Source organism: Salmo trutta, chromosome 36 (assembly GCF_901001165.1).
Source record: "Salmo trutta chromosome 36, fSalTru1.1, whole genome shotgun sequence".
NCBI lineage: Eukaryota > Metazoa > Chordata > Actinopteri > Salmoniformes > Salmonidae > Salmo > Salmo trutta.
The window spans coordinates 13,295,603-13,352,841 of record NC_042992.1 but is presented as its reverse complement, the minus strand read 5'-3'; the positions used below and the strand labels follow the sequence as shown (position 1 = coordinate 13,352,841).

At 47.2% G+C, this 57,239-nt stretch overlaps 1 protein-coding gene across 1 annotated transcript; it reads left to right on the top strand.

Annotated features, from left to right (window-relative positions):
- Nucleotides 1-696: 696 nt before the first annotated feature.
- On the top strand, nucleotides 697-38,535 carry hibadha (3-hydroxyisobutyrate dehydrogenase a). Its single transcript, XM_029734699.1, has 8 exons — nucleotides 697-806; nucleotides 4,646-4,806; nucleotides 5,403-5,512; nucleotides 6,548-6,669; nucleotides 22,327-22,460; nucleotides 22,590-22,666; nucleotides 37,891-38,047; nucleotides 38,277-38,535. Exons 1-8 carry the CDS (start codon nucleotides 734-736, stop codon nucleotides 38,451-38,453), a joined length of 1,011 nt encoding a protein of 336 aa, XP_029590559.1. The 5' UTR covers nucleotides 697-733; the 3' UTR covers nucleotides 38,454-38,535.
- The last annotated feature ends 18,704 nt before the right edge of the window (nucleotides 38,536-57,239 follow it).

The following is a 57,239-nucleotide window of genomic DNA, read 5'->3' as shown; positions in this document are numbered from 1 at the left end:
CCCGAGTCGATAAGGTAAAAATCTGTCGTTCTGCCCTCCACTGTTCCTAGGCCGTCATTGAAAATAAGAATGTGTTCTTAACTGATTTGCCTAGTTAAATAACGATTAAAAAAAATGTTGCACGAAGTGACGCTGGAGTCTGCATGCGATTTGATAGAGAGAAGGGCACGAATTCACCAGAAAGACACACAGAGGACAAGAGAATTAACAAAAAATTACACCATTAAACATGAAGTACATCCCGAAAACATAAATAAAAGTACTCTACAGCACATTGGTTTGGGTAATAATACTCTGACTGGTGGAATTATTTTTTTTAAACTTTTTTAAAAGATTTTGTTGAAAACGATGTTTGATTGAACACGATCAAGGTTCCCCATAACCTAAATATAATGTTTAAAAATGATAATGACCACAAACGATTTGCGTTTGAATAGTTTTAATGCTAATAGCACATTCACTAATATTGCATCGAATAAAAAGGCCGCACTCGAAAGATTTATTTCAGCGTTTGAGACCAATTTACTAATGTCCCCCAAAAACACAATACTTCACTGTAAAGAGACTTAAGACATGAACACACAGGATGTCCCACCTTTGCAAGATTTCTATTGGCTGTTGCGCTCGGCTGAGACCACTGAGTGGTCCAAATAGCAGTCAATGATAACTAACTCCCCTTTACTTCCTGTCTGTCAGCTGTCACTGTAAACGCCGAGGTCAAGGGGAACGAAGCATGGCTGCGTTGTTCAGAGGGTCTCGGAATTTGTTGCAAAGGTGCAATAAACAACATGTCCATCTGGTTCTGGGTAACGTATTTACCAGTTTTAAAATTTCCCACCGTATTTTTCGTGGTGTGCATGTGCATAATAGCACAACATGCAACCGAAAAACACACTTCCTAGCTAGGAATTTGTGGTGTGTTAGTGGTGGTTTTTGTGGATAACTTTGATATCTTCTGAACAGTTGGTTGGTTACCTGCTGTGTTTTTGTGTTTTGCGTTAGCTAAATACAATGGCCTCCCATGTTGACGTTAATGAAATACGACCATGAACCGATTGCCAGTGATAGCTTGAAACAATGGACATGGCAATGCCATCATCTATCTCACAAATCCCTATAAGTAGTTAGTCAATTCTGCAGACTCATGTTTCCTTGACTCTACATGTGACCAACTGAGTGGAACACGACGTTCTTCGTGGCTGTAGTGACTGCATAGTAGGCTGAGCCTGGTGATTTGAATTTACCCATAAGGCTCCCTCCCACCTCTTCCTACACTATCATACCTATGCGTCAGTTTATTTGACACAACTACATCAGTTCATAGCGTCGCATCACACTGATGTTGAACTCTAAATGGCCCTCCATCTGAGGTGCCACATTTATCCAAAAACCCTATTCCATAACTTTATCAAGCCAATTAAGCAGTATTGACATACGTTAACCTAAATCCTGTTTTAATCAAAATAATAATTATTGCGAGTTGTGACATAATAAAGGAATTTGAATATGAAGCAAGAGAAGGTCATTTGTTCTTACTAAACTCGCCAGATCATTTTTCCATCAATGGATGATGATTTAGCAAGTTTTGACAGCAATGATTAAGCAATAAGTCATGAGGGGGTGTGGTATATGGTCAATATACCATGGCTAAGGGCTGTTCTTATGCATGACACGCGACATGGAGTGCCTGGCTACAGCCAGCTGTTAGCCATGGTGTATTGGCCATATACCACAAACCCCCACGGTGCCTTATTGCTATTATAAACTGGTTACCAGCTTAATTGGAACAGTAAAAAGTTGTTTGTCATACCTGTGGTATACGGTCTGATATACAACGACTTTCAGTCAATCAGCATTCAGGGCTACTCATTTGCGATATTGACTTGTCATTTCAATAGGCACAGGCTACAGACTAAAATCTGGCTTTATGATTGTAATTCAACTTTTCAATGGTTTGCTTAGCTACATAGATGCAGGTAGCCTGTAGCCCCTGATAGGCCTATATCTCATTTCAGATAGCCTACAGTAAGGTGTAAGCGGTATGATTTAGTAGCTTGCTTAGTTCAAATTGACAGACTAATATATTTAACATGAATAGCGAGTCGACTTCGAGGTAAGAAGTGCTTGTTGGCCATCGGGCTACTGAGGATGGGGTCGTAATTTCAATCACTGAATTTAACATGAGTAATATGCATATGAACTGAATATGCTTGTCAACAACAGTCAGGTTTTTTTTTTTTTTTACCTATATCCTAATCTGACTGACTGTCAATTGAATGCATTCTAACAACTGATAGGCAATTGTGATAGAGCTTTGATAACTTCCAATTTAATGAACTAAACGTGACCATTAATAATTGCATAATAACAATAATCTGAAGTTATAGGCTATTTATTAAATCAGTTTACCAGTTCCAGGTAGGCTACACAAGTGGCACAAGTTGATTTGCAATGACTCCTGTGATATCATCATTTTAACATATTTATTGTATCAAATGGTACTGTAGGCTAAAGAGATGTGATTCTCCACATTTAACGTCTGTTTCATTGAGAACTTTTCCCCATAACAAAGTGATTTCCATACCTTCCATTTAACATTTCCATATGCACAGCCCTCAAGAACTGAGCATGCGTAAAACACTTCGCTTGAAATGGTTTTCCATGGGCGAAGTTGACATTAGAACGTTTAAATGGCCTCTGAGAGAATTTATCTAAAGCGCTGTAGTGTGCCCAAAGTTGTTTTCCTGTGCCGTTATTTCTTGATGCGCATCAGTCTAGCGTGTTAATATGTTTTATGGAAAAAGGCTTGATGCGCATCAGTCTAGCGTGTTAATATGTTTTATGGAAAAAGGGTTGGGGAATTTTTTACGTTTTTAACTAGGCAAGTCAGTTAAGAATAAATTCTTATTTACAATGGCGGCCTAACCCGGACGATGCTGGGCCAATTGTGCGCTGCCCTATGGGACTCCCAATCACGGCCGGTTGTGATTCAACCTGGAATCAAACCAGGGTCTGTAGTGACGCCTCTAGCACTGAGATGCAGTGCCTCAGACCGCTGCGCCACTCGGGAGCCCACCGGGTCTCTCCATAATGACAATCTAAATAGCCGACCTACAACTGTTCATCAGTTGTCACAACGTGTGCTGCTCTGTCTCCTCTCACTCACGTGACTCAGCCAATAGTGGACTCAGCTACCTGCTGCAGTGCTCTCTCAACACACACAGACCCCACCGGCCCGCCCCACCACTCACTCACTCAGCAACAGCCTGCCTCCCTGCTTCATAGTCAGCAGCAGCAGGTCACAGTGAAGTGTTTGTGTGTTTCTTTGTTTGTTTGTTTAAGATGCACTATGCAGAAATCACTCTGCCTTTTCTTGGTTGCTAAAATGGTTATAGATCACCTAATTTCAGTTTGTGACAAAACAAGCAAGTATAATGTAGAGAATCATTGTACCATCTAAACCGCTGTGAAATATATTTTTCATAACCAAAAATATTGTATTTTCAGCTGTTTGAAGCTGGTGTACAAAACAACTGAAAGTAAAAGAAGCAAAATAAACTTGATTAGGAAGCATAGAAATAAAGCTCATAGAAACTTCTCATACTTGCTTTCAATGAGAATGGCAGATCTTTAACTCACATTTCTATGTGAATTTGGTCCGGTCGCCCAAAAAGTTACATATATTGCAGCTTTAAGAGAAATGCCATGGCGTGCAACTTCAAAGTAGCCCAAAAACCTGCAACCCGCGACCAATACATTTTCACCCACAAAATCGTTTTCAAAATAGGCTAATTTCGTCGGAAAACCATCAACATGGCAACCCTGACTTCAGCTACTCATCAGATATTGCATAACAAATTCTGCTCTCTGAATATGACATTTCTTCAGCCGGCTAACCAATTTTTGGCAGAGCGGATGATTAGGGTGCCGGAACATAACTAAGCCACAACTAAGCCCAAAAAGAAATTGTATTTGAAAAGGACAAGGCTACCTTGATTACATTGAGTCACGATCATTTCTGTTTTTTAGTTGTGGGAATACTTGGTGAGCAGATTTCCTAAATGAAACACATTTTTTGCGGAATTGATATATATAATTTATTTATTTTTATAAACTTTGGCTGGCCCCAAAAAAATCACATGCTGGCCGGTTTTAGCCTCCTGTTGCCGACCCCTCAGCATGTGCCACAGCAAGGAGTCAAATCTATGGGAAACACGGGGGTGTGGAACTAATGTTACACAAAAAGAACTAGACAGTTTACTTAAAGGAAAGATTCACCAATTTTGAATGTTATGTTGTTTTTGTGCATCTCTAAGTCGTTGTTCTATCGATTCCTGGGGTCATTTCAGGTTTTCATGTGTATCTGAGCTATTCGAAGTTCAAGCTGCAGAAATACAGCCTGTATGATGTGATGCAAAACTCGTCATACCAGCTGTATTTCTGTCCAACGTGAATACCAAGAACTCCGATGAACATGAAATTACCCCGGTAATCGATAGAACATCATTTAGAGATGCACAAAAATTATAAAACATTTTAAAAAAGGGTGAATCCTCCATTTTAAGTAGGAATGTGTTAACTTAACCATAGTTTACTTTGTCTCTACAATTTTCTGTACTATGTCTTCCCTGTGTGTGCTCTCCAGTGTCTAGCAGGTCGATGGCCTCTAAGACTCCAGTGGGGTTCATTGGGCTGGGGAACATGGGCAGCCCCATGGCCAAGAACCTGCTGAAGCACGGATACCCTGTCATCGCCACCGACGTCTTCCCTGAGTCCTGCAAGGAGCTACAAGACGAGGGGGCACAGGTAACACCTAGCTAGTACCTACTTACGTCACATAACCTGCTTACTGTGTTTCTCTACATTACCACTGAATTGTTGCCGTGATCATAGCAGTAGACAAGACGCACCATAATGAATGTTGATCATGCACAGTAGATGACCTGCTGGAGCTCTACATGTTGAAACGCCCAGAAATAGATAACACCCGCAGCTGTTAGCTGTTTGTCGGCCGTGTGTTTTCTCTGACTTACTGTGTTGCTCTCCATTACCCCTGAATCACAGCAGTAGGTCAACAGGGAGACGAGCATAGGCCACATTACTGGTACGTGTAGCCTACATGTTAGCTGTGTATCTGCTGAGTCTGGAGGTGATGGTAGAAGTACATCTGCTGGTGTGGGTTTCTCAGGCTGTGTCCCGACACTTCCAATCATTGATTTAACAGTGGTGGAAACTCCCTTCAGCCAATGCTTAAACCAATCCAACACTTTTAAATACATGACAGGACTGTGTAAGTGCACACTTCAGGAATATGGAGAATAGGGATGCAACGTCATTGTATCTCTGTTAGTTTTCTTTTTATTTCTCACCCCATCTTTCCCGTCCGTTTCCTCCCTGTCCAGATCCTGGACTCCCCAGCGGAGGTTGCAGATAAAGCAGACAGGATCATCACCATGCTCCCCTCCAGTCCCAACGTCATAGAGGTCTACACTGGACCCAACGGCATCCTCAAGTAATCAGCTCCCCCTCTCTGGTCCTCCCCACCAGAACTATAGATGTAGGAACTGGCCTGTCCCCCTATAACTGGCCTGTCCCCCTATAACTGGCCCGTCCCCCTATAACTGGCCCGTCCCCCTATAACTGGCCCGTCCCCCTATAACTGGCCTGTCCCCCTATAACTGGCCCGTCCCCCTATAACTGGCCCGTCCCCCTATAACTGGCCCGTCCGCCTATAACTGGTGTTTGTAAATTGGAAGGAATCAGATAGTTGTAAACCTCATTGGAAGGCACGGTAGAGCCTAGCTGCTCATTCAGAGCTGCTTACAGTGAAGACGTGGGGGGAATGTCACCAATTGTACAGGCTTTTGTTCTAGCCCTGCTCCTGATTAAACTGATCATGGTCTCCAGACTAGGTTAAGTCAGGTGTGCCTGTGCTGGACCTGAAACAGAGCCTGGTACTGTGGGTCTGTGCTGGACCTGAAACAGAGCCTGGTACTGTGGGTCTGTGCTGGACCTGAGACAGAGCCTGGTACTGTGGGTCTGTGCTGGACCTGAAACAGAGCCTGGTACTGTGGTTCTGTGCTGGACCTGAAACAGAGCCTGGTACTGTGGGCCTGTGCTGGACCTGAAACAGAGCCTGGTACTGTGGGCCTGTGCTGGACCTGAAACAGAGCCTGGTACTGTGGGTCTGTGCTGGACCTGAAACAGAGCCTGGTACTGTGGGTCTGTGCTGGACCTGAAACAGAGCCTGGTACTGTGGGTCTGTGCTGGACCTGAAACAGAGCCTGGTACTTTGGGTCTGTGCTGGACCTGAAACAGAGCCTGGTACTGTGGGTCTGTGCTCTGAGATCATGTGATATGGTCATGTGACTGTTTTTCCTCTCGTCTTTTTCTTCTGGTCCGTGCTCTCTGGGATCCTGGAGACGTTCCTACCCCGGTCAAGTCGAAATATTAAAGTAGTTAGGTAAAGGTTAAGGTAGAGGTTAGGGTTTAGAGTAGGGCCGTCCCAAGGATCTCGGATGGCAATAACCCTGTTCTTCTTTCTCAGGAAAGTGAAGAAGGGAACGCTGCTCATCGATTCCTCCACCATCGACCCCTCCGTCTCCAAGGAAATGGCCCTCGCCGCCGAGAAGATGGGCGCTGTGTTCATGGACGCTCCCGTGTCAGGAGGTAAGGGACGGGTTTGGGATGTCAACATTCTGTTGCTATGGCGATCACGTACTGTGTCACTACTAGCCATGTCCAAAGAAAGGTTTTACTTCTCCTGTTTCTGGCCTACTGGTGGATCAGTCTCTGACACACCACACACACACACACACACACACACCTCTCTCTAGTCTTCATTTCACCTTGGACACAAACACATCAACTGTAGAGCTTTAGCAGCAATGCTGACCACATCATGTGTCTATGTGTATCTATAGATATAGTGCTTGTATTTATAAACTCTGGTGCTATGTGTTATAATGAAACAGTATGTAGGCTACAGGCCACTGACGGTACACCGACAGGTCAACAGCTGGTGGAAATTGATCCTGTTAAATTGCAACATATTTAAGGCTAGAAGGAAACATTGTCAGATCAGAATCCTAGGAATGAAACAGGCAAACGGGCCGAAACTGGGAAAAACTACCTGAACTTGTCCAATAAGACACGCTTGTTCTTTTCCCATTGCAAAACTTTTCTCTACGGTGTGAAATAATGAATACGACTCTTACCTGAGCAGGTACAATACAGGGTTGGTAGTTCAGTTCAGATTTGTGTTCAGCGCTGTACTTCCTCCCCTCCATTCTAGCCAGACGGTGACCACCCTTTGTAGTCAGTGTAGAGTGGGTTTTATTGTTGCCTTTGACTGGGTCTTAAAGGCAAGGTTAAGGTTTTAAGTCGTCAATCTGATGACTCCTTGACAGTGCACAGGACAGCGTTCTCCTTAATGGCTTGAGGCGCAATGGAGAATACCCTGTCAGTGTTTTTAATGTTGATGGAGAATACCCTGTCAGTGTTTTTAATGTTGATGGAGAATACCCTGTCAGTGTTTTTAATGTTGGAGAATACCCTGTCAGTGTTTTTAATGTTGATGGAGCCATAATGGAGAATACCCTGTCAGTGTTTTTAATGTTGATGGAGCCATAATGGAGAATACCCTGTCAGTGTTTTTGATGTTGATGGAGCCATAATGGAGAATACCCTGTCAGTGTTTTTGATGTTGATGGAGCCATAATGGAGAATACCCTGTCAGTGTTTTTAATGTTGATGGAGCCATAATGGAGAATACCCTGTCAGTGTTTTTGATGTTGATGGAGAATACCCTGTCAGTGTTTTTAATGTTGATGGAGCCATAATGGAGAATACCCTGTCAGTGTTTTTAATGTTGATGGAGCCATAATGGAGAATACCCTGTCAGTGTTTTTGATGTTGATGGAGAATACCCTGTCAGTGTTTTTGATGTTGATGGAGCCATAATGGAGAATACCCTGTCAGTGTTTTTAATGTTGACGGAGCCATAATGGAGAATACCCTGTCAGTGTTTTTGATGTTGATGGAGAATACCCTGTCAGTGTTTTTAATGTTGACGGAGCCATAATGGAGAATACCCTGTCAGTGTTTTTAATGTTGATGGAGCCATAATGGAGAATACCCTGTCAGTGTTTTTAATGTTGATGGAGCCATAATGGAGAATACCCTGTCAGTGTTTTTGATGTTGATGGAGCCATAATGGCGGGTATCTCTTGTCATTGCCTTTCATGTAGATAAAGACAAGGGAAACTGGCCCCACGGGGGGAGATGAGACGAGTAGCTGTAAAACTGTCCCTCTCACCTCGGCCAGACCAAACGGGGGGGGGGGGGGGCACACGTACAAATACCACTGATTCACATCTCTGCAGATTCACTTTTTGACGGTCCCCAACAGCCTACACCGTGGTCGTATGCTTGTCTGGCAACACTCGTTTTCTCACACATTCCTCACACAAAACACTCCCTCCCTTTCTCACACACACACACACACACACACACACACACACACACACACACACACACACACACACACACACACACCCTCTGTGTTTACATGCTGGCATCTGCACTGTAGACAGGCTGTAGTTAGTGAGTGAAGACCCTTCTTCTCTGGGCTCTTAACTAAGCCTGTTTTACAGACGCACAGCCACGCACAGCCCCAATGTTTACACACTTCCTCTCTGGACTCTTAACTAAGCCTGTTTTACAGACGCACAGCCACGCACAGCCCCAATGTTTACACACTTCCTCTCTGGACTCTTAACTAAGCCTGTTTTACAGACGCACAGCCACGCACAGCCCCAATGTTTACACACTTCCTCTCTGGGCTCTTAACTAAGCCTGTTTTACAAACTCACACACACACAGTCACACACACAGTGCCACACACATACAAGCACAGTGTTTAGTTACTTCTCTGGGCTCTTAGCAAAGCCTGGTTTACTGCTCTGGAATGGCCAATGATTTACATGCTACCTCTGGCCTGAGCCCCACAGACGCCTGACAGCACGAACACACTTCCAAGTTCAGACACAAACACACACGCACATGACCGCCCACTATCTAAATCTCATATACAGATCCTAACAGAACTGGCCTCTAACCCCCTTGCTGAGGATGAAAGTAGCCCATTGGTGATAAGCTGAACTTAGGGAGGAGTAGACTGAGGGAGAGGTCAGGAGGTGGAGGGTAAACTACAGACGTCCCAGTGTGTGTGTGTTGTGTTGTGAGGGCCTCTCTGACCGATCGTGGGGGAGGGGATTTGACATGCTGCGTTTGTCCAGGAGGTGGCACTCTACCCCAATAGGGATCCATATGTATGTGTGTGGAGCAGGGTGTGAACTCATTCCATGGAGGGCCTAGTGTCTGCAGGTTTTAGTTGTTTTCCTTTCAGTTAAGACCTAAACCTGGTGAGGGGAGTTCTTTACTAGTTCGTGACCTTAATTCATCAATCAAGTACAAGGGAGTAGTGGTGTATGTAGTATGTCTGTGTTTGTTAGAGACAGTCACTACTGTTTATTTGTGATCTCTTGATATCAGATCCAGATCTAATGACAGTAACACACACACAAACTTTAAGCAATTTTGACTGGTGGTCCCACCAGAATCTTCTTCGTTATGAAGTCTCACACACACACACACACACACACACACACAGATTCATGCAAAGATCACAAACATTTTCAGTCCCTTCAGACATTCAAGCATCCACACAGACAGAGACTTCCTGTGCTTTTGGGGTTTTCTTTGTTTTTTTAAATTTAGATATTCTTTTATTCAAAATGAATCCTGTGGTGAGTGAGGTAGTGTGTTTTTAAATGTGTGTGTGTGTTTGGTTCCCATCTCGAGTGCGTCAATAGGGGTTTGGCAGTTACTCCTGGGGTCTGAGACGAGGAGTAATAAACTTGTTAAAAAACGACAATCAAAAAAACATCTCTCTTTCTTTCCTTTCCCTCTCTCTGCCGGTCTTGCTCTTACTGACCAGTTGTCTGGCCTAGCCCTGCCTGCTATGTCCTGGCATAGATACTCTTTCACACACACACTGCACATAGTCACTTACTGTACACACAAACAAGCACACTCTAAAATACCCACTTTCACCACTGTCTGGTGTTGTTAAGTGTCCGCATTCAAACTAGACCCACAACAAAACAGGCTCTGACGTCACGATGCCCGGGCTGTTGGCTAACGAGCAGCGGGGTCGTTAGCGGTAATTACCCAGCATGCCTGCGTCTGCGTCTTGTATTCCGGCAGTGGGCCGCCACATCGCTAACGGACGGCGACTTTAAAAGGCTTTAAAAGCCATTCATTGTTTTCCCAACGCTGAGAACAACACTGTGGGTCTGTGTGTCTGTGTTAAAGGGACTTTACTACGTTAACTTTGGTGTGACCGTGGGAGCTTAATGTGTTTGTATACAGTTTGTCTCACACTGCACGAAGTTGCAAAGAAAAAGCCATATCTCAGACTGGCCAATAAAAAGAAAAGATTAAGATGGGCAAAACAACAGACACTGGACAGAGGAACTCTGCCTAGAAGGCCAGCATCCCAGAGTTGCCTCGTCACTGTTGTCGTTGAGACTGGTGTTTTGCAGGTACTATTTAATGAAGCTGCCAGTTGAGGACTTGTGAGGCGTCTGTTTCTCAAACTAGACACTCTAATGTACTTGTCCTCTTGCTCAATTGTGCACCGGGGCCTCCCACTCCTCTTTCTATTATGGTTAGAGACAGTTTGCACTGTTCTGTGAAGGGACTAGTACACAGTGTTGTACGAGATCTTCAGTTTCTTGGCAATTTCTCACATGGAATAGCCTTCATTTCTCAGAACAAGAATAGACTGACAAGTTTCAGAAGAAAGTCCTTTGTTGCTGGACATTTTGAGCCTGTAATCGAACCGACAAATGCTGAAGCTCCAGATACTCAACTAGTCTAAAAAAGGCCAATTTTATTGCTTGTTTAATCAGCGTGACAGTTTTCTGCTGTGCTAACATAATTACAAAAGGGTTTTCTAATGATCAGTTAGCCTTTTTTAAAATGATAAACTTGGATTAGCTAACACAATGTGGTGGTTGCTGATAATGGGCCTGTGTACGCCTAAAAATCTGCCGTTTCCAGCTACAATAGTCATTTACAACATTAACAATGTCTACACTGTATTTCTGATCAATTTGATGTTATTTTAATGGACAAAAAAGTGATTTTCTTTCAATAACAAGGACATTTCTAAGTGACCCCAAACTTTTGAACGGGTGTGTATGAATGTTCTTTTTGAAAAAAAAATGTCTTCAATGTGAATCACATTTTATTTGGCGTACCCCAGTGGGAATACCTGTTCTCCACAATACTACAACACATTTTCCCAGTCTGGGAGGTGAACTCTTTCAGATGGAGTCCAGACATTAGAATGCATCAGAGGCCACAAATAGAGCTCCTTCTGCAACAAAATGATGAACCCAGGTGAGCGAACAACCCCGGACCCCCACTTTCTTTCTACTTGGCTGGCTACTCTGTATACTTGTGAAAAACACTGGGAACCGTACCGTGTAGCCTATTGCATTCTGCAGTCACCGAAAAGCCACAGGCAAATCGCCACAGCTAAGCATTGGCCAAAAGAAGGCATGTTAAGGTTCCAAGGTTCTATGGTAGGGATTGAGAGAGAGAGAGAGATGGGCCTAGTAGGTATTACAGCCGTGGGTAGCTGGCTGGGCCTGCTCTATTTGTTTTGGTCTTCGGCATGGTTTTTTTGGGGCTCTTTGTGCACGCAACAATTTTCCTGAGGCAAGCTGAAGTTCGGTAGCCGAAGTCTACACCCCCTTCGTCGGTGATTGGTCAACAGTTGGGATTCTTCAATGAACTGTTTGTTGCCATTCAACGAGAGACGACTAGTTTTAATGCACATATTTTCCCTTGAGAAATACTGCACCAAACATCTTAGATGTCAAATTGAGTGACTAAGACCTCCACAGCAAAAACTTCAAAATGAATTACAGATTTCTTGAGTTAGATTCATTCAGAATATTTTGAATAAGTGTATACTGGCTACGGCGTCTCAAGAGGGACACACTGTACTATTGCCACTTGTTTCTTGTTTTTCAAGCGAAGGTCTTTTGAGGGAGTATGTGAGGCACAGACGTTCACTTTGCCCAGCCGCGTTGTGATAGGAGCAAACCCAACCTAGTATTTAGATGCTTTAACTAGCACTGGACTGACTAGATTAGCATAACAAGCCCTTCACTAGTGGGACCAGGGGGAGGCTGGTTAAGGGGAGAGAGAGGGATGAGGGGAGGGGGAAATGGAGGTAAGGCTGTGGGTGAGAGGAGGGGAGTAGCCTGGAGTCCAGATGGAAGCAGACTCACAGCAGCTGGGGGACTGTCCCTCTCAACACTGTGTGTGTGGTGTCCTTCTCTGTGGGTGTGTAGGCCTATTTGTCAGCTGGTGTTTGTGCCAGTCGTACTATAAGGCTCTGTCCATCAAATTCTCCTAAACCCCTCCCTATATGTCACTCATCTTAAGAGAGTGTGTGTGTGTGTGTGTGGGGGGGGGGGGGGGGGGTCATTATCAGTCTGCCTCAAACTCAATGGGTCTGCTTTGGGCCACAGGGAGGATTGATTCTGGAATGATCTCTCTTCTGTCTCCCTCGTGGAATGGAGCAGGCTCTGATAATGATTATGATGGTCAGGGTACTGGTCAATGAAGAAACACAGCGAAGACAAAGATTGTCTGTTGCATGTCTTTCAGCATCATTCTCTGACTTTCTCTTCCCCTTTCTCCCTATCTGCTACAGTCTCTCGGGGTGTGTTTTCATGGTGTTTGTCTGTGTGTGCATGTCAGTGTGGAGTGGTTCTCAGGCTTGAGCTCGCTAGCACAGCAGATAAAGACTCTAACATCAAGGACTAGCATTAGTGACTTGGGCAGATAAACTGAAAGTGCTGATTGTTTTTATGTGTGTGTGTGTGTGGTGGGATTTTGGTTAGCACTCTGTCTCTCTTCTAATTCCATTTGAGTTATTTACTTGATATCCATCAAGTTTTTATGGCGCTTGTTTGGGTTTTTAATTTGTTTGAGAAAATATCTCCCATTGGGTATAATTATATCACTGGACTACATGAGGCTGCACTGAAGGCCTGTAAACAGTCTGTCTTCCCAGGTGGTTGGGCAGGAAGGAACGGACTACATGAGGCAGCACTGAAGGCCTGTAAACAGGAACGTTACTGTAATGTTAGAAATGGTGTCGTATTGTTTAGACCTTTAACTCAGTGAAAAATGTTGCCATTAAGATGAGAGCTCTATATTAGAACAAAGGCCACCTTTTAGATTTCCAGTAGTCAAACCAAGAATATACAGTTGAAGTCGGAAGTTTACATACACTTAGGTTGGAGTCATTAAAACTCGTTTTTCAACCACTCCACAAATTTCTTGTTAACAAACTATAGTTTCGGCAAGTCGGTTAGGACATCTACTTTGTGCATGACACAAGTCATTTTTCCAACAATTGTTTACAGACAGATTATTTCACTTATAATTCACTGTACCACAATTCCAGTGGGTCAGAAGTTTACATACACTAACTTGACTGTGCCTTTAAACAGCTTGGAAAATTCCAGAAAATGTCATGGCTTTAGAAGCTTCTGATAGGCTAATTGACATAATTTGAGTCAATTGGAGGTGTACCTGTGGATGTATTTCAAGGCCTACCTTCAAACTCAGTGCCTCTTTGCTTGACATCATGGAAAAATCAGCCAAGAAACATTTTTGTAGACCTCCGCAAGTCTGGTTCATCCTTGGGAGCAATTTTCAAACGCCTGAAGTTACCACGTTCATCTGTACAAACAATAGTACACAAGTATAAACACCATGGGACCACGCAGCCGTCACACCGCTCAGGAAGGAGACGCATTCTGTGTCCTAGAGATGAACGTACTTTGGTGCAAAAAGTGCAAATCAATCCCTTAACAACAGCAAAGGACCTTGTGAAGATGCTGGAGGAAACAGGTACCAAAGTATCTATATCCACTGTAAAACAAGTCCTATATTGACATAACCTGGAAGGCCGCTCAGCAAGGAAGAAGCCACTGCTATAAAACCGCCATTTAAAAAAAAAGCCAGACTACGGTTTGCAACTGCACATGGGGACAAAGATCGTACTTTTTGGAGAAATATCCTCTGGTCTGATGAAACAAAAATAGAACTGTTTGGCCATAATGACCATCGTTATGTTTGGAGGAAAAAGGGGGAGGCTTGCAAGCCGAAGAACACCATCCCAACCATGAAGCACGGGGGTGGCAGCATCATGTTGTGGGGGTGCTTTGCTGCAGGAGGGACTGGTGCACTTCACAAAATAGATGGCATCATGAGGGAGGAAAATTATGTGGATATATTGAAGCAATATCTCAAGAAATACATTTGTGGGCAGAACTGAAAAAGCATGTGCGAGCAAGGAGGCCTACAAACCTGACTCAGTTACACCAGCTCTGTCAGGAGGAATGGGCCAAAATTCACCCAACTTATTGCAGGAAGCTTGTGGAAGGCTACCTGAAATGTTTTACCCAAGTTAACAAATTTGAAGGCAATGCTACCAAATACTAATTGAGGGTATGTAAACTTCTGACCCACCGGGAATGTGATAAAAGAAATAAAAGCTGAAATAAATTATTCTCTCTACTATTATTCTGACATTTCACATTATTAAAATAAAGTGGTGATCCTAACTGACCTAAGACAGGGAACTTTTACTAGGATATAATGTCAGGAACTGTGAAACTGAGTTTAAATGTATTTGGCTAAGGTGTATGTAGACTTCAGCTGTAACTCTTTGTGTTGCCTGCCTGTTTTCCTCACACAATTGAATTAGGACTCATGCATCTACTAAGACCTGAATTACAGAACTTTACCCTGCAGGGGTTTTTACTCTGGTAGAGTGAGCCAGGCACTGTAGTTAACCTGTGAATGGATTCTACACCAACACGGTAGATTGTACTCTCATTGAAGGAAATGAATGGTTATAATGGTGTAATGAAGATGTTAGTGTTACGAGCGTTCCTTTAGGGACTAGCCACTCTCAACCCCAGGGAAAAGAGCTGGAGTGTGGCTCACATTCAAATGCGTCATTCACTACTACAGCGTGGGAACAGCCACCGTGGTGTGTGTTTGTACAGCCTTCAAAATGTACTTTCATTGAACCCTACCGTCAATAAAAGTGCATAGTGCTTTACACGAGCCTTGTAACCCTGTGGATATTACCTCAGAAGCCCCGGCTGACGTCTCCACCACTGCCAAGTTTGGGATCTTCACCTGTCCGTAATGCTTAGACACAAGACACATTTACACAAAGATACACACTCGCACACATACAAAAACAGATGAAGACACACACACACAGACCGACCGCTTCCAAAAAGGGCTCCAATTTAAAAGGCTATAAGACTATAATGAATCGCTTCAGTTAATTATTTGTCTGTAATTAAAAAAGTGCAAATTAATTCAGCTCTCGTTAGAACACGACAGAAACCAGAGTATGCGCTGATCTCCTTTCCCCGTCTCACCCCACCTCACCCTCTTTCCTTGATGTAGAGGAGACAAGGAAAGGAAACCTCTTTAGGGTATTGAGATGCTTTCTCTCCCTGAAGGAAAGGAAACAAGGAAAGGGTATATCTTTGTACCCAGCCTCCCACATAGTCACTACATCTATCTCCCACCACGTTAGACTGAGTGGCTTTGGCTGGCCCCTCTCTCTAACGGTCATTAATACCAATGCCAGCTCACTGTGGTTGAACCGTGGTCAGGCTAGTTCCACTGGGTATCTGGGTTTTATGTTGGCCAACCATAACTTGTCCCTGGAACATGATAAGAGGGACTCTTGTCTGCTCTTTCCCAAGGGAATTGTTTCTCAGAGTTCAGAGGCACAGCTATCCTGGTCTCTGTCTTTGCCACTCACTCCCATTACCTCACTATACATTCTCTCTCCCCCTTCAATGTATCCCTCTCTCTGTTTCTCACCCTCTTTCTCTCTCTGGGCAGATGTACGTCAGCTAGACCTGGGGGGCAATGCGTTGTAAGTGTGTTTTTAACAATGCAGGAGTGTCATTTTTCTGTGAGATGGATAGGATTGGGCGTTTCATGGTGAAGTTCCCAACGTCTTCCCCAAATCCCCCACAGCCTCATTAGGATTCCTGTTTAATCCGTCTCTGACAGGACCGACCGGACCACGGGACGCCCCTATACACGCACGCACACACACACACACACACACACACACACACACACACACACTCTCTCTCTCTCCTTCTCTGTTATGCTAATGATGTTATTCTTCTTCCTGCACGGCGATCTTTCATCATCCCTCTGTCACTGTTTCTAGAAATCCACTACGGATCAGAGGAGCTTATTATGGGTGATTAGTTCATCTGAGAGGGGGAGGGAGGGAAGGAGTGGACAAAGTATTCCGCCGCTCTCTCTCTCTCTCTCTCTCTCTCCCCCATCTCTTGTTCTCATATTTCTTTCTTTCCTGCTCTTTCTTTCCCTCCATCTCTGTTTTTCCCTCTGCTCCCCACTCTCCTTTTCTCTGCCATCTCTCCTCTCCCCCTCTGCTATTTCTTCCCTCTCCCCTCCTCTCTCTCCCCCTCTCTCTTTATCTCCCCCTCTCCATGTGTAGAGATGTATATTGATCAGCATGTTAACTGTGATATCAATAGTCTTCTCTTTAGTGATCCTGTCCCCAGTCTAATGAACCAGTGGAAGTGTACCATGCTGCTTGGCTTTGGTTCTGTCAGCATTATATAGGCCTTATTAGTGTGACTGTTGATGGTTGTATGCATGGTGATTGGATTCAGAAAATCTCAGTCTCTAAGTTATAGAGCCTTCTCTCTCCCTGTTATGTAAGACCTGTGTGTGTGGACCGTGTGTTGTGCTCCATAGTCAGCTGCTGCAGTATGGACGGGGTTCATTATGTGGCCTGACAGGCTGTCACTGCTGCATCACGCACGCACGCACAGACAGACGGCTAATTATCAGTCCGAGAGAGGGTTGGAAGAGTGGGATAGCTGGGGTAATGTATACATACCATTACCCTATGGACAACAACATACAGGGAACCTGCTGTTCGGTCAACTCAGTGACTGTACATCAGTCACTCTTTTCCATAAAGCCCCCCCCCACTCTCCCATCTCTGCTCCTCCCTTCTACACCTTAAGCCTCTGCTCCCCACTCACCTCTTCTCTGCCATCTCTCCTCTCCCCCTCTGCTATTTTCTCCCTCTCTCTCTTCTCCTCCACTCTCTCCTCTCCTCCTGGTTGTGTAGTTCCAGCTATTTTCTCCTGCTCTCTTCACCACACCCTCCTCTCCTCCACTCTCTCCTCTCCTCCTCTCTCTCCTCTCCTCCACTCTCCTCTCCTTCTGGTTGTGTAGTTTCAGCTATTTCCTCCCTCTCTCTCCTCTCCTCCACTCTCTCCTCTCCTCCTCTCTCTCCTCTCTCTCCTCTCCTCATCTCTCTCCTCTCCTCCTCTCTCTCCTCTCCTCCACTCTCCTCTCCTCCTGGTTGTGTAGTTTCAGCTATTTCCTCCCACTCTCTCCTCTCCTCCTCTCCTCCACACCCTCCTCTCCTCTCCTCCACACCCTCCTCTCCTCTCCTCCACACCCTCCTCTCCTCCACACTCTCCTCTCCTTCTGGTTGTGTAGTTTCAGCTATTTCCTCCCTCTCTCTCCTCTCCTCCACTCTCTCCTCTCCTCCACTCTCTCCTCTCTCTCCTCTCTCTCCTCTCTCTCCTCTCTCTCCTCTCTCTCCTCTCCTCCTCTCTCTCCTCCTCTCCTCCACTCTCTCCTCTCCTCCACTCTCTCCTCTCTCTCCACTCTCTCCTCTCTCTCCTCTCTCTCTCCTCTCCTCCACACCCTCCTCTCCTCCTCTCCTCCACACCCTCCTCTCCTCCACACCCTCCTCTCCTCTCCTCCACACCCTCCTCTCCTCCACACTCTCCTCTCCTCCTGGTTGTAGTTTCAGCTATTTTCTCCCACTCTCTCCTCTCCTCCTCTCTCTCCTCTCCTCCACACCCTCCTCTCCTCTCCTCCACACCCTCCTCTCCTCCACACTCTCCTCTCCTCCTGGTTGTAGTTTCAGCTATTTTCTCCCACTCTCTCCTCTCCTCCTCTCTCTCCTCTCCTCCACACCCTCCTCTCCTCTCCTCCACACCCTCCTCTCCTCCACACTCTCCTCTCCTTCTGGTTGTGTAGTTTCAGCTATTTCCTCCCTCTCTCTCCTCTCCTCCACTCTCTCCTCTCCTCCACTCTCTCCTCTCCTCCACTCTCTCCTCCACTCTCTCCTCTCCTCCTCTCTCTCCTCTCCTCCTCTCTCTCCTCTCCTCCACACTCTCCTCTCCTCCACACTCTCCTCTCCTCCTCTCTCTCCTCTCCTCCACACCCTCCTCTCCTCCACTCTCTCCTCCACTCTCTCCTCTCCTCCTGGTTGTGTAGTTTCAGCTATTTTCTCCCACTCTCTCTCCTCTCCTCCACACCCTCCTCTCCTCCACACCCTCCTCTCCTCCACACCCTCCTCTCCTCCACACTCTCCTCTCCTCCTGGTTGTGTAGTTTCAGCTATTTTCTCCCACTCTCTCCTCTCCTCCTCTCTCTCCTCTCCTCCACACCCTCCTCTCCTCCTCTCTCTCCTCTCCTCCACACTCTCCTCCACTCTCTCCTCTCCTCTCTCCTCTCTTCCACACTCTCCTCTCCTCCACACTCTCCTCTCCTTCTGGTTGTGTAGTTTCAGCTATTTTCTCCCTCTCTCTCCTCTCCTCCTCTCTCTCCTCTCCTCCACTCTCTCCTCTCCTCCACACCCTCCTCTCCTCCACACTCTCCTCTCCTCCTCTCTCCTCTCCTCCTGGTTGTGTAGTTTCAGCTATTTTCTCCCTCTCTCTCCTCTCCTCCACTCTCTCCTCTCTCCTCTCCTCCACACCCTCCTCTCCTCCACACTCTCCTCTCCTTCTGGTTGTGTGGTTTCAGCTATTTTCTCCCACTCTCTCTCCTCTCCTCCACACTCTCCTCTCCTCCACACTCTCCTCTCCTCCACTCTCCTCTCCTCCTGGTTGTGTAGTTTCAGCTATTTTCTCCCTCTCTCTCCTCTCCTCCACACCCTCCTCTCCTCCACTCTCCTCTCCTTCTGGTTGTGTAGTTTCAGCTATTTTCTCTCCTTCCTAATTCCTCTCTTAATTATTAACAGCAACATGATTAGGCCTTCACCATCAAGAGGCCTTTCATTAGAGCTACATAGCACCCTGAAGACTGATTTCACACACCACACACACACACACACACACACACACACACACACACACACACACACACACACACACACATTACTAAGACTGTTGATACACTCCTCTAACAGTGTCGCTAAGGCGTAGTGCTCTTTTGGTGTTGTGGGATGCAGTGTAGGGGACACTGTCCTGTCCACTTACCAAGCACAGCTCAACATGATGATGGTGGTGCTTTTCATTTGTTTACCTATCACTAGGATTACAGTATGGAAGAGCTGTGCTCTTTGAATACTTACAGCTACCAACAATTTGCCTGCCTGCCTGTGTTCGTGCGCACAGATGTATGTTTAGGGGTTAATCAATGGTATATTAAGGGGCTGGGCTGTGGCAGATGAGATTTGGGAGCGAGGGTTCCGCCTCCGTTTTTAACAGTTTTATTTCTGTGTTAATCTATCTGGCACGTCTCTGGTCATCTATCTGTGTCATCAGGACCCGTTGGGGGGTGGAGAGGTCCTTGCTAAAACATGGAACGCTCCTTAAGCCATCAGGCACTGGGAGGGATGGGGGAGTGTGTGTGTGAGGCCTAATTGAACATGATAAAGTGTAAAGTTAATTACCCTCACGGCTGTCACTGATACCCCCGGGGGGTGTTTCTAAGGGGGTAGCCTCAGGCACAGCTGTCGGCCTGGTTTTGGTGGTGGGGTATAGTTGTTTGTGTGAAGGAGAAAGCGGTGGCGTAAGGAGGATGGAGGCCCATGGGGGTCGTGTGCAGGATGATGGGGACAACTCCCCCGTCCCTCTGGTGTGCCGCTCTCGACAATCCTGTCCCATCACGACACACACACACCCCTTTCCCAGAGCAGAAAAGATTGTGATGTCTCTACAAATTAACTATCACTGAGCTCCATAGACCAAACAAAATAATCTGACTGCTATCGAGGAGTCTTGTACTAGTCCTGAGAGAGCTTTCTGGCAACACTGTCATGAGACTGACATGATGTTTTTGGGATTAAATAAGGCTGTCATTGGTGAACCATCTAGCACTGTGTCTAGATGGCTGTTCATGTGCACATTATTTCCTGAGCCAAGCCCAAGTTCGGACACCCCTTTGTCAGTGATTGGTTAACAAGGGGCTGCAGGTAGCCTAGTGGTTAGAGCGTAGGACTAGTAACCGAAAGGTAAAAATCTGTCGTTCTGCCCCTGAACAAGGCAGTTAACCCACTGTTCCTAGGCCGTCTTTGAAAATAAGAATTTGTTCTTAACTGACTTGCCTAGTTAAATAAATAAAATAATAATTAGAACAGTAGAGATTCTTCAATTAAGTATTTGTTGTCATTCAGCGAGAGACGACTTGTTTTCAGGCAAATTTTTTCACTTGACAAATAGTGCACAAAACATCTTGGTTACATGTAAAATTGCGCGACTAAGACCTTGACTAAACATCAAAATTAATTACAGATGCATCATAGCGCTTGATGGTTTTTGCGACTGCACTTGAAGAAACCTTCAAAGTTCTAAAAATGTTCCAGATTGACTGACCTTCTTGACAATAATATGGACTTGGTCTTTTACCAAATAGGGCCAACTTCTGTATACCACCCCAACCTTGTAACTACACAATGGATTGCTCAAACGCATTAAGAAGGAAAGAAATTCCACAAATTTGCTTTTAACAAGGCACACCTGTTAATTTAAATGCATTCCAGGTGACTACCTCATGAAGCTGGTTGAGAGAATGCCAAGAGTGTGCAAAGCTGTCAAGGCAAAAGGTGGCTACTTTGAAGAATCTAAATATTTTGATTTGTTTAACACTTTTTTTGGTTACTTAATGATTGCATACATGTTATTTCATAGTTTTGATGTCTTCACTATTATTCTACAATGTGGAAAATGGTACAAATAAAGAAAAACTGGTACACACACCACGGTCTCAGACATTGCTCATCCTAATATTTCTTAATGACATTATTGAACTTTTTTAGATTTGTGTGTGTTAAATATTACTGCACTGTTGGAGTTAGGAACATAAGCATTTCTCTACACCCGCAATAACATCTGATAAATATGTGTACGTGATCAATAACATCTGATAAGTATGTGTATGTGATCAATAACATCTGATAAATATGTGTATGTGTCCAATAACATCTGATAAATATGTGTATGTGATCAATAACATCTGATAAATATGTGTATGTGACCAATAACATCTGATAAATGTGTGTATGTGTCCAATAACATCTGATAAATATGTGTACGTGACCAATAACATCTGATAAATATGTGTACGTGACCAATAACATCTGATAAATATGTGTACGTGACCAATAACATCTGATAAATATGTGTACGTGACCAATAACATCTGATAAATATGTGTACGTGACCAATAACATCTGATAAATATGTGTATGTGACCAACAACATCTGATATATGCGTACGTGACCAATAACATCTGCTAAATATGTGTATGCGACCGATGGAATTTGATTTGATCTGTAATGACGTCATTCAAGGCAAGAGGGCCAATCGGAGCCCAGTTTTCACACACATTTAGGAAATAAGTAATCTTTGGGAGAGATGTGTGAGACTGACTGAATTAATGAAGTTTTGCTGTCAATCAGCTTTGAAATCAGCCTATTTTGCATTATGGTTCTGCATGTTATCACAAACGAAGTACTCGGGTAATGAATTGATGTTAGCTTCAGCTGTAAGCTGTAAGCTATCTAGGAAAGTTAGCTTGTAGCTACCGGTATCTTCTTTCAATGTGAAGTGTTCTAGCCTGTATGGACATTGTTTTGCGAACAGTAATTAAGAGTTTCAGCATTTCTATATGCCGTGTCGCATATTCAAGTGTGTTAACGTCTGTGCGGAATGATTGGAGCAGGCACGCTCATGCTATAAGTGGACATCGGCTGCTCTGATAGAGAGACATGATCCGTGGGACAGAAGTACCTAAAGTAAAAATAAATTCCACTGGACTGCTTTTCATGTTCTAGTATCTAAAGAGTACAGACGTTTCAGTATCGTTCAACATTAGTGTGTAGTGACCATGTATTATGTGTTGTAGGTGTGGGAGCAGCCAGCTTGGCTAAGCTAACCTTCATGGTAGGAGGGGTTGAGGAGGAGTACACGGCAGCCCAGGAACTCCTCACCTGTATGGGAGCTAACGTAGTGTACTGCGGACAGGTTGGCACAGGACAGGTAACTAACACTCTAGTGTACTTACAAGTTTGCATACAAATGTACCATTTTCATACACTCAAACACTATTGTACACTTGGTCACTCTCACAGAAATGTATTTGAATAATTCAGCTTTTTTGTCTCACAGGCAGCTAAGATCTGTAACAACATGCTGTTAGCGATTGGGATGATCGGGACTGCAGAGACCATGAACCTCGGAATCAGGTAGAGTCAACTACCTGCTAGCCAGCCTAGTTCTGTTGGAGTCACTTCTATTCACCCTTCACTGTCTCGCTGTGATTTACCTGACCATGTCTTCACCAGGTCTCCAACTGGACCTGTGTGTTGATTTTGCCTTCTGTGTTTTGAGATGTGGGCAAAGTGACAGAGGAGGATAGTTGGTGGCAGGGGAGGTTTGAGAGGTCAGACCATCCGGTCTCAGACCTGTCAGGGGTAGCAAGAGACTGATGAGGGGGTCAGACCACCCGGTCTCAGACCTGTCAGGGGTAGCAAGAGACTGATGAGGGGGTCAGACCACCCGGTCTCAGACCTGTCAGGGGTAGCAAGAGACTGATGAGGGGGTCAGACCACCCGGTCTCAGACCTGTCAGGGGTAGCAAGAGACTGATGAGGGGGTCAGACCACCCGGTCTCAGACCTGTCAGGGGTAGCAAGAGACTGATGAGGGGGTCAGACCACCCGGTCTCAGACCTGTCAGGGGTAGCAAGAGACTGATGAGGGGGTAAGACCACCCATGTCTCAGACCTGTCAGGGGTAGCAAGAGACTGATGAGGGGGTCAGACCACCCGGTCTCAGACCTGTCAGGGGTAGCAAGAGACTGATGAGGGGGTCAGACCACCCGGTCTCAGACCTGTCAGGGGTAGCAAGAGATTGATGAGGGGGTCAGACCACCCGGTCTCAGACCTGTCAGGGGTAGCAAGAGACTGATGAAGGGGTCAGACCACCCAGTCTCAGACCTGTCAGGGGTAGCAAGAGACTGATGAGGGGGTCAGACCATCCAGTCTCAGACCTGTCAGGGGTAGCAAGAGACTGATGAGGGGGTCAGACACTCATTTACATCCACTGGTTGAGCTCTTAATGCAGCCTCGTCACAACCAGCTGCTGCTTACAAACTACATATCCCAACATGCACTGCTCCCAGCCCTGACAAACCAGCCCTGCTTACAAACTACATATCTCTGACATTGCCTCAGTGGATAAGACTGTAAAACTACATTCCCCATCCCTCTCTGTCCTGCTATTGCTGCTGCTGTTATTGGGGTTGTAAAGGATCCATCTATTTCCCTCTCTGGTGTGTCTGGCCTCTAGTCAAGCAATGTGTGTTTGTGTGACAGTGTATTTTGTGTGTGTTAGTCGTATGTGCTCATGTACAGTGAGGGGGAAAAAAGTATTTGATCCCCTGCTGATTTTGTATGTTTGCCCACTGACAAAGAAATGATCAGTCTATAATTTTAATGGTAGGTTTATTTGAACAGTGAGAAACAGGGGCCTACCCCTACACACCTACCCCTACACACCTATACACACCTACCCCTACACACCTATACACACCTACCCCTACACACCTACCCCTACACACCTACCCCTACACACCTATACACACCTACCCCTACACACCTATGCACACCTACCCCTACACACCTACCCCTACACACCTACCCCTACACACCTATACATACCTACCCCTACATACCTACCCCTACACACCTATACACGCCTACCCCTGCACACCTACCCCTACACACCTATGCACACCTACCCCTACACACCTAACCCTTCACACCTATGCACACCTACCCCTACACACCTACCCCTACACACCTATACAAGCCTACCCCTACACACGTAACCCTTCACACCTATACACACCTACCCCTACACACCTACCCCTACACACCTATGCACACCTACCCCTACACACCTACACACCTATACACACCTACCCCTACACACCTATACACACCTACCCCTACACACCTACCTATATACACCTACCCCTACACACCTATACACACCTACCCCTACACACCTATGCACACCTACCCCTACACACCTATGCACACCTACCCCTACACACCTATGCACACCTACCCCTACACACCTATACACACCTACCCCTACACACCTACCCCTATACACACCTACCCCTACACACCTACCCCTACACACCTACCCCTACACACCTATGCACACCTACCCCTACACACCTATGCACACCTACCCCTACACACCTATGCACACCTACCCCTACACACCTATGCACACCTACCCCTACACACCTATGCACACCTACCCCTACACACCTATACACACCTACCCCTACACACCTACCCCTACACACCTATGCACACCTACCCCTACACACCTACCCCTACACACCTATGCACACCTACCCCTACACACCTATATACACCTACCCCTACACACCTACCCCTACACACCTATACACACCTACCCCTACACACCTATACACACCTAACCCTACACACCTACCCCTACACACCTATACACACCTACCCCTACACACCTATACACACCTACCCCTACACACCTATACACACCTATCCCTGCACACCTACCCCTACACACCTACCCCTGCACACCTACCCCTACACACCTACCCCTGCACACCTACCCCTACACACCTATACACACCTACCCCTACACACCTATACACACCTACCCCTACACACCTACCCCTACACACCTATACACACCTACCCCTACACACCTACCTATACACACCTACCCCTACACACCTACCTATACACACCTACCCCTACACACCTACCTATATACACCTACCCCTACACACCTATACACACCTACCCCTACACACCTACCTATACACACCTACCCCTACACACCTATACACACCTACCCCTACACACCTACCTATATACACCTACCCCTACACACCTATACACACCTACCCCTACACACCTATACACACCTACCCCTACACACCTATGCACACCTACCCCTACACACCTATGCACACCTACCCCTACACACCTATGCACACCTACCCCTACACACCTATACACACCTACCCCTACACACCTACCCCTACACACCTACCCCTACACACCTATGCACACCTACCCCTACACACCTATGCACACCTACCCCTACACACCTACCCCTACACACCTATGCACACCTACCCCTACACACCTACCCCTACACACCTATGCACACCTACCCCTACACACCTACCCCTACACACCTATGCACACCTACCCCTACACACCTATACACACCTACCCTACACACCTATATACACCTACCCCTACACACCTACCCCTACACACCTATACACACCTACCCCTACACACCTATACACACCTAACCCTACACACCTACCCCTACACACCTATACACACCTACCCCTACACACCTATACACACCTACCCCTACACACCTATACACACCTACCCTGCACACCTACCCCTACACACCTATCCCTGCACACCTACCCCTACACACCTACCCCTGCACACCTACCCCTACACACCTATACCCACCTACCCCTACACACCTATACACACCTACCCCTACACACCTATACACACCTACCCCTACACACCTATACACACCTACCCCTACACACCTATACACACCTACCCCTACACACCTACCTATACACACCTACCCCTACACACCTACCTATATACACCTACCCCTACACACCTATACACACCTACCCCTACACACCTATACACACCTACCCCTACACACCTACCTATATACACCTACCCCTACACACCTACCTATATACACCTACCCCTACACACCTATACACACCTACCCCTACACACCTATGCACACCTACCCCTACACACCTACCCCTACCACCTATGCACACCTACCCCTACACACCTATACACACCTACCCCTACACACCTATGCACACCTACCCCTACACACCTATGCACACCTACCCCTACACACCTACCCCTACACACCTATACACACCTACCCCTACACACCTATGCACACCTACCCCTACACACCTACCCCTACACACCTACCCCTACACACCTATATACACCTACCCCTACACACCTACCCCTACACACCTATACACCTACCTATACACACCTACCCCTACACACCTATATACACCTACCTATACACACCTACCCCTACACACCTACAAACACACGTACATGGAGTACACACGGACACAGACAGACACCGAGACACACATGCTCAGAGCCAATTTCCAGGAAAACAGTAATAACATTTTATCATGCTGGAGTAGGGCCTGATAGAGCTGCCCTTTCCAATGCCTGTCCTCGCACACACACACACCACACACACCCCCACACCACACACACACACCCACACCGCACGCTGCCTGTCCCGTCCACACAGCTAATTTGTTGATTTCAGATGGAACGTTGGGCCATCTCTGACAGCATGATGTTCCTTAGATCAGAGAATGGCCCTGAATTACAATTATAACCACACAAACATTACCTTTGTCTCTGTTTTTTCCCTCTCTCAGGTTTTCTTTCTCACTCCCTTTATTTTCTCCTCCCTATGTTTCCCTTTGTCTTATATTTCTTTAACATTTATTTTCTATCCATTTCTGTCTCTCGTTCTCTCTCTCTCCATCCTCCACTCCCTTTCTGGTCTGTTTCTTCTCTGGCTTGTATCTTTCAGTCTGTCTGAGGAGCAGCCCTGCTTTTAATGATGATGCTGAGGAGAGGAGGCATAAATACAGTTACATTCTCTGTGTGTGTGTGTGTGGGGGGGGGTTGAGAGCATATGTTCAAGAGATGGAGTAAAGATACTTGTTTGATACCTGTCTAATAATAAATGTTGAGCGTGCTTCCTCTCTGTGGTTTAGAGAAGGAATTAAAGCTAATGGTAATGAACCAGACAGTTAATATCATAAATGACCTCCACCTGCTGCACATGACTCAACAGCAGGCCCCCGTCCCCCCCGTCCCCCGTCTCAACTCTTTTATTTTTCATAGCATTTGTTTTGCTTTTAGCTCTGATGGCATTGCTCTGCCACACGTGTGTGTGTGTCCATGTCAATCCTGTTAAAGCGTGACATGTCCTCTTCTCCATGTAAATTAACAGCACCGCTAAAGAACAACACTGGTGTTAAGGCTAATAACCAGGACTGTGATGGGGAGGGGGGCTCATGGCTACTAACCAGGACTGTGATGGGGAGGGGGGCTCATGGCTACTAACCAGGACTGGGATGGGGAGGGGGGCTCATGGCTACTAACCAGGACTGTGATGGGGAGGGGTGCTCATGGCTACTAACCAGGACTGTGATGGGGAGGGGGGCTCATGGCTACTAACCAGGACTGGGATGGGGAGGGGGGCTCATGGTTACTAACCACGACTGTGATGGGGAGGGGGGGCTCATGGCTAATAACCAGGACTGTGATGGGGAGGGGGGCTCATGGCTAATAACCAGGACTGTGATGGGGAGGGGGGCTCATGGCTAATAACTAGGACTGTGATGGGGAGGGGGGCTCATGGCTAATAACCAGGACTGTGATGGGGAGGGGGGCTCATGGCTAATAACCAGGACTGTGATGGGGAGGGGGGCTCATGGCTAATAACCAGGATGGGGATGGGGGCTCATGGCTAATAACCACGACTGTGATGGGGAGGGGGGCTCATGGCTACTAACCAGGACTGTGATGGGGAGGGGGGCTCATGGCTACTAACCACGACTGTGATGGGGAGGGGGGCTCATGGCTAATAACCAGGACTGTGATGGGGAGGGGGGCTCATGGCTAATAACCAGGATGGGGAGGGGGCTCATGGCTAATAACCAGGATGGGGAGGGGGGCTCATGGCTAATAACCAGGACTGTGATGGGGAGGGGGGCTCATGGCTAATAACCAGGATGGGGAGGGGGGCTCATGGCTAATAACCAGGATGGGGAGGGGGGCTCATGGCTAATAACCAGGATGGGGAGGGGGGCTCATGGCTAATAACCAGGACTGTGATGGGGAGGGGGGGCTCATGGTTACTAACCACGACTGTGATGGGGAGGGGGGCTCATGGCTAATAACCAGGATGGGGAGGGGGGCTCATGGCTAATAACCAGGACTGTGATGGGGAGGGGGGCTCATGGCTAATAACCAGGACTGTGATGGGGAGGGGGGCTCATGGCTAATAACCAGGACTGTGATGGGGAGGGGGGCTCATGGCTACTAACCACGACTGGGATGGGGAGGGGGGCTCATGGCTAATAACCAGGACTGGGATGGGGAGGGGGGGCTCATGGCTACTAACCAGGACTGGGATGGGGAGGGGGGCTCATGGCTAATAACCACGACTGGGATGGGGAGGGGGGCTCATGGCTAATAACCACGACTGTGATGGGGAGGGGGACTCATGGCTAATAACCAGGACTGTGATGGGGAGGGGGGCTCATGGCTAATAACCAGGACTGTGATGGGGAGGGGGGCTCATGGCTAATAACCAGGACTGTGATGGGGACGGGGGCTCATGGGTACTAACCACGACTGTGATAGGAAAGGCAGGAGGGCTCGTGGCTAATAACCAGGATAAAGTGTGTGATAGGAGAGGCAGGATTGCTCGTGGCTAATAACCAGGACTGTGATGGGGAGGGGGGCTCATGGCTAATAACCAGGATAGGGGGTGTGATAGGAGAGGGAGGTTCATTGATTTATTGTTAAACAGAGGACAACAGCTCCATGTCAGTCAGCATATCTGGCCGCTGTAACAAACAATCTGTCCTCCGACGTGCTTTATTGTAGAGCAGCAAATAACCTTTTCAGATGCTGACCCAGAACACAGGCCCTGGAAGAGACCGTGTGTGTGTGTGTGTGTGTGTGTGTGTGTGTGTGTGTGCGCGCGCGCGCCCCAAGGGGGGGTGGATGATGTCAAACATATGTCACCCTTAGACAGGGAGGCGTCAGCTGAGGCAGGATGGAGCGATGGAAGGAGAGGGGGAGTGAAGGAGTGGGGCAGCAGTATGCAGACATGCAATGAAAAAGCCATCATGACTGAGACTTCCATTAAAAACAACACACAGTGTCACTTATCCCACATTTCCATACCACTCTAAAACCCAAGCCGGGAGAGAAACTACAAACCAAGCCGGGGGAGACGGAGAGAAACTACAAACCAAGCCGGGGGAGACGGGAGAGAAACTACAAACCAAGCCGGGGGAGACGGAGAGAAACTACAAACCAAGCCGGGAGAGAAACTACAAACCAAGCCGGGAGAGAAACTACAAACCAAGCCAGGAGAGAAACTACAAACCAAGCCAGGAGAGAAACTACAAACCAAGCCGGGAGAGAAACTACAAACCAAGCCGGGAGAGACGGAGAGAAACTACAAACCAAGCCAGGAGAGAAACTACAAACCAAGCCGGGAGAGAAACTACAAACCAAGCCGGGATAGAAACTACAAACCAAGCCGGGAGAGACGGAGAGAAACTACAAACCAAGCCGGGAGAGAAACTACAAACCAAGCCAGGAGAGACGGAGAGAAACTACAAACCAAGCCGGGGGAGACGGAGAGAAACTACAAACCAAGCCAGGAGAGAAACTACAAACCAAGCCGGGAGAGAAACTACAAACCAAGCCAGGAGAGACGGAGAGAAACTACAAACCAAGCCAGGAGAGAAACTACAAACCAAGCCGGGAGAGACGGAGAGAAAATACAAACCAAGCCGGGAGAGACGGAGAGAAACTACAAACCAAGCCGGGAGAGACGGAGAGAAACTACAAACCAAGCCGGGAGAGACGGAGAGAAACTACAAACCAAGCCGGGAGAGACGGAGAGAAACTACAAACCAAGCCGGGAGAGACGGAGAGAAACTACAAACCAAGCCGGGAGAGACGGAGAGAAACTACAAACCAAGCCGGGAGAGAAACTACAAACCAAGCCAGGAGAGACGGAGAGAAACTACAAACCAAGCCGGGGGAGACGGAGAGAAACTACAAACCAAGCCAGGAGAGAAACTACAAACCAAGCCGGGAGAGAAACTACAAACCAAGCCAGGAGAGACGGAGAGAAACTACAAACCAAGCCAGGAGAGAAACTACAAACCAAGCCGGGAGAGACGGAGAGAAAATACAAACCAAGCCGGGAGAGACGGAGAGAAACTACAAACCAAGCCGGGAGAGACGGAGAGAAACTACAAACCAAGCCGGGAGAGACGGAGAGAAACTACAAACCAAGCCGGGAGAGACGGAGAGAAACTACAAACCAAGCCGGGAGAGACGGAGAGAAACTACAAACCAAGCCGGGAGAGACGGAGAGAAACTACAAACCAAGCCGGGAGAGAAACTACAAACCAAGCCGGGAGAGACGGAGAGAAACTACAAACCAAGCCGGGAGAGACGGAGAGAAACTACAAACCAAGCCGGGAGAGACGGAGAGAAACTACAAACCAAGCCGGGAGAGAAACTACAAACCAAGCCGGGGGAGACGGAGAGAAACTACAAACCAAGCCCGGAGAGACGGAGGAAAAAAAGGGAGAAAAAAGGAGAGAGACATTTTGTGAGAGTGTAAAATCCGTTGAGAGTAAATGTCCCAGTCTTAATTAGTTAGTAGACAACTAATAAAGACTGTGGTAGTAATGGTAGAATGAGAGCCAGGTGGAGGGAGGGAATGAGGGAAGAAGAGGGAGGGAAGGCTTAGGAAGCCCATATTCTGTCCTTAAGGAGCCATGATGGTTTAATGGTGATATTGAGAGCAGAATATAGTTATTGTCCTAGAAGCTCTGCCAGGGTGAGGCTGCCAGGGATTCATGTGGCCAACTTTACACTGTCTTTAAAACTGTTACAATATAACGACTAGCACCACTCACCAGACACAGACGCTTAGAAACTAACACTCACTCCTCTTCTCCCCTTCTCTTTTCTGTTGCTTTGGTGGGTTGAGGTGTAGTATGGAGGTGTAGTGTAGTATGGAGGTGTGGTGTATTATGGAGGTGTGGTGTAATTAGAGGTCGACCGATTATGATTTTTCAACGCCGATACCGATTATTGGAAATGAACGTTTCCGGATTTGACCATATTAATGACCAAAGGCTCGTATTTCTGTGTGTTATGTTATAATTAAGTCTATGATTTGATAGAGCAGTCTGAGCGATGGTAGGCAGCAGCAGGCTCGTAAGCATTCATTCAAACAGCACTTTAGTGCGTTTGCCAGCAGCTCTTCGCAATTCTTCAAGCATTACGCTGTTTATGACTTCAACCCCCGAGATTAGGCTGGTGTAACCGATGTGAAATGGCTAGCTAGTTAGCGGGGTGCGCGCTAATAGCGTTTCAAACGTCACGCGCTCTGAGACTTGGGAGTGGTTGTTCCCCTTGCTCTGCATGGGTAACGCTGCTTCGAGGGTGGCTGCTGTCGATGTGTTCCTGGTTCGTTCCCAGGTAGGAGCGAGGAGAGGGACGGAAGCTATACTGTTACACTGGCAATACTAAAGTGCCTATAAGAACATCCAATAGTCAAAGGTATATGAAATACAAATCATATAGAGAGAAATAGTCCTATAATAACTACAACCTAAAACTTCTTACCTGGGAATATTGAAGACTCATGTTAAAAGGAACCACCAGCTTTCATATGTTCTCAGTTCCTTGCTCAGAACATTAAACGTTAGCTTTCTTACATGGCACATGTTGCACTTTTACTTTCTTCTCCAACACTTTGTTTTTGCATTATTTAAACCAAATTGAACATGTTTCATTTATTTGAGGCTAAATTGATTTTATTGATGTATTATATTAAGTTAAAATTAGTGTGTATTCAGTATTGTTGTAATTGTCATTATTACAAATAAATACATTTTTAAAAATCGGCCGATTTTTAATCGGCATAGGCTTTTTTGGTCCTCCAATAATCGGTATCGGCGTTGAAAAATCATAATCGGTCGACCTCTAGTATGGAGGCGTGTTGTAGTATGGAGGCGTGTTGTAGTATGGAGGCATGGTGTAGTATGGAGGCGTGGTGTAATATGGAGGTGTAGTATGGAGGCGTGGTGTAGTATGGAGGCGTGGTGTAGTATGGAGGCGTGGTGTAGTATGGAGGCGTGGTGTAGTATGGAGGCGTGGTGTAATATGGAGGCGTGGTGTAATATGGAGGCGTGGTGTGGTGTAGTATGGAGGCGTGGTGTAATATGGAGGTGTAGTATGGAGGTGTGGTGTAATATGGAGGTGTAGTATGGAGGCGTGGTGTAGTATGGAGGCGTGGTGTAGTATGGAGGCGTGGTGTAGTATGGAGGCGTGGTGTGGTGTAGTATGGAGGCGTGGTGTAATATGGAGGTGTAGTATGGAGGTGTGGTGTAGTATGGAGGCGTGGTGTAATATGGAGGCGTGGTGTAGTATGGAGGCGTGGTGTAGTATGGAGGCGTGGTGTAGTATGGAGGCGTGGTGTAGTATGGAGGCGTGGTGTAGTATGGAGGCGTGGTGTAGTATGGAGGCGTGGTGTCGTATGGAGGCGTGGTGTCGTATGGAGGCGTGGTGTGGTGTAGTGTGGAGGCGTGGTGTGGTGTAGTGTGGAGGCGTGGTGTGGTGTAGTGTGGAGGCGTGGTGTGGTGTAGTGTGGAGGCGTGTTGTGGTGTAGTGTGGAGGCGTGTTGTGGTGTGGTGTAGTGTGGAGGCGTGTTGTGGTGTAGTGTGGAGGCGTGTTGTGGTGTAGTGTGGAGGCGTGTTGTGGTGTAGTGTGGAGGCGTGTTGTGGTGTAGTGTGGAGGCGTGTTGTGGTGTAGTGTGGAGGCGTGTTGTGGTGTAGTGTGGAGGCGTGTTGTGGTGTAGTGTGGAGGCGTGTTGTGGTGTAGTGTGGAGGCGTGGTGTAGTATGGAGGCGTGGTGTAGTATGGAGGTGTGGTGTAATGTGGAGGCGTGGTGTAATATGGAGGCGTGTTGTGGTGTAGTATGGAGGTGTGGTGTAGTATGGAGGCGTGGTGTAATATGGAGGCGTGGTGTAATATGGAGGCGTGTTGTGGTGTAGTATGGAGGCGTGGTGTAATATGGAGGCGTGGTGTAATATGGAGGCGTGTTGTGGTGTAATATGGAGGCGTGTTGTGGTGTAGTATGGAGGTGTGTTGTGGTATGGAGCGCAGCACGTGACAGAGTGATGAGTATTCAGTAAGGTATAAGGTGTGACATCCTCAGGTCAACCAACACACTTCCACACCACACAACGCCACGCCTCCACACTACACCACACCTCCATACTACACCACAACACACCTCAATACTACACCACAACACACCTCAATACTACACCACAACACACCTCCACACCACACCTCCATACTACACCACAACACACCTCCATACTACACCACACCTCCATACTACACCACAGTACACCTCCATACTACACCACAACACGCCTCCATATTAGTGATGTAATTTGTAGGCGTTTTGTGATGTAGTATTGAGGCGTGTTGTGGTGTAGTATGGAGGCGTAGTGTAGTATGGAGGGGAGGCGTGGTGTAGTATGGAGGCGTGGTGTAGTATGGAGGCGTGGTGTAATATGGAGGCGTGGTGTAGTATGGAGGCGTGGTGTAATATGGAGGCGTGGTGTAGTGTGGAGGCGTGGTGTAGTGTGGAGGCGTGTTGTGGTGTAATGTGGAGGCGTGGTGTAATATGGAGGCGTGTTGTGGTGTAGTATGGAGGCGTGTTGTGGTGTAGTATGGAGGCGTGTTGTGGTGTAGTATGGAGGTGTGTTGTGGTGTAGTATGGAGGTGTGTTGTGGTATGGAGCGCAGCACGTGACAGAGTGATGAGTATTCAGTAAGGTATAAGGTGTGACATCCTCAGGTCAACCAACACACTTCCACACCACACAACGCCACGCCTCCACACCGCCAATACACGCCTCCACACTACACCACACCTCCATACTACAACACACCTCCATACTACACCACAACACACCTCCACACCACGCCTCCACACTACACCACACCTCCATACTACACCACAACACACCTCCACACCACACCTCCATACTACACCACAACACACCTCCATACTACACCACAACACGCCTCCATACTACACCACGCCTCCATACTACACCACGCCTCCATACTACACCACGCCTCCATACTACATCACAACACGCCTCCACACTACACCACGCCTCCATATTAGTGATGTAATATGTAGGCGTGTTGTGATGTAGTATTGAGGCGTGTTGTGGTGTAGTATGGAGGCGTGGTGTAGTATGGAGGCGTAGTGTAATATGGAGGCGTGGTATAATATGGAGGCGTGGTGTAGTATGGAGGCGTGGTGTAGTATGGAGGCGTGGTGTAATATGGAAGCGTGGTGTAATATGGAGGCGTGGTGTGGTGTAATATGGAGGCGTGTTGTGGTGTAGTATGGAGGCGTGGTGTAATATGGAGGCGTGTTGTGGTGTAATATCGAGGTGTGTTGTGGTGTAGTATGGAGGTGTGTTGTGGTATGGAGCGCAGCACGTGACAGAGTGATGAGTATTCAGTAAGGTATAAGGTGTGACATCCTCAGGTGAACCAACACACTTCCACACCACACAACGCCACGCCTCCACACCGCCAATACACGCCTCCACACTACACCACGCCTCCATATTACACCACGCCTCCATACTACACCACACCACGCCTCCATACTACACTACACCACGCCTCCATACTACACCACACCACGCCTCCATACTACACCACAACACACCTCCAAAACACACCTCCATACTACACCACAACACACCTCCACACTACACCACACCTCCATACTACACCACAACACACCTCCAAAACACACCTCCATACTACACTACAACACACCTCCATACTACACCACAACACGCCTCCATACTACACCACGCCTCCATACTACACCACACCTCCATACTACACCACACCTCCATACTACACCACACCTCCATACTACACCACACCTCCATACTACACCTCCATACTACATCACAACATGCCTCCACACGCCTCCACATTACATCACAACACGCCTCCACACTACACCACAACACGCCTCCACACTACACCACAACACGCCTCCACACTACACCACACCTCCATACTACAACACACCTCCATACTACAACACACCTCCATACTACAACACACCTCCATACTACAACACACCTCCATACTACACCACACATCCATACTACACCACACCACACCTCCATACTACAACACATCTCCATACTACACCACACCACACCTCCATACTACAACACACCTCCATACTACACCACAACACACCTCTACACCACACCTCCATACTACACCACACCTCCATACTACACCACAACACACCTCCATACTACACCACAACACACCTCCATACTACACCACAACACGCCTCCATACTACACCACACCTCCATATTACATCACAACGCCTCCATACTACACCACAACACGCCTCCACACTACACCACAACACGCCTCCATACTACATCACAACACGCCTCCATATTAGTGGTGTAGTATGGAGGCGTGTTGTGGTGTAGTATGGAGGTGTGGTGTAGTATGGAGGTGTGGTGTAGTATGGAGGTGTGGTGTAGTATGGAGGTGTGGTGTAGTATGGAGGCGTGGTGTGGTGTAGTATGGAGGTGTGTTGTGGTGTAGTATGGAGGTGTGTTGTGGTGTAGTATGGAGGTGTGGTGTAGTATGGAGGCGTGGTGTAGTATGGAGGTGTGTTGTGGTGTAGTATGGAGGTGTGTTGTGGTGTAGTATGGAGGCGTTGTGATGTAATATGGAGGTGTGGTGTAGTATGGAGGTGAGGTGTGGTGTAGTATGGAGGTGTGGTGTAGTATGGAGGTGTGGTGTAGTATGGAGGTGTGGTGTGGTGTAGTATGGAGGTGTGGTGTGGTGTGGTGTAGTATGGAGGTGTGGTGTGGTGTAGTATGGAGGCGTGGTGTAGTGTAGTATGGAGGTGTAGTATGGAGGTGTGTTGTGGTGTAGTATGGAGGCGAGGTGTGGTGTAGTATGGAGGCGAGGTGTGGTGTAGTATGGAGGCGTGGTGTAGTATGGAGGCGTGTATTGGCGGTGTGGAGGCGTGGCGTTGTGTGGTGTGGAAGTGTGTTGGTTCACCTGAGGATGTCACACCTTATACCTTACTGAATACTCATCACTCTGTCACGTGACGTGCTGCGCTCTCAGACATTTCCTGTAGTTATTGGTCCTTCTACGTAGTACTTTCTTCATCCCTTGCTTCTGGAAGCAGAGTGCTGTTAAATGATTGGGGAAGTGTGTGTGTGTCAACGAGGTTTATGGCCCACATGTGCTCCTTGGCCACCACTTGTCCTCCTCTTTCTTCCATGTTAGAGGCATGATTAAGGATAGGAGGGGTAAACATCAATACTGCATTAGGCAGCATTTCCCAGTCCTCCACCTAACCAGCCATTAACACTGAGAGATGGAGAAGAGAGAGACAGGCTCTGTGTTCAACATGGTTCACCAGCTCTCTCTCTCTCTCTCTCTCTCTCTCTCTCTCTCTCTCTCTCTCTCTCTCTCTTTCTCTCTTTCTATTACACTCACTCTCCCTCTTTCTCTCTCTTTTATTACAACATCTGTCTCTCTCTCTCGATCACTATCAGCAGCAAAAAAAAAAAAATTGTGCAATGCCTCATGGGTCTCCCGGTCACGGCCGGGGCTGTAACACAGCCTGGGATCCAACCCGGGTCTGTAGTGACGCCTCACGCACTGCTGATCCACTCAGGAGCCCCAGTATCTCTGTTTCACATGCTCGCTTTCTCTTTCCTCATTCTCTTTCTATTGGCCGACCAGTATCATTCTTTTTCTATTGGCCGACCAGTATCATTCTTTTTCTATTGGCCGACCAGCATCATTCTTTTTCTATTGGCCGACCAGTATCATTCTTTTTCTATTGGCCGACCAGTATCATTCTTTTTCTATTGGCCGACCAGTATCATTCTTTTTCTATTGGCCGACCAGCATCATTCTTTTTCTATTGGCCGACCAGCATCATTCTTTTTCTATTGGCCAACCAGCATCATTCTTTTTCTATTGGCCAACCAGCATCATTCTTTTTCTATTGGCCGACCAGCATCATTCTTTTTCTATTGGCCAACCAGCATCATTCTTTTTCTATTGGCCAACCAGCATCATTCTTTTTCTATTGGCCAACCAGCATCATTCTTTTTCTATTGGCCAACCAGCATCATTCTTTTTCTATTGGCCGACCAGTATCATTCTTTTTCTATTGGCCGACCAGTATCATTCTTTTTCTATTGGCCAACCAGTATCATTCTTTTTCTATTGGCCGACCAGTATCTCTCTCGCTTTCTCTGTACCTCTACACCTCACCCCCCCTTCACTTTATTTTCCCTTACCGTTCCCTTACCTTTCTACCCTTTCACAACTCTCACACCTTTCTTCTCTCGCCATTGTTTTCCTCCTTTTCTCTTTAACTAACCTCGTCGCTTCTGTTCCAGGTTGGGTCTGGACCCTAAACTGCTGGCTCAGATCCTGAACATGTCATCAGGCAGGTGCTGGTCCAGTGACTCGTATAACCCAGTACCAGGTGTCATGGAGGGAGTCCCCTCTGGTAACAACTACCAGGGAGGCTTTGGGACCACGCTCATGGCCAAGGTCTGTTCTGTTCTACCCTAGCTGGCTATGTCTGACTGGATGTGTTTGTGCGTCCGTCTGTTTATCCCTCCCTTTTCATCTCTCCTTCTTTCTCAAGTTTGGTTTGCTTATTTCTCTTTATTTTATTCCTCTTCATCTCTCTTGATCTCACTCCTCCCTTCTGTGCTCTCTCGTCTACTCTGCTTCACAAAAACACACATCTAACATCCCCATCTCTCTCTCCTGTAAGGACCTGGGTCTGGCCCAGCACACAGCCACCAACACTAAGACCCCTGTCCCCCTGGGCTCGCTGGCCCATCAGATCTACCGGGTCATGTGTGCCCGCGGCTACGCCAACAAGGACTTCTCCTCTGTGTTCCAGTTCCTACGTGAACAGGAGGAGGAGCCAGAAAAGAAGGGGGACTAGAATCCCTTACCTTATTCCCCTCAGCACACCCCTACTTTCCCCTCAGCACACCCCTACTTTCCCCCCAGCACACCCCTACTTTCCCCCCAGCACACCCCTACTTTCCCCCCAGCACACCCCTACTTTCCCCCCAGCACACCCCTACTTTCCCCCCAGCACACCCCTACTTCCCCTCAGCACACCCCTACTTTCCCCTCAGCACACCCCTACTTTCCCCTCAGCACACCCCTACTTTCCCCCCAGCACACCCCTACTTCCCCTCAGCACACCCCTACTTCCCCTCAGCACACCCCTACTTCCCCCCACCACACCCCTACTTCCCCCCACCCACACCCCTACTTCCCCCCACCCACACCCCTACTTCCCCCCCCACCCACACCCCTACTTCCCCCCACCCACACCCCTACTTCCCCCCCCACCCACACCCCTACTTCCCCCCACCCACACCCCTACTTCCCCCCACCACACCCCTAAAGATGACGTTTGACAGATCAGATCATGTGCATAACGTTGTACTTCCTTTTCTTTGTTTTGGGTTGTTTTTGTTTGTTTTTTGTTTTTCTTGCCGGGAGTTTGTCTGTTACGTGTGTTACAACCCATGATCCTGCCTCTTTGTCAGAGAAGAGAAGAGAACCCTGAAACAAGCAGAACAACGCAGCAGCTCCTCCAGGGCTCTGGGGTTTAGACTAGGTCAACAGAGATGTAGACTGACCACATCCCACCTGTTCAGCAGTAGCCTGAAATAATCAGAATAATAACGATGATGATGATGATGATGATGATGATGATGATGATGATGATGCTATAGAGCTCAAGACAATTAGGGAAGGGCATACCACTGTCCTCTTTCTGAAGACTCTCACATACACACTTGAGCATTCTGCACATGATAACCTATATTACATTACTTCATACCATATGGGATGAGACGTTTATTCATTTTGTTACCCGTCTTGTTTTGGGGGTGGGGAGGAGGTAGTGGGTGGGATTTGGGAGAAGGGGTGTGGTAGGTAGTGGGTGGGGTTTGGGAGAAGGGGTGTGGTAGGTAGGTAGTGGGTGGGATTTGGGAGAAGGGGTGTGGTAGGTAGTGGGTGGGGTTTGGGAGAAGGGGTGTGGTAGGTAGTGGGTGGGGTTTGGGAGAAGGGGTGTGGTAGGTAGGTAGTGGGTGGGATTTGGGAGAAGGGGTGTGGTAGGTAGTGGGTGGGGTTTGGGAGAAGGGGTGTGGTAGGTAGTGGGTGGGATTTGGGAGAAGGGGTGTGGTAGGTAGTGGGTGGGATTTGGGAGAAGGGGTGTGGTAGGTAGTGGGTGGGGTTTGGGAGAAGGGGTGTGGTAGGTAGTGGGTGGGATTTGGGAGAAGGGGTGTGGTAGGTAGTGGGTGGGATTTGGGAGAAGGGGTGTGGTAGGTAGTGGGTGGGATTTGGGAGAAGGGGTGTGGTAGGTAGGTAGTGGGTGGGGTTTGGGAGAAGGGGTGTGGTAGGTAGTGGGTGGGGTTTGGGAGAAGGGGTGTGGTAGGTAGTGGGTGGGGTTTGGGAGAAGGGGTGTGGTAGGTAGGTAGTGGTGGTTGACTGATGTAAACCTCCCGTTGTTTGTTCCTTCATTATCCATCCATTTATTCATTTTTTTTTCATTCCCTACATTTTTTTATTCAGTCACGTGTTTTCAACTTGAGCAAAGTAGTGTTTGTTCCATTTTTTTAGGGGGGGGCACGTCCCACCATGCAAGCTTCTCTTTAAAAAGACCCGCCACTGTCTGGTACTGTGAGACGCCATTGGCAGCAGCTCCCAGGTCACTATGCACTCTGACCAATCCGTGTGGAGTGGGGCCAGTGAATCCTTTGATATACTTCCTGATTTGATATACCTCTATACTGGAATTACAGCTTCTGTTTTACATCTGGAATTTCAGAACCTATACAACTATACTATTTGTAGCTTTTTTACTGTCCGTCAAAAAAATCTATCTTCTGCTCAGTACCTCTCCTTTGTCGTTTTCTTTCACTTTTCTCTCTTTTCATGATCGGTCATTCTCTCTCTCCCTCTTATTTCTGTCTGTGGCTCAGAACATGCAGCATGTGTGTGTAAAGCTCCACCGAGGGTAGGCTCGATCTCAGGCTCGATATCAACCTGTGCTGTGTGCATGTACATAATGTATATTTCTTTTGTTGACTGTATTAAAGAAGAACCAGAGAATCCTCGCTGTCACGTTGTTTTTCTTCTCGCTGTATACTGGTACATTAAGAGTGTCTGTCTGTCTGTCTGTCTGTCTGTCTGTCTGTCTGTCTGTCTGTCTGTCTGTGTGTCTCGCAATTTCAATTTAAGGGGCTTTATTGGCATGGGAAACATGAACTAGATAATAAAAGTGAAATCTCTCTCGGTCTCTGTCCTGTGAAGACATCCTCCATCACACTACTGTCAGAAATAAAGAGGTGTTCTCTAATCTCACGTCTCTCTGTTTTGCTCTTTATAAAATGTTTAAAGGCTCATGTTGGCTACATGTTGTAATTTAGCTGTAATTGTCTTTTTTATAAAAACGAATTCCTGATACATCTCTGTCTGACTGGCACAGATGACACCAGCTCAATAAAACACAGCACAAAAAAACACTGAACTGAAAAAAGAAATAATCAAGTCATGATTTTTCCCTCCCATTTCATTGTAATGATGGAAATAAAGGCATCATTCTGAGATTAGTGCTTCTATTTCTCCCTGCGTGACACTGGCTGTTATACACGCCTCTGCTACAGAGCCTGAGAGAACAATGGAACAACAGGCAGGCTGTCGACCACAGGGCTGGCACAGCAGAGCTGTCGTCTCAGGGCCGTGGTGAACACAGACGAGGCGGAGACATGCTCAGGTCTGACCCTAAACTGGAACTACAACTGTGAGTAACATAACATTTGCGTCATTTAGAAGACGCTCTTATCCAGAGCGACTTACAGGAGCAATTAGGGTTAAGTGCCTTGCTCGAGGGCAAATCTGCAGATTTTTCACCTATCGGGGATTCGAACCAGGATAATGTTGCACACACACGACCCTAACCCAAGTCTACTGCAACACCTAACAAACACATCAGCATAACCGTCCTTAACTCCTGTGACTGAAGAGGATGCCCCAAATAACTCAGAACTTCAGTGTCAGCAATCAGAGCTGTTGCCTCGGGGAGCACCTACAGAGACCTGACCCTGAACTTGAACTAACATCCAAGCCTACAGAATCCAAGCCTACAACAAGGGTGTGGGTACAGAGGATGCCATTCATAACTCAGAAGGAAACACTTCAGTGTCCAGCTGTTAGCAGTCACCCAGTTCAGTAGACTTGACCACTTCAGTGTCCAGCTGTTAGCAGTCACCCAGTTCAGTAGACTTGACCACTTCAGTGTCCAGCTGTTAGCAGTCACCCAGTGCAGTAGACTTGACCACTTCAGTGTCCAGCTGTTAGCAGTCACCCAGTGCAGTAGACTTGACCACTTCAGTGTCCAGCTGTTAGCAGTCACCCAGTTCAGTAGACTTGACCACTTCAGTGTTAAAGGTTGATTTGGACTCACCGGAGAGTCATGGCTAAATCCTACAAGGCCGAAGGAGTTGTACATACAAACATTTCACTCCAGTCCAGTAGAATATGACTGTCCTGGCCAGGGGCCAGTCTGTCTGTGGTCAGTCTATACCAGTCCAGTCTACATCCTGGTCTAGCAGCACTACTAAACCCCACCAATCTGATTCATATTTGGGTGTTTTAATTCGTGTGTGTTTATGAGCAGGCAGCTGAGTCGGCGGTTTCCTCATTAAGAGGACATGAAAGGCTCTATAAAGGAGCCTTGGTGAGACCGGCCCACATTCTGACGTCTGTAGGCTAGGGGACGACGTGACAACGGGACCGGCCCAGACCGGCCCGCCACAGTCCCAGATGGCACCCTATTCCCCAACGGGCCCTGGTCAAACGTGCACCATGTAGGGAATTGGGTGCTGTTTGGGACGCCGACCATTCTGCTCGGCCTCAGCCAGTGGAGGGACTGGCAGGCACACACCATCATACTGTAGTGGGATTCGCACCAAGCAGCCAGGCACCACTCCTTTTCATGGTTTGGATATGTATTTGTCTCTGTAGTTATTATTGAGCTGTCTGAGCAGTGGCCTGTATTTGTTTGTTTGGTCTAAAAACAAGCTCTTGGATCCATCCTACCACTAGCTCTGGCCGTTCAGTGCTAGATATGCCACGGTATGATAATGTTTCCACCTGGCCCTCCGCTGAGTGATTCCACACACTATTGTTTTGTAGGGGAAGCTGGAAAAACAACCCTGTAGCTCAAGAACGGTTTTCCTTTTGGCTCATAGCCGTTTCTGGAAACCTGAATACCCGGTGTGACTCAAATGATCCCTACTAAGTTGCCTCATTGCATGTCCACCATGTCAGGGGTATCCAGGGCTTGTTGTCCACCAGGTCAGGTGTATCCAGGGCTTGTTGTCCACCATGTCAGGAGTATCCAGGGCTTGTTGTCCACCAGGTCAGGGGTATCCAGGGCTTGTTGTCCACCAGGTCAGGGGTATCCAGGGCTTGTTGTCCACCAGGTCAGGGGTATCCAGGGCTTGTTGTCCACCATGTCAGGGGTATCCAGGGCTTGTTGTCCACCAGGTCAGGGGTATCCAGGGCTTGTTGTCCACCATGTCAGGGGTATCCAGGGCTTGTTGTCCACCAGGTCAGGTGTATCCAGGGCTTGTTGTCCACCATGTCAGGGGTATCCAGGGCTTGTTGTCCACCAGGTCAGGGGTATCCAGGGCTTGTTGTCCACCATGTCAGGGGTATCCAGGGCTTGTTGTCCACCAGGTCAGGGGCATCCAGGGCTTGTTGTCCACCAGGTCAGGGGTATCCAGAGCTTGTTGTCCACCATGTCAGGGGTATCCAGGGCTTGTTGTCCACCAGGTCAGGGGTATCCAGGGCTTGTTGTCCACCATGTCAGGGGTATCCAGGGCTTGTTGTCCACCAGGTCAGGGGTATCCAGGGCTTGTTGTCCACCATGTCAGGGGTATCCAGAGGCAGTAGGGATGACCAGGGATGTTCTCTGTTTAGTGAGTCTGCCAGATCAGAGGCAGTAGGGATGACCAGGGATGTTCTCTGTTTAGTGAGTCTGCCAGATCAGAGGCAGTAGGGATGACCAGGGATGTTCTCTGTTTAGTGAGTCTGCCAGATCAGAGGCAGTAGGGATGACCAGGGATGTTCTCTGTTTAGTGAGTCTACCAGATCAGAGGCAGTAGGGATGACCAGGGATGTTCTCTGTTTAGTGAGTCTGCCAGATCAGAGGCAGTAGGGATGACCAGGGATGTTCTCTGTTTAGTGAGTCTGCCAGATCAGAGGCAGTAGGGATGACCAGGGATGTTCTCTGTTTAGTGAGTCCTCCAGATCAGAGGCAGTAGGGATGACCAGGGATGTTCTCTGTTTAGTGAGTCTGCCAGATCAGAGGCAGTAGGGAAGACCAGGGATGTTCTCTGTTTAGTGAGTCTGCCAGATCAGAGGTAGTAGGGATGACCAGGGATGTTCTCTTGATAAGTGTGTGAATTAGACAATTTTCCTGTCCTGCTAAGCATTCAAAATGTAACGACTACTTTTGGGTGTCAGGGAAAATGTATGGAGTAAAAAGTACATTTTCTTTAGGAATGTAAAAGTTGTCAAAAATATAAATAGTGAAGTACAGTAAAGATACCCCACAAAAGCAGGTAGTAGGCTAGATGCTGCTCACTGATAAATACCTGAAGTAAATATGATCATTATTTCCCCATTAATAACCGCCGGTGGATCCTTCCTCTCCGCGGTTTAACAACTTGCTCTTTAAAAGAGAGAGAGTGCCTGGGTCACGGAGAGTGGGAGGGGGGAGAGTGGATAGGAGGGAGAGGGAAGGGAGTGTAGAGGACGAGGGAGCGGAGGGGAGGTGGGGGAGGAGGGAGCGGTGAAGTGGAGCGGAGGGAACGGGGGAGCAGAGAGGAGGAGGGGGAGGAGGAAGCGGTGAAGTGGAGCGGAGGGGAGGAGGGAGCAGTGGGGAGGTGGGGGAGGAGGGAGCGGTGAAGTGGAGCAGAGGGGAGGAGGGAATGGGGGAGCGGGGGCATAGGGGAGGAGGGAGCGGGCGCAGAGGGGAGGAGGGAACGGGGGAGCAGAAGTGAGGAGGGAACGGGGGAGTGGGAGCAGAGGGGAGGAGGGAGCGGGCGCAGAGGGGAGGAGGGGGAGTGGGAGCGGGAGGAGGGAATGCGGGAGCGAAGGAGAGGAGGGAGCGGGAGCTGAGGGGAGGAGGGGGAGTGGGAGCAAGAGGGGAGGAGGGAACAAGTATCCTGTAAAGCTGCCTGTGATTCATTTTAAAAGGGTGTTAAGTGGCTCACAGGGAAAATTAAAGGCCATATATTAGCAGGAATAATGGTGTGTATTAGCAGGAATAATGGTGTGTATTAGCAGGAATAATGGTGTGTATTAGCAGGAAGAATGGTGTGTATTAGCAGGAATAATGGTGTGTATTAGCAGGAATGATGGTGTGTATTAGCAGGAATAATATCTCACTGTGTATTAGCAGGAATAATGTCTCACTGTGTATTAGCAGGAATAATGGCTCACTGTGTATTAGCAGGAATAATGTCTCACTATGTATTAGCAGGAATGATGTCTCACTATGTATTAGCAGGAATGATGGCTCACTGTATTACCAGGAATGATGGCTCACTGTATTATCAGGAATGATGGCTCACTGTATTATCAGGAATGATGGCTCACTGTATTACCAGGAATGATGGCTCACTGTATTACCAGGAATGATGGCTCACTGTATTACCAGGAATGATGGCTCACTGTATTACCAGGAATGATGGCTCACTGTATTACCAGGAATGATGGCTCACTGTATTATCAGGAATGATGGCTCACTGTATTACCAGGAATGATGGCTCACTGTATTACCAGGAATGATGGCTCACTGTATTATCAGGAATGATGGCTCACTGTATTATCAGGAATGATGGCTCACTGTATTACCAGGAATGATGGCTCACTGTATTACCAGGAATGATGGCTCACTGTATTACCAGGAATGATGGCTCACTGTATTACCAGGAATGATGGCTCACTGTATTACCAGGAATGATGGCTCACTGTATTACCAGGAATGATGGCTCACTGTATTACCAGGAATGAGGGCTCACTGTATTACCAGGAATGATGGCTCACTGTATTATCAGGAATGATGGCTCACTGTATTATCAGGAATGATGGCTCACTGTATTATCAGGAATGATGGCTCACTGTATTATCAGGAATGATGGCTCACTGTATTACCAGGAATGATGGCTCACTCGGTGATGTGTAGCGAGAGTCTGTCTCTCACACAAACACCGAGAGAAACCTAGAAGTATAGTGGCTGTGTGACTGGAATGGAGTGACTGCACCCAATGAGTGACTGGAATGGAGTGACTGCACCCAATGAGTGACTGGAATGGAGTGACTGCACCCTTTCCTGTCTGTCCTTCTCTTTCACTAATCAGTGGTTTTGATAGGCCTAATTTGGAGAGTATGGAGCATCATGGCAGGTAAAACAAAAGACCACAAATGAACATACCACCAATCATTCCCCTTCTATCCCCACACACAAACAAGCAGCACACATACACAATACACAGCCAAGTGGAACACATCAAATCTGCTACTTTGCATATGGGCCACTCATACAGATAGCCTACTACCACCACACTCAGTCATTGACACTGCTTATGTTCGTTAATAAAGAGTACTTCACCACTAACAGGGAAACACATTTCACTGGTGACAGGAAGGCACACAACTCTGATTAATTATATTCCTATGGAATCCTCATTATGATACATTATGCCGTCGGAAAGTACTCAGAACCTTGACTTCTCCCACATTTATAACATTACAGCCTTATTCTAAAATGGACTAAAGAAAAAAATCCTTAGCAATCTACACACAATACCCCATAAAGGAAAAAGCGAAAACAGGCTTGTAGAAATTTTAGCAAATTTATTCAAAATAATTTACTTTTCATTTTCAGACCCTTTGCAATGAGACTCGAAATTGAGCTCAGGTGCATCCTGTTTCCATTGATCATCCTTGAGATGTTTCTCCAACTTGATTGGAATCCACCTGTGGTCAATTCAATTGATTGGACGTGATTTGGAAAGGCACACACCTGTCTATATAAGGTCCCACAGTTGACAGTGCATGTCAGAGCAAAAACCAAGCCATGAGGTCGAAGGAATTGTCTGTAGAGCTCCGAGACAGGATTGTGTCGAGCCACAGATCTGGGGAAGGGTACCAAAAACTTTCTGCGGCATTGAAGGTCCCCAAGAACACAGTGGCCCCCATCATTCTTGAATGGAAGAAGTTTGGAACCACCAAGACTCTTCCTTAGAGCTGGCTGCCCGGCCAATCTAAGCAATCAGGGGAGAAGGGTCTTGGTCAGGGAGGTGACCAAGAACCCAATGGTCACTCTGACAGTGGAGATGGATGAATCTTCAAGAAGGACAACCATCTCTGCAGCACTCCACCAATCAGGCTTTTATGGTAGAGTGGCCAGACTGAAGCCACTCCTCAGTAAAAGGCACATGAAAGTTCGCTTGGAGTTTGCCAAAAGGCACCTAAAGACTTTTAGACCATGAGAAACCAGATTCTCTGATCTGATTAAACCAATTTCAACTCTTTGGCCTGAATGCCAAGCGTCACGTTTAGAGGAAACCTGGCACCATCCCTACGGTGAAGCATGGTGGTGGCAGCATCAAGTTGTGGGGATGTTTTTCAGTGGCATGGACTGGGAGACTAGACAGGATCGAGGCAAAGATGAACGGCGCAAAGTACAGAGAGATCCTTGATGAAAACCTGCTCTAGAGCGCTCAGGACCTCAGACTGGGGTGAAGGTTCTCCTTCCAACAGGAGAAAGACCTGAAGCACACAGCCAAGACAAGCAGGAGTGGCTTTGGGACAAGTCTCTGAATGTCCTTGAGTGGCCCAGCCAGAGCCCGGACTTGAACCCGATCGAACATCTCTGGAGAGACCTGAAAATAGCTGTGCAGCGACACTCCCCATCCAACCTGACAGAGCTTGAAAGGATCTGCAGAGAGGAATGGGAGAAACTCCCCAAATACATGTGTGTCAAGAAGACTCAAGGCTGTAATCACTGCCAAAGGTGCTTCAACAAAATACAGAGTAATGCCAAGCGCCACAATTGGACTCTGGAGCAGTGGAAACGCGTTCTCTGGAGTGATGAATCACGCTTCACCATCTGGCTGTCCAAACCCGAATCTGGGTTTGGCGGATGCCAGGAGAACAGTACCTGCCCGAATGCATAGTGCCAACTGTAAAGTTTGGTGGTGGAGGAATAATGATCTGGGGCTGTTTTTCATGTTTTGGGCTAGGCGCCTTAGTTCCAGTGAAGGTAAAACTTAATGCTACAGCATACAATGACATTGTAGATGATTCTGTGCTTCCAACCTTGTTGGAACAGTTCGGGGAAGGCCCTTTCCTATTTCAGCATGAAAATATCCCTGTTCACAAAGCGAGGTCCATATAGAAATGGTTTGTCGAGATCAATGTGGAAGAACTTGACTGACCTGCACAGAGCCCTGACCTCAACCCAATCGAACACCTTTGGGATGAATGGAACGCCGACTGTGAGCCAGACCTAATCACCCAGCATCAGTGCCCGACCTCACTAATGGTCTTGTAGCTGAATGGAAGCAAATCCCTGCAGCAATGTTCCAACATCTAGTGGAAAGCCTTCCCAGAAGAGTGGAGGCTGTTATAGCAGCAAAGGGGGGACCAACTCCATATTAATGCCCATGATTTTGGAATGAGATGTTCGACGAGCAGGTGTCCACATACTTTTGGTCAAGTAGTGTATTTATGAGGATGTCTTGAACTATTATGATGCGTCGACCCTAATGGTGAGTTATGAGGTCACTACTCACCAACATGAGTACACAGTGGGGTGGGGGGTTTCATATGTACCTGTCCCCTGTTCACCTCTCCTTATGCATTGTTGTACCGTCGCTCTCTCTCTCACCCTCTCTATTTCTCCATCTCTCTCATCCTCTGTTAGTCTGTCATCCATCTCTCTCATCCTCTGTTAGTCTGTCATCCATCTCTCATCCTCTGTTAGTCTGTCATCCATCTCTCTAATCCTCTGTTAGTCTGTCATCCATCTCTCTCATCCTCTGTTAGTCTGTCATCCATCTCTCATCCTCTGTTAGTCTGTCATCCATCTCTCTCATCCTCTCTGTTAGTCTGTCATCCATCTCTCTCATCCTCTCTGTTAGTCTGTCATCCATCTCTCTCATCCTCTGTTAGTCTGTCATCCATCTCTCTCATCCTCTGTTAGTCTGTCATCCATCTCTCTCATCCTCTGTTAGTCTGTCATCCATCTCTCTCATCCTCTGTTAGTCTGTCATCCATCTCTCTCATCCTCTGTTAGTCTGTCATCCATCTCTCATCCTCTGTTAGTCTGTCATCCATCTCTCATCCTCTGTTAGTCTGTCATCCATCTCTCTCATCCTCTGTTAGTCTGTCATCCATCTCTCTCATCCTCTGTTAGTCTGTCATCCATCTCTCTCATCCTCTGTTAGTCTGTCATCCATCTCTCATCCTCTGTTAGTCTGTCATCCATCTCTCATCCTCTGTTAGTCTGTCATCCATCTCTCATCCTCTGTTAGTCTGTCATCCATCTCTCATCCTCTGTTAGTCTGTCATCCATCTCTCATCCTCTGTTAGTCTGTCATCCATCTCTCATCCTCTGTTAGTCTGTCATCCATCTCTCATCCTCTGTTAGTCTGTCATCCATCTCTCATCCTCTGTTAGTCTGTCATTCATCTCTCATCCTCTGTTAGTCTGTCATCCATCTCTCTAATCCTCTGTTAGTCTGTCATCCATCTCTCTAATCCTCTGTTAGTCTGTCATCCATCTCTCTAATCCTCTCTGTTAGTCTGTCATCCATCTCTCTCATCCTCTCTGTTAGTCTGTCATCCATCTCTCTCATCCTCTGTTAGTCTGTCATCCATCTCTCTCATCCTCTGTTAGTCTGTCATCCATCTCTCTCATCCTCTGTTAGTCTGTCATCCATCTCTCATCCTCTGTTAGTCTGTCATCCATCTCTCTCATCCTCTCTGTTAGTCTGTCATCCATCTCTCTCATCCTCTCTGTTAGTCTGTCATCCATCTCTCATCCTCTGTTAGTCTGTCATCCATCTCTCATCCTCTGTTAGTCTGTCATCCATCTCTCTCATCCTCTCTGTTAGTCTGTCATCCATCTCTCTAATCCTCTGTTAGTCTGTCATCCATCTCTCTCATCCTCTGTTAGTCTGTCATCCATCTCTCTAATCCTCTGTTAGTCTGTCATTCATCTCTCTCATCCTCTCTGTTAGTCTGTCATCCATCTCTCATCCTCTGTTAGTCTGTCATCCATCTCTCTCATCCTCTGTTAGTCTGTCATCCATCTCTCATCCTCTCTGTTAGTCTGTCATCCATCTCTCTCATCCTCTCTGTTAGTCTGTCATCCATCTCTCTCATCCTCTGTTAGTCTGTCATCCATCTCTCATCCTCTGTTAGTCTGTCATCCATCTCTCATCCTCTGTTAGTCTGTCATCCATCTCTCATCCTCTGTTAGTCTGTCATCCATCTCTCATCCTCTCTGTTAGTCTGTCATCCATCTCTCATCCTCTCTGTTAGTCTGTCATCCATCTCTCATCCTCTGTTAGTCTGTCATTCATCTCTCTCATCCTCTCTGTTAGTCTGTCATCCATCTCTCATCCTCTGTTAGTCTGTCATCCATCTCTCTCATCCTCTGTTAGTCTGTCATCCATCTCTCTCATCCTCTGTTAGTCTGTCATCCATCTCTCTCATCCTCTGTTAGTCTGTCATCCATCTCTCTCATCCTCTGTTAGTCTGTCATCCATCTCTCTCATCCTCTGTTAGTCTGTCATCCATCTCTCTCATCCTCTGTTAGTCTGTCATCCATCTCTCTCATCCTCTGTTAGTCTGTCATCCATCTCTCTCATCCTCTGTTAGTCTGTCATTCATCTCTCTCATCCTCTGTTAGTCTGTCATCCATCTCTCATCCTCTGTTAGTCTTTCATCCATCTCTCTCATCCTCTGTTAGTCTTTCATCCATCTCTCTCATCCTCTGTTAGTCTTTCATCCATCTCTCTCATCCTCTGTTAGTCTGTCATCCATCTCTCATCCTCTGTTAGTCTGTCATCCACCTCTCTCATCCTCTGTTAGTCTGTCATCCACCTCTCTCATCCTCTGTTAGTCTGTCATCCATCTCTCATCCTCTGTTAGTCTGTCATCCATCTCTCTCATCCTCTGTTAGTCTGTCATCCATCTCTCTCATCCTCTGTTAGTCTGTCATCCATCTCTCTCATCCTCTGTTAGTCTGTCATCCATCTCTCTCATCCTCTGTTAGTCTGTCATCCATCTCTCTCATCCTCTGTTAGTCTGTCATCCATCTCTCTCATCCTCTGTTAGTCTGTCATCCATCTCTCTCCATGATGAGGATCTCTTTCCTCACGCCCTTTATTTCTCCTCCCTCTGTGTTGCTCTCCCTCTCTCTCTCTCTCTCTCTCTCTCTCTCTCTCTCCTCTCCCTCTCTCCCTCTCTCTCTGTCTCTCTGTCTCCTCCCTCTGTGTTGCTCTCCGTCTCTCTCTGTCTCTCTCTGTCTCTCTCTGTCTCTCTCTGTCTCTCTCTGTCTCTCTCTGTCTCTCTCCTCCTCTCTGTCTCTCTCCTCCTCTCCTCCTCTCTGTCTCTCTCCTCCTCTCTGTCTCTCTCCTCCTCTCTGTCTCTCTGTCTCGGCTTGTATGTTGTTATTGTACAGTCTTTCTGTCTCTCTGTCTCGGCTTGTATGTTGTTATTGTACAGTCTTTCTGTCTCCCCATCTACTTCTCTATTCTGACCAGTAGGTTGTTAGTAGTGTCCCTCTGTCTCTCGTCCTCACCCTCCTTATCTGTTGTTGGTTGTCTCCCTCTCCCTCACCCTCCTCTCTCTCTTTCTCCGTCTCTATCTCTGTGTCACCTGTGAGTAACGACGGGCCGTGGACTCTATTCATCACCCGTTCCTGCACATGCTCAATAGCTCTTCATTATATTAATTACTCTCATTGGAAGAGTGATCATCAGTCCTGTCAGGATCCATCACGCCCCGGTTCCCACGACATTGAGGACCCGGCTGTGGTCCGCGTGGTAAACCATCACCGGTGGGTGCCTGCCGGTAAGGGGGCTGATGACTGGCGGCCCCGCCGGACCCTGCGGGGGGGTGGGCTCTAAATACCGAGGAGGCACCACTCCTGCAGGGCCCCACCCGTCTCTGCCACAGCCACACTGTCCTAAGCACGGTTACAGGATCAAATGTGTTTTCATCCCCATCATAAATGAGGTGAGGATCGGCTGTCAGGTAAACGGATTCTGGATCTGTGATTAGAGGCGACAAAGAACACACTTCCTGATTCTTATGTTTTAAAATTGTGACGAAGGTGGTTTCTCCTCAGTGTGGAGAAGCTTGGGTGATTCACATCATGTGGAACCTTGCTTGAGACCCAAAGACTTGTGTTTGCTAGCATAGCTTAATGCCTAGGCTTCAAATCAAAGTTTACTGGTCGCATACACATGTTTAGCAGATGTTATTGTGGGTGACGTAAAATGCTTGTGTTTCTAGCTCCAACAGTGCAGTAATATCTCAGCTCAGTGGGATAATGCGATCTTGAGGATTCTGCTAATATAGAACCAGCCCAGCAGCAGAAATCTGCAGCTATTAAGAGCCAATCAGGCCCAGTAATATAACAGCTCTCTCTATGGCCTTTTCACTCCCTGTTTAAGGCTGTCTTCATGGTCAATTGACCTAATGCCTCATCCCTGTCTCTGTTAATTGGAACAGTTAGAGAGAGAGAGCGAGCGAGAGAGAGCCCATTTGAGGTGTTCTCTCCATCCCTCTGTGCCACATCCATCTTCCCATAATGCATCCTGACGGGGCGGAACTGCCCCTCCCCCCATGTACCGTGTCACCCGCAGAACGGGCTGCCTGCTGGACATGGAATGATGGGATACAGCGTTCTCTGCTGTCATCACTAATCCTGCGCTCTCATCCACACAGCTGAATCTTCATCTCACCCTAAAGTGTGTACACACACACACATGCAGGTGGCAGTCGCCTCAGGGCACTGGGCTGTGGTAAGCAGGTAAATATAGAGAGGACCGTCTTTATTAGAATAGAAAAGACTCTGCTGCTGTCTGTCAGAGGTAAACGTGAGGGATTGGAGCTATGCTGCCTCATCCAAAGCTCTTCCTGGTTATTCCCAACAATAGCCCCCTTCACGGGGCCAAAGCTCTTCCTGGTTATTCCCAACAATAGCCCCCATCTTGGGGTCAAAGCTCTTCCTGGTTATTCCCAACAATAGCCCCCTTCACGGGGCCAAAACTCTTCCTGGTTATTCCCAACAATAGCCCCCATCTTGGGGTCAAAGCTCTTCCTGGTTATTCCCAACAATAGTCCCCTTCACGGGGCCAAAGCACTTCCTGGCTTTTCGTTGGTATTCCGATTCCGACCGGGCCACTGCCAATGGCTTCTCCCAAGGGCTCACTCTCACTGGGGAGGGTTTGCTGGATGGGATTATGGAATCGTCTTTCAGTACCTGTAATGGACCACTTGATTTTGAGATGAATGGAGTTGGTCAACATTATCATTTCTTTCTAATGTAATTCTGCTGCTCACTGTGTGTGTGTGTGTGGTGTGTAATTTCCCTCTAATGTAACGGCCTTGTAAAGAGACAGTAAGGTGTGTATGTGTCATGTCCTAATGTAACTGCCCTGTAGATCACTGCATGTTGCCTTCAGATCAATACTCTGGAGTGTGTGAAAAATGAGACCAATGTTTCATGTACAGTCACCTCAACACACCCTGTACACACACGCAGGCACGCAGGCACACACACATTACATGCACACATAAAACAGCCTCATATACGGTGCATTTGGAAAGTATTCAGACCTCTTCACTTTTTCCACATTTTGTTATGTTACAGCCTTGTTCTAAAAAAATGTTTTTTAAATTTGCCTCATTAATCGATACACTATACCCCATAATGACAAGGCGATAACAGGTTTTTAGAAATGTTTTCAAATGTATAAGAAAATAAATGTACATAAGTATTCAGACCATTTGCTATGAGACTCGAAATTGAGCTCAGGTGCATCCTGTTTCTACTGATCATCCTTGAGATGTTTCTACAACTTGATTGGAGTTCACATGTGGTAAATTCAATTGTTTGGACATGATTTGGAAAGGCACACACCTGTCTATGTAAGGTCCAACAGTTGACAGTGAGTGCATGTCAGAGCAAAAACCAAGTCATGAGGTCTAAGGAATTGTCTGTAGAGGTCAGAGACAAGATTGTGTCGAAGCACAGATCTGGGGAAGGGTACCAAAACATTTCAGCAGCATTGAAGGTCCCCAGAACACATTGGCCTCCATCATTCTTAAATGGAAGAAGTTTGGAACCACCAAGACTCTTCCTAGAGCTGGCCGCCCGGCAAAACTGAGCAATCGGAGAGAAGGGCCGAGGTGGCCAAGAACACGATGGCTCTCTGACAGAGCTCTAGAGTTCATTTGTGGAGATGGATGAATCTTTCAGAAGGACAACCATCTCTTCAGCACTCCACCGATCAGGCGTTTACGGTAGAGTGGCCAGACAGAAGCCACCCCTCAGTAAAAGGCACATGACAGGCAGCTTGGAGTTTGCCAAAAGTCACTAAAAGACTTTTAGACCATGAGAAACAAGATTCTCTGGTCTGATGAAACCAAGATTGAACTCTTTGGCTTGAATGCTAAGTGTCACGTCTAGAGGAAACCTGGCACCATCCCTTCGGTGAAGCATGGTGGTGGCAGCATCATGCTGTGGGGATGTTTTTCAGTGGCATGGACTGGGAGACTAGAAAGGATCAAGGGAAAGATGAACGGAGCAAAGTACAGAGAGATCCTTGATGAAAACCTGCTCCACAGCGCTCATGACCTCAGACTGGGGTGGAGGTTCACCTTCCAACAGGACAATGACCTGAAGCACACAGCCAAGACAATGCAAGAGTGGCTTTGGGGCAAGTCTCTGAATGTCCTTGAGTGGCCCAGTCAGAGCCCGGACTTGAACCAGATTGAACATCTTTGGATAGACCTGAAAATAGCTGTGCAGCAACACTGCAGAGAGGAATGGGAGAAACTCCCCAAATACATGTGTGCCAAGCTTGTAGCATCATACCCAAGAAGACTCAAGGCTGTAATCACTGCCAAAGGTGCTTCAACAAAGTGCTGGGTAAAGGGTCTGAATAATTATGTAAATATGATATTTCTGTTTTTAAATTGAATAAATTAGCAAAAATATCTAAAAACCTGTTTTTACTTTGTCGCTATGGGTTATTGTGTGTAGATTGAATTTTAGAATAAGGCTGTAACCTAACAAAATGTGGAAAATGTCAAGGGGTCTGAATACTTTCCGTTCAAAAGTTTGGGGTCACTTAGAAATGTCCTTGTTTTGAAAGAAAATAAAAACAATTGTCCATTAAAATAACATCAAATTGATCAGAAATACAGTGTAGACATTGTTAATGTTGTAAATGACTATTGTTGCTGGAAATGGCTGATTTTTTTTTATGGAACATCTACATAGGCGTACAGAGGCTCATTATCAGCAACCATCTCTCCTGTGTTCCAATGGCACGTTGTGTTAGCTAATCCAAGTTGATCATTTTAAAAGGCTAATTGATCATTAGAAAACCCTTTTGCAATTATGTTAGCACAGCTGAAAACAGTTGTTCTGATTGAAGCGAATAAACTGGCCTTCTTTAGACTAGTTGAGTATCTGGAGCATCAGCGTTTGTGAGTTTGATTACAGGCTCAAAATGGCCAGAAACAAAGACATTTCTTCTGAAACTCGTCAGTCTATTCTTGTTCTGAGAAATGAAGTCTATTCCATGCGAGAAATTGCCAAGAAACTGAAGATCTCGTACAATGCTGTGTACTACTCCCTTCACAGAACAGCGCAAACTGTCTCTAACCAGAATAGAAAGAGGAGTGGGTGGCCCCGGTGCACAACTGAGCAAGAGGACAAGTCCATTATAGTGACCAGTTTGAGAAACAGACAAAAAAGTCATTTTCTTTCAAAAACAAGGACATTTCTAAGTGACCCCAAACTTTTGAACGGTAGTGTATATAGCGAGAGAGAGGCAGAAATAGAGACAGAGGGAGAAACAGAAAGAGAGAGGTGGAGAGTGTGTGGGCCATGGCTGTGTCGCTCCTGGGGTGTAATCTCTTTAGCAGTGTCACTGACTAGGAAGCAGTCAGAGGCTCCATCCATCCTCTATCCTCTAAAGCAGTCAGAGGCTCCATCCATCCTCTATCCGCTAAAGCTCATTGATCGTGTCAGAGACCAGACAGAGTGAGGGCCGGTCACTCCCTCCCTCGCACCCTTCTTCCTCCTTATTCCCTCTTTCTTTCCTTCTCTCTTTCCTTCTCTCTCTCTCTGGATCAATATTGATTATTATCTTTAAACTGCCTGTCTGTGGAGTGCCTGTGAAGGGGTCCTGCCTATAGGTGTGGGGAGGAGAGGAGGACCGAGGGAGAGAGAAAGAGAGTGTGAAGAGACATAAAAAGGATGAGAAGATATTGATCTCTTTTTTGGGGGGATTATCACCGTCTCCTTTGTATGAGGGAGCTGTGCCTGGATGGAGAGACAGGAAGGTGGAGAAAGAAACAGAATATGGGCTTGAATAGCAGGAGGAGTAAGTGGAAGTGGAGAAAGAGAATGAAAAGGAGAAGGGCAAGGTAAACCAGTGATGGTTTTCAGGAATGAAGTGTGTGGCTGTTGATCTACCCCACAGTGAGATTTCTTCAGTCCTAAATGACATGCCATTATCAACACATTTGGACTGAAGTGATCCCAAATCTGTCAAACAATCAGCTTTCTATTCTTTCTCAGGAATGACCAGTGTTCCATCCTTCCAATCAGCTTTCTATTCTTTCACAGGAATGACCAGTGTTCCATCCTTCCAATCAGCTTTCTATTCTTTCACAGGAATGACCAGTGTTCCATCCTTCCAATCAGCTTTCTATTCTTACTTATGGTTACTTTGCAATGGTCTGGTCATACTGCAATGTGACCATCCTTATCGCCTTGTTTGTAGCGGTCAACTGCAGGTTGCCTTGTGGTCATAGGACATGTGTATCTATGTGCCCCCCCTCACACTCTCCTCCTTCAATCATTTTCTCTGCCCGGCCCATGATCGTCATTGACACTCAAATGATGGAAGTGAATAAAAGTCATTATGGACAGTCAGTGTGAGTCATGGGGAACATTAAAAGTTGCGTCTGGCCACCTCCTGCCTCTCATCCCTTAGACTGTTTTATGATTCTCCTGTCCGGTCCCAGACCCGCTTACCCATGCCAAGTCCATCAATCCACACCTACAATATGCCCCCCTCCTCCAGCCTAGCCCTCCCCCTCCAGACTCACCCTCTGGCTAAAAGACATGGACAAATGAGGAGTGAGGGAGTTGGGGGGAGGGGGGAGGGCTGGACAGAGGAGATGGGAGGGGAAGAGTGAGGAAGCTTTGGTGGAGGATAGGAGGGCTGGACAGAAGAGAGGAGAGATTACGGTCAATTCTCTGACTGTTCTTCTGCAGCAGGTCATGGCACTCACTCTATGCTTCTTACTGCGTTCGAAGATCTAGTTTGCGGATGATCTGGGGATTCTGTCCCCAACCAAGTAGGGCCTACAGC

Excerpts from the sequence above, each read along its gene's own strand:
- hibadha (XM_029734699.1), top strand. The coding sequence starts at position 734 with ATGGCTGCGTTGTTCAGAGGGTCTCGGAATTTGTTGCAAAGGTGCAAT. Across the intron at positions 5,513-6,547 it reads GGACCCAACGGCATCCTCAA|GAAAGTGAAGAAGGGAACGC; the intron begins GTAATCAGCTCC and ends CTTCTTTCTCAG. Across the intron at positions 6,670-22,326 it reads GGACGCTCCCGTGTCAGGAG|GTGTGGGAGCAGCCAGCTTG; the intron begins GTAAGGGACGGG and ends TATGTGTTGTAG.